The following is a 72,089-nucleotide window of genomic DNA, read 5'->3' on the forward strand; positions in this document are numbered from 1 at the left end:
TGAGTAGGATTAAGCACGTTCAACATGCAAGGAGCATTGGTCTGAAAGATGATATTAGTTTTAGTAGTTAGATAGATATTTAGAAACTTGTAACAAAGTAAATGTAATTGACATTTGATGAACAAACTAATACTGGTTTATTTATGAGTATTGTTTACTATCTTTTGTCAATTGTTTATTATTGCGTTTCATTTGCATGTTTTACTTCCCGAATAATTGGATTATTCAAACATCCACGGTCGATCATACTCTTGGAAGTAAGTAATGAATTAAGATTGTCATGAATCGGACTGTAGATTGTCTAAGGATTTAGACATAGCAATAGTTTGCTACAGTATTCATCAGTACTTTTGAAGTGGAGAATTTAAGTATTGGATTAACCCACGCTCATAGAATTACTTCATGAAATTTTGTAATACCCCGACTCCCAGGTACAAGTTTTCAAGCATTATATACATATTTATGGACCTACTCGACGAGTTGGTTGCCCCCAACTCGTCGTGTAGAGGCGGGTTAGCCCGTGTGGATTATTAGATCTACTCGACGAGTCGGAGGACCCGGACTCGACGAGTAGGAGCTGGGAGATGAAACCCTGATTTTTAGGGTTTGCACCCTATTTAAAGGACCTTAAGTCCTTTCCTCCAGTCCCTTATCACCCCTTGACGGCCAGAAGAAACCCTAATCGCTATTAACCTTGTTCTTGAGTGATTGTGAGGCTTAAAGAGTGACTTTGGTGCATTTTGTGAAGAATGTGTGAAGTATAAGAAGCTTGGAGCAAAAAGGAGCTTGTGGATCTGACTCTACTTCATCTTGGCATCATTTTGAAGGTAACAAGTCGTTACCTTGGCTTATCTTTAGCTAGATCTCTTCATGTTTGGGTTTAGGGCCATCTTTAGCACATTTGGGAGTCATTTCGGGTATTGGGGCAAGATCTGAAGTTGTAACTTCAGATCTGGACTCCCCTTGGTCCATATAGCTATAAAGCTATGAGATTTGGCAAGCTTGGGCCTTTCCCTTTGAGTTAACCTTTCCCTTAGTTTAGTTTTGGCATTTAGGACCATGCATATACGTAAAGTTTGCAAGTTTACGTGGTAACCATGCCCTAGGAGGTTGGATCTACAATATGGAGCTTTGGGTGGCTTAAAATCATCTGTATGAGAAATGGACTGCATGAACGCGATGAGTCGCTTAGCCGACTCGGCGAGTCAGATGAAGGTTGCCCGTATTTGATTCTGCATGAACTCGGCGAGTCAGTAAGAGGACTCGACGAGTCAGTTAGGGTTTTCCCCGACATCTGGACACACATGGACTCGACGAGTTGGTTGGAAACTCGACGAGTCAGTTAGGGTTTTATGACTTTCTGAGTTCTTAAGGAACTCGATAAGTTGCTAGCTGCACTCGACGAGCTGGGTCAACATGGACTATTGACTTTGACCGTTGACTTTGATTTTAACCAAGGGTTGACCAGTTTGACTTCTGGGGTATTTTGGTAATTTGGGAATTTATGGAAGAGGATCATCGGTGGATGTAGGTGTTGGACTTGGAGCTGCATTTGGTGGAGTTTGACTTTATCACTTCGAGCTACTTGTGAGGTAAGTTCTCCTCACTATATCAACGGGGTCTAAGGCACCAATGTCAACCCTTTTTGGATTTGTATCCGGGTTATTGCATGATATACTTATTGATTTACATCATGGTAGTTAAGATGGTGATATGCTTAGTGACCTGGTTAGGTCGGTATCCTGGTATATAGGATGATGCTATGTTAGTGACCGGTTAGGTCTGTATCCTGGTTATAGGATGTTGCTATGATTGATGATCTGTTAGATCGGTTTGACTGTTGTATATGCTAGCGTATGATATTTATGTGCACATGTTTGTTTGATTGGGGGTTGGGTTGAGGCGGTCCTGCTTTGTGCTGAAGGCCAACATACCCAGGGCGGTTCGGATAGACTGAAGGCCCTGCAAGGGGGTTTAGTCAGGCCGAAGGCCCGACGAGCGGTTGGGATAGGCTGTAGGACCTGCGAAGCGGTACAAACGTGTCGAAGGCTCGAAGAGCGGTCCAGATAGGCTGAAGGCCTGCGAGGCGGTCCAGTCGGGCTGAAGGATCATTATGCATGTTGTTCGCTTATATGTTATTGATATGTTATATGGCATTGGTATTTTGGGGGTAACTCACTAAGCCTTCGAGCTTACATTTATCGATTATTGTTTCAGGTACTTCTGATGATCGCGGGAAGGCGAAGACGTGATCGTGCACCTCCTTATGTTTTTATGATTTGATTTTGGGAACATGTTACATTAAACCATTTTGAAAACATGTTTGTAATAATTATTGGTTTTTGAATGACTTAAAAAGTTTTAAATTGGATTGAATTTTATGGATGTTACAAATTTATCACGAGTAATTTTGAGACGATAATGTCTTATAATCTTTAAACGAAGATATATGAGTTGTTGTTTACAATTTGGTTGTGCATTGATAATGAGTAAATGCATTAGTAACTTGATGTTATAAAACGTATTGTTGTGCATGATTTGATGAGTAAATAGTACAATCATATAAGTCAAAGTTTATCTGTTCCTTTTTCCCTAACGGGAAAAGCGATATCTTGGGCCCCTCGATGATTTGGTATTGACTTATAGTGTCGGGCCCGACCAGGACTATAATTGATGTGTTCGATTAGTAGTTCTTTGTTATTACAAATCGGAAATTGGAAAACAAAGTATTAGACAATGAGATTGATTTTGTTCCATGTCGTTTGTCCACATGATATCTTGCAGAACGGATGATTATATGATCGCTTATCTTAGGACACGTGACTGGCTAGGTTAGAGTTCGACAACGGCTTTGAGAGTTACAAGTTGCTAATCAGTTTTTTAAGTAATATTGGAAACTATAATTATTAGACTTATCCAAGTGCGAGACTGTTGGATTAGGTTTCTAAGCCCATAACTATAATTGGTATATACTTGAATTGATAGTAGCACAGTCCTTTTGGGTTGCCCTCATAACTAGCAACTAGACATGATGACTTTTGGAGAGAGGTTGGATTTATTATTTGATTAATAATTTGAAATAAATGATTTATTAATGTATTATGGAAATAATATATTAATTAGAAATCATATTATTTAATTAATAACTAATCAGAAAATAACTGGAATTAATTTTGGGATTAATTGAATTAATTAAAAGTGCAGGAGCTGTTTGACAATTTATTGATAGTTGAGGAAAGAGGCTCTAGAACCTCCCTAGAAGAGGTTGGACGAAAACTTCTAGGAAGGCCCTAGAATTTTCGTCCAAGGGCTCTTGGATGAGAGTTCATGGGTTGCTTCGTCCTTAAGCTAAGGAATTAGGGTTTCCTCCTAAAACCCTAGCTTTGGCTCTAAGCTACCTCACCTATATAAAGATGTTGGATTATTGTCTAAGCCCGTAACTATATTTGATAAGTACTTGACCCGGTTGTGCATGGTCCTTTTGAGTTGCCTTCACCAGAGCAACTTGACAGGGTGATTTATGAAGAGAGAGGTTATTATGGTTTATTAATATATTATATGAATAATATATTAAAAGAGAAATCATATAGTTTAATTAATATCAGACAAAAATTAATTAGGAATTAATACTGTGGCTAAAAGACATTAATTAAATAACGGGGACTTAAACTGTCAAATGTGTGATAGTTGGGTATTGGGCTAAGAAGGCTTATGGACTAGGCTTGGACGAAATTAGGGATGTGTCCATCCTAATTTCGGCCATAGAGGCCCTATTCCAGAAGCTTCCGTGGACTGCTTAAGCCCTAAGTTGTCCATTAGGGTTTTGACTGAAACCCTAGCAGCACCAGTATAAATAAGATCCCAGGGCATCCAATTTTCGGCCACTTGAAACCCTAGAGAGTTCCATAGCCGATTTTGTGCCTCTCCCTCTCTCCAATATCATCCTCTTGCTTGTGTGGTGTTTGTAAGCCATTAGAGGAGTGACATTTGTGACTCTAAGCTCCAAGACAAGAAGATTCAAGCCATTGTAGAAGAGGTAATCATCTAGATCTGTTTTCATATGTTAATCTCGAAATATGTATGCTAGATCTACGGTTCTTAAGTCTTGGATGAATTGCATGTACAATAGAGAAACCTAGATCCAAGCTTTAGGGTTTGCATGAGCACATATGATGTTCTTTTGGCTCAAACCCATCAAAAGAGCCTTACCCCTTCACATTTTCGGCCACTTGAAACCCTAGAAGAGCAGCTAAAAATTTCAAGCTCCCTCCTCCTCTCTCCTCTCTCATTCTCTTGCTTAGTTTGGGTGTGATCTAGTAGAGGCGTGACACTTGTGACGCTTGCTCTCAAGGTTCAAGAAGACTAGGATTTTAATTGTTATTACTACATAACAATTAAAGGTATGTTTACTAACCCTAGCTAGATATGTATTTTGAAAATAATATAGATCTCCTAGGGTTATCCATTTGATGTTCAATAGTTGTATGTTCAATTAGAGAAAATATAGATCTAAGAAATTAGGATTGCATGCAAACATAGGAATTTGTTTGTTATGCTCAAAACCCATCAGTTATGCCTTGCATTTTAGAGCACTCGGTGATTTTGTATGCTAATCTAGTAGGGTCTTGATTGTTGATCGTATGATTCTATTTGGAGGTATGTTTGTCAGGGTAACTAGGGAAGGCTAGTTCCCAATGGAATGTAATATGTTAGTTACGCATGTGCTTATGTTATATGGTTATGTGGTAGTGATAGCTTGGGTCCTATGTAGTCTAAGTTGGATAGCCTGAGAACTCTTGGTCTAATGCTTGATTGTGATGTTCTTGTCTGATTGTTCGCTCTCAGGTGGATCATCTGTTCGACTGTCTATCTGACCCTTGGCTACATACGACTTTATGTCTTGTATGGAAGACCAGGAGGTGGCTCTTGGCAATGGAGGTTGGGCGGGGCCCGTTATGCACAGTTAGGCGGGGCCCGTTACGTATGGTTGGGCGGGGCTCGTTATGTACAGTTGGGCGGGGCCCGTTAAGTATGGTTGTGGGGCTCGTTATGTGAGTTGGGATGGGCCCGTGAATACTTGGGTTGGGCCTGTTGTATATGATGCATGTATGTGGTTAGGAGATTTGGTTGCTCATCGCTAGAGTCGAGACCTTGTATGGATGCATTGTATGTATGATGGAATAAGTGGTATACTGGGGAACTCACTAAGCTCTATGCTTATAGTTGTGTATTAAACATTTTGCAGCTCGTTCATGAGAAGAGCTCGACGGGACTGTACACACGAATCGAAGATATTTGTTTCCGCGGTTTTGCAAACTTAACTCTGATAATGTATGGTTTCAAACAAACAGATGTCGCTCAATGGTTTCGGAAGCAAATGTTCAACCAATTTATTTATTTTGAAAAAGAAAAATGTCTTTGTAATTTTGGGACGTTACAATAAGTAATTATGGTTATCACTTTAAGAAAACTATCAAAATATTAAATTAATATATTCATAAATTAATGTTTTTATTGACTGTTTCATCCTAATCACATATTCTTCGTATAAGACAACATTTTCATCAAAAATGAATGTTTCTTCATAAAAAATCATAAATTATTCAACCAAAATCGTTGATTATTTGTATGAAAATAGAAATCGTCCTTTAACCTAGTTTGGATTTATCGATCTAAAGCAATCCTTACAAATCTTCCCGATTTATCAATTTCAACATAATCTAATGCTCATGAATCATAGAAATTTCATCAATCCAATTGTTGCCCTATGCTCCTGTGTCCGTTTGATTTTTGTTTGAGGTGACTCTAGGTCCAATGCACTATGCATAACCTTATATTCGCGCAAAGAATTAATCGTAATACGTGTAAGATGGTCCGAACATCCTCATTAAAATATAGACCCTTATTTGAAAACAACTAATTGTGGAAAATTTCCGCCGGCATCTAACTTTTTTTTTGGATTCTCACTAAATCTAACTCTAACCGAAAGATATGGGTAATAGAAAAGTATGAAAACGCTTTATTTCGATAACTCTCCTTGAAGCAAATATCAATGTAATATGTGATGGTGGACCCATGACCGTCAGGATTAGCACAACTAATCTCTAAAAATTAAAAGGAATCAATCCTAATCAACTCACAAAGTCTAATGGTAGGGTTTCATGGTTTTGGTTTGACGTTTGGCATTTGTAGTTATTGGTTTGTAACTCAAATTCAACGTGTCTTCCAATTACACAATTAATCATATTAATTATGTAAATCTAAAGAAGACAAACAAAATAGACAAGAAAAAAAAAGGGGCAAGTGTGTATATAGTATACTATATGGCATATGGTATATATACACGTATTGGTTATATTAGAGGTGGGTTGGCCAGCAAGGTTTTCATTAGTGTTCATAAATAATTAACTTATTCAATATAGAAAATGACATAAAACCCTAATATGTACATAATTTTATCCGTTTTATCCTTTTTTTTCCCAAATTTACCTCATGACTTAATTCAATCTTCATATGCTTTTATATTTTTAGAATGAAACTAGTAAAAAAATCTTTAAATTTATAAAAAAAATTATGATTTTTTTTTCAGTTTTACTTTATAATTTCTATGCAACTTTATTGATATTACTTAATTTACTATTTTTTCTAGTTCATGTTATTGAACTTATTTGTTGACGCGATATACTACGTCAACGTCTTATAAAAATAAATGATTTTTTTAGAGGGAGATTTATTATGTAACACCCCAAATTTCAATTGTTCAATGAAGGGCCAAAAGTGTAAATTTAGGAAAGGGACTCGACGAGTAGGTCCGTCTACTCGCCGAGTCGGAGCGGGATTCTATCGCGGTTTAAGTGGCCAACTCGCCGAGTCGGCGACTTGGACTCGACGAGTTGGTGCTGAAGAAGGAAAACCCTAATCCCGAGGGTTGCACCCTATTTAAAGGACTTTATGTCCTTCTTCCAGCCTCCTAATCCCCCTGAGAGTTCCAGAAACCCTAATTTTTCTTGTGAGACTTCATTGTTGAGGAGATTGGAGCTTGGAAGAAGAGTCTGGTGTAAAAAGCTTGAGGAGTTAGAGGCTAGCATCAAGGGGCTTGTGTAGATCCATAATCTACATTAGTTGGGCACATCTCAGAGATAAGAAGACCTTATCCTAAGCTATTTCCTTTTTAGATTCATCCATGGTGGTTGATTTGGGGTTCCTTAGTTTGTTTGTGATCCATTTCGGGTTTAGAGGCTAGATCTGAGGTTGCAACTCCGGATCTAGGTTAGTTTTGAGCTATGAAAGCATAAAGCACCATCCTTTGGGTTTGTTGAGGGGATCCTTTGTCTTAAACCTAAGCCCTAGAGTGATTTGGACCTTTAACTCCTTGGTTTCACGTAAAGTTTGCAACTTTACGTAGGGGTTATGCCCTAGAAGAGTGGATCTACAGTTTGGAGCCCCTGCATGGCTCGAAAAGCCTCTGTATGGATTGAGAACTGAAGAGACTCGGCGAGTCACATGGGTGTACTCGACGAGTTGCATGAACATGTGCATGGACTCGACGAGTTGGAAGAACAACTCGGCGAGTCTGTTGAAGATTGCCTTGGACTCGGCGAGTCTGTTCTTGGACTCGGCGAGTCTGTTCTTGGACTCGGCGAGTCTGGTCGCAGAACTCAATCTCTTGTGGTTAAAGCTTTGGTTTAGTGAGTCGGTTCGCGACTCAGTGAGTTGGACATGATGGGATTCCGAGATCGTTGAACTCGACGAGTCTTGGGGCGACTCGGCGAGTTGAGTCGTGTTAGGGGAGTTTTCTGAGTATGGGAACTCGGCGAGTCGACGGGGTGACTCGGCGAGTAGGGTCAACCAGGAAGGTTGAATTTAACTGAGGACTTTGACTTTGACCAAGAGTTGACCAGTTTGACTTCCAAGGGTACTTTGGTAATATTGGTATTTATGGAATTGGTTCTTTGGTAGTGTTCTGTGGTGAAGATCGTGTCGGTGGTCGGAGCAGCTTGGTCTTATCTTTTCAGTCGGCAATTGCAGGTGAGTTATCCTCACTATATCGACAGGGTCTACGGCACCAAGGCCGACCCTTTATCGGATGGAAATCCGGGTATTGTTTGATATGTTATTGCTTTGCTAGATCTGCATCCTGGTATTTAGGATGGTGTTATGTTATTGACCTGGTTAAGGTCGGTACCCGGTATATAGGGTAATGATATGCTAGTGACCGGTTAGGTCGGAATCCTGGTTAGGATGTTGATATGCTATGTGATCTGTTAGACTGTTTGTCTGGTTAAGGATTGTTATGTGATTAGTTGTTTTATGTGCACATGGTTGTTTGACGGGGGTTGGGTTGAGGCGGGTCCTGCTTTGTGCTGTAGGCCGACATACCCAGGGCGGACCGGATATTCCGAAGGCCCAGCGAGCGGTCCGGATAGGATGAAGGCCCCAAGAGGGCGGACCAGACGTGTCGAGGCTCGGAGAGTGGACCAGGCCGACTGAAGGCCCGGTGTGGGCGGACCAGACGTGCCGAGGCTCAGAGAGTGGACCAGGCCGACTAAAGGCCCGGTGTGGGCGGACCAGTCATACTGTAGACTCAGAGAGTGGACCAGGTGGATTGAAGGCCCAGTGCGAGCGGACCAATCACACTGTAGGCTCGATGTACATGGCTAGACTCGGAGGGTGGACCAGGTGGACTGAAGGCCCGGTGCGGGCGGACCAGTCACACAGCAGACCCGATGTGCATGGCTGTTCTATTTGTGATATGTTATGAGTATGTTTATGTGTGGATGGTATTTTGGGGGTAACTTACTAAGCTTTCGGGCTTACAGTTCAGTGTATTGTTTCAGGTACTTCAGGAGATCGTGGCAAGGCGAAGGCGTGATCGTACCGCTCCTCATGTTTTATGATTTATGTGATATGGTTCTGGGGGATACTCTGATGTTTAAACTATTTTGAAAACAAGGTGTATGAACTTAATGGTTTTTGAATGAATTAAAATGTTTTTAATTTGGCTCAAATTTTATGGGTGTTACAAGTTGGTATTAGAGCTTTGGTTTGAGTGAATTGGCAGAACATTCGTGTGAATCCAGTCTCAAATCAAGGAGAGATTTTCAAAAATGGTTTTCAAAATAAGTAAAGGAGGATGCAGAGGGTACGATCAGTCGGAGCCAGTAAGTAGGACCCCAAAATACCATACAAGTTATTTGATTATGTGATATGTTAGAACAACATGCTAGTAATAGGCTAGGGATCTTCAGGAATTGCATGATAGAATTGCCTGATTACATGATGCCTGCTAGCCTAAGGTTTCCCTTATGTGAAATTGACATCATTACTGTAGTTGTCTTGTGTATGCATCACAACTGTATATAATTAAGATCTTATAGCCTGAGAATGTTTGATCTGGCCTTATGTTCTGTTCTTATTGATTAGGGTATAGGGTAGGATTGGATATTCGAAAGTCTATAGGGTCCAGCGTTATGTATGGCTAGCATACACTAATGCTGCAGGGATTGGTGGAAGTTTCATGGATGGGCGGGTTGTGTGAGGCCGGGAGGCCAGTTATGAGATATTGAGCATTCGTTGTGTGATGTATATTATTAGAGTGTTGTGGTGATACTTAATACAAATATGGGTAGGTGTGGAAGGTAGTATGGGCCCGTACTACTCAAAGCACAGGACCCATATGCGTGTCAAGGAAGTCACAACCCCTAGGTTGTTGGTTAGAGGTTAGTTCTCGGAGTTTATGCGAGGTATCTGAGGATCTTGTTGGTGTATTGCAGTATGGCGGATGCGAGGCGTGTCGTGACTGGATCTGGATCGGGATCAGGACAGGGTGAGCAGGAGGCCCCAGTGGCACCTGAGATTATCGGCCAGGAGGGGCCAATGTTGACAGAGGATCGGGTCAGGGAGATCATCCGCGAGGAGGTGGTCGAGATTGTCCGGGGTCAGATCCCGGAGTTGTTTGGGACTATTAAGTCCGCTATGAGAGAGTACTTCGATGATCGTTATGCAGCTCTTACTGAGACGGCTGCCGCGGCAACTACAGCGGCTGTAACAGCGGCAGGGGGTGGAAACGGTCGGGGCTTTCAGTATCGGCACTTCGATAACATGAAGCCCCCTACCTTTGATGGAGTTTAGGATCCTATCATTGCTATGAGATGGTTGTCAGACGTGGAGGGTTGTTTCTTCACGTGTTCATGCCCTGCGGATCAGAGGGTGAGGTGTGCTCTGAACCTTTTGAGGCTCGGGGCGAAGGATTGGTGGAGGTTGACTACGGGATCTTATTCGGATGTGCAGCGGGCTGCAGTTACTTGGGATCAGTTTCGGGAGATATTCAGCACTCGTTATGTTCCACGGGTTGAGAGAGAGAGGTTGGCTCAGGAGTTCCTGGAGCTGAAGCAGGATTCAGATTCGGTGACGGAGATCACCAGGATGTTCACCGAGAGGGCGATGTTTTGCCCGTAGTTCGCGTCGGAGCAGGCTCAGATGTCCCGGAATCTGAGTATGCTCAAGAGGGATATTAGACAGTTTGTGTCCACGCAGAGATGTGATACCTTGTTAGAGTTGCAGGAGGCCGCCAGGCGGCGTGAGTTGGAGATTGAGTTGCAGTTGCGAGAACAGAGGCAGGCCCCGGTGCAGTCGCAGCCGGCGCCGAAACGGTTCAAAACCGTTGACTCCAGGATTGGGGGTCAGAGCAGCCACACTTGTGAGAAGTGTGGGAAGGGTCATACCGGAGTTTGTAGGTCCGGTGGTGCATGCCGCAAGTGCGGGAGAGAGGGGCATTATGCAAGGGATTGCCGTCAGTCAGCCCCGGTTCAGGATATGAGGATTTGTTATCACTGCCATCGGGTTGGTCACATGAGGGCCAACTGTCCACAGCTTGCTGCAGGATCGGTGCAGGCTCCAGCACCGTCCACTTTGAGGATTACTGGCAGGGGTCAGGGTGGAGCGGAGCCTCCGAGGGCTCAGGGACGCGCATTCCAGCTTACATCAGAGGAGGTCAGGGCAGAGTCGGATGCAGCTGCGGGTATGTTTCCATTTTGATATCTTGTATTCTTGTTGATTCTGTGGTATGGATAATCTGTCTGCATTGTTCCGCATGTTTCGTGGTATGTTTGAGGATCTTAGTAGTTAGGAGTTGTAGTTAGCGTTCAGGAGGACTCTTGGTCGAAAGATAAGGTATATGATCTCGTTGCTAGGAATAGCAACTGCGATGCGAGAAGTGTTCAGTTGAGGTTCGAACTTCCTTGGAGTTCGGGATGTGCGATGACGGGAGAGTGTTCTGTGGAGGTTGCTCACTCCGGAGGGATTTAGTTCTGAGAGAAGAGGAGGGAAACTTTATCAAGTAAGGTCGATCGAGTTATGCCGGTTTGTCAGCGGAAGTTAGTAGTTGGTACACTAAGTGGGGAGAATTGGAAAATTCTCCGGTAAAACAACAAGTATCCAAGGTTGGTTAGCTGCTTACATTTATCGGTGTTGTTAGCCGAGAGGGTGGCATGATTGGAGCAAGTGATAGACAAGTGGGGCAGGGAACAGACCATGGTTTCAGGTAAGGTAGTTGGTCGATGTGAGGCCTGGGTTTAGGCCATGGAAAGGATTCCGGGATCGGGACTGGAGTTCGGAACCCCAAGAGGGCTAGAACAGACTGCATGGGAGAGATTCCCGGGAAGGATGGTTCAGGGTGGCGTACGATAGTTTTGAGCGGTCCGGATAGACTGAAGGCCGGAAGGCGTACCAGTCAGGCCGAAGGCTCGGGAAACGGTCCAAACAGGCTGAAGGCCCAGGAGGGCGGTCCAGACATGCTGAAGGTTCTGAGAGTGGTCCAGATAGGCTGAAGGCCTGGAAAGGCGGTCCAATCATGCTGAAGACTCTGTATGTGATTGTGGATCGATATGAGGAGAGTGAGTAAATATGTCACCATGCAATAGTAATCGATATGGTCTGGCCCCAAGTATTGATCATGATGATGAAGTTGGCTAGAGGCCGTGCGTGGGCCTTGTTAGTTATGTGATCGGATTCGGAGTATATGGGAGTCCGAGAATAACAGTTGCTCTACATGGATAGTGTAGAGTGAAGTTTAGCTCAGTGGCACTTATAGGTGCGGTAAGGGTTGTTGAGTAGACTTCCTGGAAAGGAAGGGTATGTAGCTCCGGAAGGAGTGTGGGTCCTCTGAGGGGAAGGCAACATAGTAAAAGGATGATCGAAAGTGCTTCGGTTATTGGTAGTAAGCACTGGGATGGTGCCAGATATATGGAAGCACATATGGGGTGGATGCCCGTTGAGGTTGTGGCAATGTTGGATGATGCGCAGGCATGTTTTCAGTCTCCTGGAAGAGGAGGAGGATAGTGGTTCCAGATTGGAGACTGGGACAGAGGAAGGTGCGTCAGCAGGATAACAGACTCGGGAGTAGTCTGGACAGGTGCTGAGGACTGTATAAGGATATTACAGTCACAGGTCAAGGACCTAGAGATCGTGATAGGGATGTGTGAGTGGGTTACACTCCGTTGTGTCGAACCGAAGGGTTTGAGGGTGACGCAAGGACAGGGTCCTTAGTTCCGAGTATGGATGTAAGCTTGAGCTATGTATGTGGAGGTATTTCAATCTGGGGTATTCTATCATGAGGATGACCGGACCCTATGATTGATTGTACCTGGTGTGTTTGGTAATCCAGCCCGAGGCTGTTTGGGCCAGGTACGAGTGGTTACACGATATGCTTGGTTGATGGGTTATGGGAGCCGAAGGACGCGGTATCCTGGCAGCGCATAAGGGATAGAGCCAGAGGGTGGAACATGATTCGTTCCAGGTTGCAAGTTATCAGGGTTATCGCCCATTTTGGGCGAAGGAATATGGATTAGTTTCTTAGCAGAGCTCAGTGGGTGTTTGTGGAATCTAGCGTTGCAGGGCGTGGAAGGCCGATGAGTTGAAATGCCGATGATCGGCTTGGAGTAGTGGCAAGGATGCCACGTGAGAATGAGCCATTTTAAGAGAGATGCAGAAGTAGGGTTTGTAAGAGCATGAGTTGATTGAGAAATCGGAGTCTGCAGTGCAAGGGGTTTGTTCTGAAGCGTATACTGCAGTAGGCTTCGAGGACGAAGCCTAATTTAAGTGCGGGAGAGTTGTAACACCCCAAATTTCAATTGTTCAATGAAGGGCCAAAAGTGTAAATTTAGGAAAGGGACTCGACGAGTAGGTCCGTCTACTCGCCGAGTCGGAGCGGGATTTTATCGCGGTTTAAATGGCCAACTCGCCGAGTCGGCGACTTGGACTCGACGAGTTGGTGCTGAAGAAGGAAAACCCTAATCCCGAGGGTTGCACCCTATTTAAAGGACTTTATGTCCTTCTCCCAGCCTCCTAATCCCCCTGAGAGTTCCAGAAACCCTAATTTTCTTGTGAGACTTCATTGTTGAGGAGATTGGAGCTTGGAAGAAGAGTTTGGTGTAAAAAGCTTGAGGAGTTAGAGGCTAGCATCAAGGGGCTTGTGTAGATCCAGAATCTGTTGAAGATTGGAAGAACATGTGCATGGACTCGACGAGTTGTATGAACATGTGCATGGACTCGACGAGTTGGAAGAACAACTCGGCGAGTCTGTTGAAGATTGCCTTGGACTCGGCGAGTCTGTTCTTGGACTCAGCGAGTCTGGTCGCAGAACCCAATCTCTTATGGTTAAAGCTTTGGTTTAATGAGTCGGTTGGCGACTCAGTGAGTTGGACAGGATGGGATTCCGAGATCGTTGAACTCGACGAGTCTTGGGGCAACTCGGCGAGTTGAGTCGTGTTAGGGGAGTTTTTTGAGTATGGGAACTCGGCGATTCGACGGGTTGACTCGGCGAGTAGGGTCAACCAGGAAGGTTGACTTTGACTGAGGACTTTGACTTTGACCAAGAGTTGACCAGTTTGACTTCCAAGGGTACTTTGGTAATATTGGTATTTATGGAATTGGTTCTTTGGTATTGTTCTGTGGTGAAGATCGTGTCGGTGGTCGGAGCAGCTTGGTCTTATCTTTTCAGTCGGCAATTGCAGGTGAGTTATCCTCACTATATCGACAGGGTCTACGGCACCAAGGCCGGCCCTTTATCGGATGGAAATCTGGGTATTGTTTGATATGTTATTGCTTTGCTAGATCTGCATCCTGGTATTTAGGATGGTGTTATGTTATTGACCTGGTTAAGGTCGGTACCCGGTATATAGGGTAATGATATGCTAGTGACCGGTTAGGTCGGAATCCTGGTTAGGATGTTGATATGCTATGTGATCTGTTAGACTGTTTGTCTGGTTAAGGATTGTTATGTGATTAGTTGTTTTATGTGCACATGGTTGTTTGACGGGGGTTGGGTTGAGGCGGGTCCTGCTTTGTGCTGTAGGCCGACATACCCAGGGCGGACCGGATATTCCGAAGGCCCAGCGAGCGGTCCGGATAGGCTGAAGGCCCCAAGAGGGCGGACCAGACGTGTCGAGGCTCGGAGAGTGGACCAGGCCGACTGAAGGCCGGGTGTGGGCGGACCAGTCATACTGTAGACTCAGAGAGTGGACCAGGTGGATTGAAGGCCCGGTGCGGGCGGACCAATCACACTGTAGACTCGACGTACATGGCTAGACTCGGAGGGTGGACCAGGTGGACTGAAGGCCCGGTGCAGGCGGACCAGTCACACAGCAGACCCGATGTGCATGGTTGTTCTATTTGTGATATGTTATGAGTATGTTTATGTGTGGTTGGTATTTTGGGGGTAACTCACTAAGCTTTCGGGCTTACAGTTCAGTGTATTGTTTCAGGTACTTCAGGAGATCGTGGCAAGGCGAAGGCGTGATCGTACCGCTCCTCATGTTTTATGATTTATGTGATATGGTTCTGGGGGATACTCTGATGTTTAAACTATTTTGAAAACAAGGTGTATGAACTTAATGGTTTTTGAATGAATTAAAATGTTTTTAATTTGGCTCAAATTTTATGGGTGTTACATATTATTCGTTGTATTTGTATTAAATGTCCATTTTTTATGCCGCTTAAAATGACTACAGAGTTTGAATCCATTCGAACATAATTTTTTTGGGGTGGAAATGATGATAGAAAAAAAGATGGTTCGGGCAAAATGGGATTTAATTCTTGCCGGAAAACATAATGGTGGTTTGGATATTGCAAAGTCTTATGGCTTTTAATCTTTCATTGGTTAAAAAAATGGAAGTGACGTTTTTTGAATAATAATAATTTGATTTGTGTGCAACTAATAAAAATATTTATGGTATTAGAGGTGGGTTAGAGTTTTTGGTCTCTAACTTTCGTAGGGATGGTCCTTGGTCAAAAATTATTGTGCCCTTTGACTAAATTAGAGGATAAGAAAGTGTTATTACCTTCGGCGATAAAGAAAAAAATGGGTGATGCCTGAAGTGTGGGTTGGAGATCATCTTCTTTCTAGTTTATTTTCAAGGTTGTTTGAGTTAGAAAACATAAAAGATCGTGTTATTTCTGATCGGTTGATAGGTGATGGAAGATGTTGGGTTTGGCCAAGACCAATTAGAGGAGGAGAGGAAGCTTTGCAATTCTCTAATCCATGTGAAATGTTACATGGTATCAAGCTTAGTAATGAAAGGATAAATGGTGGTGGGATATTACTAACTTTGGAACTTTTTCAGTGGGAGAAACTAGAAGATGGATTGATAAAGTTCTTCCTGTTATTCAATCTCAAACTCGTTGGAATCGGTATATTCATAGGAAGGTAAATATTCTTATTTGACGTGTCTTATTGGATAAAATCCATACTACCTGGAATCTTGATCATAGTGGAATTGATATTCCTTCTATCTTATGTCCGGTTTGTTCTTTGGAGAACGAGCAACTTGACCATTTGTTTGTTAGATGTGAAATGGTTGCTAGAACCTGAAATGCAATTTTTAAATGGTTGGATGTGAATTTTGCTGGTTTCAATTCTGTGGTTGATATCTTTTTGGGGATTGATTATTTTCGATGTGGTGAAAAAAAGAACATTATTCACACGGTGGGTTGTGTTACCGTGTAGTACTTATGGAAGTTTAGAAATGATAAAGTTTTTTTAAGGTGAGAAACTTAGAAAATATATAATTTTTTATTCCATAAGGTTGGAGGGAGTGGAGCGGGTCATGCCATGCTGCCACATCATTTTTGAAGCCACAAACTGCTTGCCATGCCAATTTTGCCACACAACGTAAATGGCATGCCATTTTCAGGAGAGGATCAAGTTGGTAAAATTAGAAAAAAAAAAGCCTAAACCTTCACACACACACACACACACTCTCTCTCTCTCTCTCCCTCTCTCTCTCTCCCTCTCTCCCCTCGACAACACAATGTCGTTTGATCCACGTTTGCTTGGCATGCCACCGTCGGAGGATGGTGTATGCCATGGATGCCGAGTTAAATGTCGAGCTATGTGTCGGCCATTCCCCAAAGCATAAGAGAATTCTTTTTTCTTTGCTATTAAAATGGAAATACTAAGTGTCATGTTAATTAGGTTAAATTCTTATAAAATCCTCTAAACAATTTGTAATTGTGAAACATCCAAAAAATCATGCCCAAAAATTTTATTTTTAATTATTAAAAAAACCCATAGTTATCAAAAATCATCTCATCAAAACATAAGTCATAGTATCTCAAAATAACCCATATCGAAACATCTGTCAAATATATCAGAGTAAACATCACAGGCTAAAACATCATGGTGTGTGCAATGCAGTTATCCCCAAACTACCACATACCATACACATAATCACATATAAATATATCGTGGGCCCCGCCCCTTTATCGGTCCCCGGCCGACATCGGACAGTTTCCGGCATCGGGCGCCGCTCGGCATCGAGCAAAGCTCGGTATACATATAAACATATCCACAAATACACACAGAATAATCACATAACATAAGCATATAAACATTCCTCGGGTACTGCCCGACATCGGACCTAAATCCAGAAAGCATATAAACATTCATCGGGCACCACCCGACATCAAACCTTAGTCCGGAAAACATATAGACACAAACACATGCAAGAATCACGAAGACATCAAGCATACAAACATTCCTCGGGTATCGCCCGACATCGAATCGTGGTCCGGAAAGCATATAAACATTCATCGAGCACCGCCCGACATTGGATCGAAATCCGGAACATACAATCATACATACGGGCCGACATTGGTGTCTTCTACCCGTTCCTAAATGAGGAAAACTCACCTCAAATGTCGGGTGCTAGCTGAAACGTCTCTGTTCCGAAATCAGCTCTACTCAAACCCCTAAACAGAGCAACCTCTTAGATAATAATGCATACTCGTAGCCCCCTTAGGGTCAACTATGGTCATAGTCAAAGTCAAAGTCAACGCTCCGAGTTGACTCAACTCGTCGAGTTACCCCTTCAACTCGTCGAGTTTCTGAGAACCACAGAATCATGATTTCGCGATCCAACTCGCCGAGTTCTTCCATGAACTCATCGAGTTCTTCCCTGTTACAGAATCGGGACACTTCAATTCAACTCGTCGAGTCCCTTTATGAACTCGACGAGTTCTTCAGTCTACTAACCCTCCTTAATCCATTCAACCATTATTCTTCAAATCCAAGTCCCATATTCTAGATCTGGGCTGAAAATACATCTAGGAGTTAAAAGTTTCCAACTTTACTCATCAAAACCCACTCTAGAAGAAATAAGCTCTAACCCTAACCCAAAAAGCTCAGGGTCTTGATCCAAAGCCAACTAAAACTACAAGATAGACCATGAGGTCATAGATCTGGACCCTAGAGACTAAATGATCATGTAAAGTTTTAAACTTTATCCTCATGCATCGCCATAAGAGCTTCAAAAGACCAAAATGATGGTTTAAAGGTTGCATGGGACTTCCATGGTCATAATGTTGGCACCTTTATGCCATGAAAACCCCTCAAGGCCTTAGATCTGAAGTGATCGTTACTTGGGACGTCCAAATCCCAACAACCAATATACTTGGACCATAACATGAAAGAAAGCATCCTAAAACTAGATCTAAGCAAACCATTGACAAGGTTGAAGCTTTATACATCAGATGAATCAGAAATGAAGCCCAACTTCTGGATCTACTCTCCTTCCACACGTTCTTGCTCCTCCTTCAAGCTTCCTCTTCTTCAAATTCACCAAGAATGCACAAGATTAGCTTACAATCACCAAAAATGGCTTAGGGTTTCAAGATTAGGGTTTTGGACAATGGAGGCTGGAGATGAGGCCAACACCTTTGGGTTAAGGTGTTTAAATAGGGTGCAAAACCCAAGGATCAGGGTTTCATTTCTGCCAGCCTACTCGTCGAGTTGAGGCCTCCCAACTCTTCGAGTAGGTTTCTTAACCCGCGTCCCAAATCATCTCTACTCGACGAGTCTGGGGCTCCCAACTCGTCGAGTTTCTCTACAAAAGTGAATAAATTATGATTTTAAATACATACTAGGAATCAGGCGTTACAAATTGGTTTTTCTTCTAGCTTTGGGCTAATTTATTGTTTTTAGTATAATGTTGGTTGAGTGTTTCAAAAAAAATAATATCAACCCCTTCAATTTAATATATATATATATATATATATATATATATATATATATATATATATATATAGAGAGAGAGAGAGAGAGTCAGGTTCTTTTGAAAACCAAAAGATTTGTGAGAACTTCTGAACTCATAATCAACTCATCATTTTTCAACACCAAAAAACACCAATCTTCTCCAAATTGTGTGTCTAAGTCATATCTAGGCTCAGAAAAAAATTTGATGATTTTTTTTTTTTGGTTTTTTGTATGACTGCTGGTGAACACAATCAGCAGTTGTACGAACTGCTGATGAGCACAATCAACAATCATATGGACCGCTGATGAGCACAATCAGTAGTCATATGGACTACTGATTGCTCAATAACAGTCCATATGTCTGTTGATTGTGCACATCTCCAGTCCATATGACTACTGATTGTATTCATCAGTAGTTCGTACAACTGCTGATTGTGTATAAATGCAAATTTCGAAAAAAATAAAAAAATTATCAATTTTTTTTAGCGTAGATATGTCATAGATGCACAATTTGGAGAAAATTGATGTTTTTGATGCTGAAAAATGATGAGTTGATTATGAGTTCGGAAGTTCACATGTTTTTTTAGTTGTTACAATAACTCAGCTATATATATATATATATATATATATATATATATATATATATATATATATATATATATATGAGAGAGAGAGAGAGAGAGGTTCATGTATTCTAATTAAGTATTGTATGGATGTAGGAATGATTGTGGGCCAATCATTTCAAAAGGGTAAATTTGTACTATTATATATAATCATTTTATAAAACAAAAATAAATTTTATTAGATATGGAAAATCCCCAAAAATATGGAACAGTTTCTATATAAATCCCAATCTACGTTTAGCTTGAAATGCACCACCGTCTCCATCGTCTTCAATATCTTCACAAACTCAGATTATCGATTTCATCACTTCCAATCACTGAGTGTAAGTCATCCCCCTTAAACCCTTCATCACTCATCAATCCTAAATCCCTTACTGTCTTTGCCTCTGTCAAGAAAATCGTCGTCCTCCTCTTGAGACCAGCCTTCATTTCTCCCTGTCACTCCTTTTCCGAGCTGACTCCCTTCACCATCGACTTCGTTGCCGACAACCCCTCCAGCGACGCCACCTCTTCCATCGCCGCTGGTAGTGCCGACTACTTCGTCAAAGTAGCCAATTTCTTCGATTCCAGGTGATATTTTATTCATTTGCCCTAAATCGAGACTTCGCTGCCGACAACCCTAGCTTGAAGGCTTGTTGTTATCGTCGATTTCATTAATCAAAACAAGGTATTTACTTTTTGTGTTGATTTCATGGATATCGTTAACAATGGAGAAAATGCTTATGTTGGATGGGTCAATTGTAAATGAATCAGAGATAGAGTATGTGTTATGGATATTCTTTCTTCATAATCAACAGGATCCCCTGGACTCGATTTTCTTTCATCAAACTAACTTACCATCTGCTTTCGTCTCTGGTAGGTTTTAATTTTGTCGATTTTCAGCCTTATTGGATGTTTGTAGAGTGAATTTTGAGTTTTTATGAACTATTTATGCTGATTTGAGAGGAATTTTTAATTTAATCATACAAGACTGAAATAATTGAATTGTGATTGTAGAACATATCCTGGTCAGATTCAATTAATTTGGATTTGCGTTCGCTATTGTTTTTCTATTGAATTGTATATGTGAGGTTTGATTAAATCGATATAATTAAACATAGTAGAGAAAAAGATTGAATTAACATAAACACTTTGATTTTCTTGTTTCTAAACTAGCATTGAGCTTCCAATTCAGAATGCATCTGATTTAGTGTTGGAATTAATGGAAAGATATTAAGTAAATTTTTTTGTGAGTAATCTTGGATTGGATCAGATTACGATAGCTTGTTAATTGTGTATTTGTATGGAATCTTGGATTGGATCTGACAACAATTCTGCCGGAATGGAATCTCGAATTCCAATTCCGTAAGAATGGAATCCCGAATTCCAGGTGAACTTAAGCAGGGAATTACCAAACACAACACATACTGGTATTTTGTAATTTCACTTAACTATCATTTTGACTATTTAATTACTTTTTTTCCAATTATTTCAATGGATTAGAATCTCGTACTTTCACTCATCTATGATTATATTAGAATGTATATCAAATCAATCTACTATAATATGTTTTTTGAATGGATGGTTAGTGGTTATAAGTTAGCATGACACACACACACACATACACCTAGGACCACTCAGAATGTAGCATTATAATGTATCGTTTTAGGGTTTTCATTGGTTTGTTCTTTTCAAATCATAAAAAGTGTAATATGTTTTGGGATTTTTTTTGCTTTGAATTTTTTTACTAACATGTTGTTAGTTGTTACAGTTTTGGATTGGTTATGCATTGTTAAAGAAGAAGCTTGATAGGAAACAAGTGTTTCTATTGTGAAGAAGCTTGATAGGAAACAAGCGTTTCTATTGTGAAGAAGCACTTCAATATTCGTTCAGAATGGATTGACATTTTTTTTCTATCAAAATGGATTAACAACAATATTCTATCAAAATGTATTAGTGTTTACTTAGATTTCAATGTTTGTATTTGATTTTTAACCATTCACATTTTTATTAATTAAGAATAAATGTAATTGGTAACCATTATTACTTGTATTCTTCCAGAATGAAATTCATTTATGTATGTTCATAGTTGTATTTGTTAAGAATAAATGTAACTACTGATTTTAAGATATTAAAATTCTTTTCATATAAAATTTGTATTCATTAATAATTAAGGGAGAATTTCGTATACGCCCTTCCTAAACAGCTAAATATCGTATTTGTCCGGACTAAACTCTAAATATCGTATTTGCCCTTTCTAATGTTTTTGAATATCATATATACCCAAATCTATTTTTTGGTATTTTTTATTGATTTATAATTGTTTTTCATAATATTAAATCATTATAAATAAATTATAAATAAAATACATTATGAATGGACAATAATATCCTTCCTCCTAATCTCCAATACAACACACGATTCACAGCTTTATGGATCGATTCTGCCAAAAATCGTTTTCCCCCATACCTTCTTAAGTCACGATCCTTCCCTTCCCTGAGGCTTCCGATCTTTGCATCCAATCGATCGCTGATTCCAGTTGGTGCTTCCCCTGTTATCACATATACACACACGCAGGTTGCAACTTCCTTCCGTATCTAGCTTCCTTCTGATCGTAGCACAATTCCTTCTTCCCCCCGTTGTCGCACACTCACATCATCGAATCAGGTACTAGCGACTTCAACATATACCTATTTTCCATCTCTTTAATTTCGTTTTTAGGGTTTTAGTTTCAATTGTTCAAATTCTTTTTACAATCCGCTTTGTTATGTTGTATTTGATAGCTTAGTTATGTTGGATTTCAGGTACAATCGGTTTCAGTGAACTAAGAACTTTTAATTTCGCCTATGATTTTCTAGTTAGTCTCTTCTGTTTTGACATCAATTAGTTTTCTTCATGATATAATGGAATCATTGACAAATTAGACAAATTATATGGAAAAGGAATTATGAAACTGATACAGGGATTTCAGCAATTCCAGATTCTAGATGTGTAGGTGACATATTCATCAGCTGTAATCCCAAATTGAATGTTCAATTGACAAAAAAAAAAATCATAAAATCCTGATTACTGCAGCTGCAATAAGTCTAGGAATTCTTGAACAAATCAAACAACAACAACATAATCAAAGTTGAGGAACGGGAATGGATTTGGTTTTTAATTACCTATGCGTGTGTGTATGCGATAAAGGGTCTGGGTCCGCCGACTGGAAGCACGATTGATTGGATGTGAATGCAACGATCGACAGTGTTTGGAACACTCGATCGTGACACTGATTGGAGGTATCGACAGGCTTGATCGTGAATTGTGGGGAAAAGGAAAACGCTATGATCGCTAATATGTGAATCGTGAATTGGAAATTAGAAGGAAGGGTATTGTTGTCCATTCATAATGTATTTTAATTATGATGATTTAATATTATGAAAAACAATTATAAATCAATAAAAAATATCAAAAAATAGATTTGGATATATATGATATGCAAAAACATTAAGAATGGCAAATACGATATTTAGAATTTAGGTCGGGTAAATAAGATATTTAGCTGTTTAGGAAGGGCGTATATGAAATTCTCCCAATTATTAATCTTGATAATATATGTTTATAATATTCTGTCAGAATTTAATGTTTTTTTTTTCAAGATAATCATAAACACATTCTTTTAGAATGTCCGAATAAATATATTTATTATCCAAAAAATCAATTTTTTAATATTTAAAGAATTCATTATTCCTTAAAATCTGCAATTATCCTTTTTTAAATTTATATTAATTGACTAAAATACCCTTAGAATGAAATTAGATGGTATGTTTTAATCATCTTTAATTTAATAATATGTATTATTCACTTTCTTAAAATAAGTAAAATGATTGGCCCACAACCAAAGACCAAAATGTCAGCCGGTCTAAATGTAGACCTTCCATCCTGCGGGTCTGTCAAAAAGTTCACTGACACTTCTTTTTTCACAGAAATACCAGCACGCCGACAAGCATCAAAGAGAACATCCCGAACCACATCATGTCTGTACTTGAAACCAGAGAGCTCTCTACAATGAGCCGTGTGTTCTCCAAAGGTATCCAAACATGTCTTGCGGCAAACTGGGCATATCTCGTCAATTGGGAATATGAGGCGATAACGAAGGATAGCTCGGTACTCCACAGGAGACATATATATATATATATATATATATATATATATATATATATATATATATATATATATATATATATATATATCCAAAATTATAATTATAAAGGATACAGAATACTTATCTAACATGCCTCTAAAAAATAAATAAAATTCAAAAACATTTAAAACATATCACGTCCAAATAAAAAGTCAAAGACAGAGAGAGATGAATCGAGGAGCGTGATTCCAGAAATTTGCTGGGTCGCGTGTTCTGTGGATCCCACCATCTACGTATTTTTCAGCTTTTTATTTATTTATTTTATATTAAAATTAAATATAAAAAACATTTAAAACAAAAATTAGAATTTTTATTTCTCAACCTCCATCCATCATCTTCTCCATGTTTGCGTAACCACCACCGCACCGTTCAATTATTTCTCCCCCATCACCTTTCCCTATGCCATACCACTTCTTCAATCAGTTACTTTCCTTCTCTCTCTATACTTCCATAACTTTCTCTCTCTCTAAAAATCTCCAATTGTATTAGATTATACGCTTCTATCAGATCGCTCACCGTTTCGAGGTATGATATCTCCGTTTCTGAATTTCTCTTCCGTTTTCTGATTTCTTCTTGTTATTGTAGTGGTAGTGATGGTGGTTCGTGTATTGAAATGGTTCAAGTAATGATTTTCGTGTTTTGTAGTCTTCCTGCTTGTGATTTTGTAGGATACAGCAAGTTTTCTTGATATCTGAGGTAGTTTTTGAGTGCTATTCTGTTGATCGACGGATTGATTGGTTCCTCTTTCACGGATTTTGATTTTCTAATGCTTGATATGTGTTTTAGCGTGTTCATGGAATGTTGCATTTTTTGTAATTTCGACTCCTCATTCTTTTAGGATGCTGTGTGGTTTTCGGTTCTATGTTTTGCTGTTTGGGTAGGGATCTGGTTTCTGATTTACCTTCCAGCAGTCTCCGATCACGCTATTTCCCCACACCGTGTTCATTTTGCCGACATTATACATTCTGTGGTCAATGGCAACTTGCGCTATAGTTTGATTTTTTCTGTACTATGACGCGTTGGCTCTTGGCTGGATTTTTGTCATACAATACTATATATAGTTTCGTTTTTCGTGAGTATATTCCTAGTTACCTACTTGAAGAAACCTCTTACAACTGACTTTTTTGTAATCGTGGTGATCTAGTACCCCTGAGTTATGAGTTTTAGGTTCAGAATTGTGCATATATACAAAAATCATCACTATTCGACCTTCAAATTCTGAGATATCTGTGTGGAATCTTATGTTGCTGCCCTGTGTGCATAAACTGCTCTATGCAATAAAGACATTGATTTTAGCATTGGCAACGAATTTCAATTCAGAATCTAACTGATTTCCCCATTATTGTATTGTAGATCCGATTGACTGAGTACTGTTTTTTTGAAAGATGTTGGGAGGAAGCAACACCAATTCATTAGTTCCGATCTTCCTTGATGAGAACATCTTCCAGTATCCTTCAAATCAATTGCAGCTGTTTGGAAATGGTGAGTTTCCATCATTCTAACTTTCTAACATAAAGATTAATGAATCACTTTTATCTGATCTTTGTTTCTACATATATATATATATATATATTTTTTTTGATATGACAGTTCCAGCCACACATCATGTTGATCCAGTAAATTATTCTGGTAGAGAGCATAACAACCCTGCCTTTCTGCCCAATAAACGATCAAGAGAAGCTGATACTAATTTAATGCAGAAAAAGCTTCAGATATCATTGAACCAGAATTTTTATAATGAAGAATCTGATCGCCCATCAAGCATTCCAAACCCACATACTGTATCCACTGGTTTGAAATTATCATATGATGATGAGGAGAGAAACTCCTCAATCACTTCAGCAAGTGGAAGCATGACTGGAGCAACACCACTTATGTCTTCTTTTGGTGATAGTGTCACAACTGAACTTGATCGACAGAATGAAGAACTTGAAAGATACATTATGCTTCAGGTACTAATTGATTCTCTATTTATCACTTTAATCTCATTTGGGCTTTCTATTTATAACTTTGAAATACTGATATTCAACAGGGAGAAAATATGGTGAAAGGAGTGAAGGACATACGACAGAGACACATGGCTTCATTCCTAACTTCCATCAGTAAAGGAATAGACAAAAAGATACGCGAGAAAGATGTTGAGATCGAAGCCATAAACCGTAAAAATAAGGATCTTGTGGAAAGAATAAAACAGGTGGCAAATGAAGCCCAAAATTGGCACTACAGAGCAAAATACAACGAATCAATAGCCAATATGTTGAGAGCAAATCTTCAGCAAGCATTAGCACAAGGAAACGAGCAACAAATAAAAGAAGGATTTGGTGATAATGCGGATCTTGAAAATGATGCTGTGTCTTCTATAGATCCAAATAATTACCTTGGAAAGTTTGATAATCATAATTCTAATCATAATGGTGTTATGATATGCAGAGCGTGTAAGGTGAAGGAGGTGTGTATTCTTGTGATGCCATGTAGGCATTTGAGTTTGTGTAAAGATTGTGATAGTAGAGGTGTCAATGTTTGTCCTGTATGTCAAGTTGTGAAAAGTGTTGGTGTTGAAGTGTACATGTCCTAATTAAAATATCATCAACATTCAAACTAGGTTAGGCTTGTGTTGTGATGTCGAATGTCGATGATGAAAGTTTAATTTGTGAAATCAAGGAATTGGTTACTTGTATATTCTATAAGTATATGATGAGATTATGCAACCATGATATTTGGGGGTGTTTGATGCTTTAAGAAACAAATTATCTTCTTTCATTCAATTATTTTTTCGTGAGAAAGCAAAGGTCCTTCTCAAACCTTAAAAGACGTGTTTTCTTTTTCTAAACTCAATTTCCTTTCATTGCGAATTGCACATGTTAAAATAGCTTTTTACTAGCCACATAAATAAATTTTGTTATAATGAAGTAAGACTAAAGTGCTACTAAGTATACAACATAAAAGAAAATTAACTATTAACACATTGTTTTAACCTAATTTAAAAAACTCTTTGCTTTCACAAATTTAACCAATTATCACGATCTACCACCCTAAGCCCACTGTAGCTCCAAAAATCTCGAAATTGCAACAACACAATTCTTTCTTTTGCGCGGGAATTACTTACTTCTATCGTCAAAAGATTTCCGTTAGGTTTTTGCATCTTTTCATAAACGAAATACAAACTCGTTGTTTTAGTTGCGAGATTTAAGGAACCTCAAATTCTATTGATTGCTCTCAGTTTCCTTTTTTGAATCAAGTTTTCTTCACATAGGTTTATCATATGGACGCTTCGTCTGTTAGAAATCTCTGCCGATATGTAATTTTAATTGCTTTCGATTTCCATCCCAATTCAAGTTTTATAGTTACGATTTTAATTACATCTGTGCAAACATTATTTCAGTTGATTTCGTCGGCGATTCAACGATGTCGTATGTCAGGGGAACTTTGTCGATTATCCGTCGGTCTGAAATCGTTTCCACTTGCCAATCCTCCTTTAGTTCGTATCTCAAGTACTTCGCTATCTCTGATTCTGTGTATATTAGTTTGAATTTAGCTTTAACTTATGTAAATCTATATAATAACTTGGCTGATCATAGAATCATCGAACTTGCATTTTATAGATCGATTATTATACCTACGAGTTTGTCTTTCTCGTCATCAGTTTATTATCTCTTTTGTTATGATAATATTTTGCCTTCATGATATGAGTAGTTTCTGACACGGGAGTTGGAAGCTGCTTGGAGGAGTTTCAGGATGTGAAGTATCTAAGTGATTCATCATTGAATCAGATACATGGTATGAACTTAAATTGGCAGTATATACGATTTCTAGATCTCTCAAAAAAAATGTTACATTTGTAACTTGTTTACTGAAGATCATACTGAACATCATCATGCCATTTTGTTTTTAACTTCTTATTATGAGAGTGTGGAAGGAAGCGATCGATTCTATCCATTTAGATCTACAAAGTTCTCTGAACCATTGATACCTGCTACTTTTTAGAAAATCTAACATAAAATCCTGGAGATCTCTTTCAATCTTATTATATAATAATCAACTGATGAACAGCTTTGCTATTCCATGCAGATGGAGTTATATCAATCGCCACTACCAGTAAGTATCATTCTTCTTGGATTACATTTGTTGATTTAAATTTAACTAGTGCATTTAGAGAGATTTATTTTGTCATCATTTGAACTTTACAGGAGTTTGCGATAATGAAATATTTCACTACAATATAGATCTTAAACAAAAAGATTGCACAAAAAGGCTAGCAACATTACCTCTAACCCCCAAAAATGGTGCAACATTCAGGCATGCTATTAGCAACAAGTGTTTTTAAATTAGTTTAATTCCATAACCATCCAGACATTCATTTCTTGATTGCTTTCTTCCAGTGGGACTGAAGTATCATTCTCAACATTTCATAGTATTGATGTTTTACTAGAAGACATTACTTGCTTTTTCCAGAAGGTTAGTTGTTTCATATCAACAATGCAATGACCCAATAATCTTTTATTCTTTTTGGCTACATCACCTAATATTTTTCTTTTTGTGCTGTTTGTATGATCAATTCTGCAGATGCTCATTATGAAGATTCCTGTAAGTATCAGTTCAAACTCATTGTTATTTTCTTGAAAACATTGCTGTAACCATTGTTCATTCTTCAATCTGAATGACTCTACTCTGTATTTTATATATTTGTTTTTGTTTTATCAGAAGGTTGGAATTGAACTGATTGTTGACAAGGTAGAATTTCCTGAGCACCAATGTGCAAATGTTATAGTGGCAAATGAGTGCATTGACTCACCTTCAGAAGCAAATGCTGAATGCCTCAAGTCAGGCCTTGTGGATTATGTTCTCAAGCATGGGAATAAAAAAGACAGTATATGCAATTCTTGCTTCACAATCGAGTAAGTTGTAAGTGGATAAGATCTAGTTAAGGTAACTGTGTTAGTCAGACCACCTGATTATTATTGACCACACATTTTCATCCTGTTGCATTAATGATTTTTTGTTAGGGATCACTTGAAAGTAGGAAGTGGGGAGGTCTACAAAAGTTATAGGAATACTGAAACAACAATAGAAGCTGTGGTTATAATCAGTGACTTATCAGAGATGATGGATCCATCCTGTTTCAGGGCATATGGTAGTAAAACCGAGGTCAGAATAAAAAAGATAAATTTTTTTATTAAAGTTATTTGAGGAAATGACATCACATTTGTTTCTATTTCTTAGAAGTTTTTATGACTACTTGCATTTCAGGTATTATACTTCAATGATTTCTCACCTGGAATAACTTGTCAACCATTACTAAAAGCATTAAAAACCATTGATTGGAAAAGCTATGGACTAAGCATAAAATCCATATCAGATGAAGATGGTTGTGCTTTTATTGAATGGGACAATTTGCCTCAAGATTGTCATATTGACATTGCTATCCACTCTCATCATAACAAATATCCATAAATTACCTTTTTTCTATATTCTTTTTACCCTTTTGTATTCTTTTTCTTTGTATTTTCTTAACGTTTACCAAGCGTGTGAATGTTGATGGAAATCTTGTTAAGAAAGCTGTGAAGCTTGCATTGAATGACTTAAAGAAAAAGAATGCTGGTGTTCTTCTCAGTGCACATGCAGTTAAGGTACATTTAACTTTTTTTTAAAGCCAGAAAAGATGCTTTTGTATAAGTAGGGTTAAAAATTAAAATGGTTGGGTGAAGAAAAGGTTAAAATTTCTGGAAGGGACCGGGTCTGTAATTTTTTAGAAACCACAGGGACTAAATTTGTAGTTTACTCTAGTTTCTTACTTGTAACAGTGTGTTTGTTTGTTATTTTAGATTCGCAGTTATGCTCCAGAGCTTGCGAAAACAATTGCAAGCCTGATTTCAACCTCAGATGACTTGAAATTTAAAGGAGAATGTGCTTCTATTCTTGGCCTACATTCTTCTCATCATGATACAGAATCAGAATCCATTGAAGATAACATTAAACAGAGGCTTACTTCAATTATAGACCAGAATGACAGACAACCTCAGACTAATAAGAGAACCAGAGAGTCTGCACCTCTTCTTTTTAATGATGACTGCTTTCAGGAACCAGAATATGCTGCATATCAGGAATATGAGGATGAGGTAAGCTTTTCTGCTTTTGATCAATAGAATAAATACATCTACGATTTCCATTACCAACTCTTCTTTTAATATAAAATATACCATAGTTTACGATTTCCATTACCAACTCTTCTTTTATACAAAGATTATTTGAAAAAAGGGCCGAATACATACAAGATATAACAATGGACTTTCATTTAATAGTGTTTTATAGCATTGTACTTAGAAAATATACTGTACTCAATTATTATAATGTTTACGATTCAAGTTGATGCTAATTTGCTTCTCAAAAAAATTGTGCATCAAATTAGAGGTGGTAATGCTGTTCAATCTGTGTTAATTTGGTAAAAAAAAAATATTAGCTGGAAAAGAAATGGATGAACTGACTAAAAAAGTGCAACATTAAATGGGTGCAGCTTCTTTTTTTCAACGAACTTCTTAAATTATTTTTATGCGAAGAAACAGATTATTGTAAGAATAAAGTTTGGGTAATCTTAAACACTAGTTTTTCAGACAAAGGTACAGCAGGAATTCAATTCGTTTTGATCCGTACCAAAAACTAGTCATTAGACTTGTCTAATCTGTTTAATTAATCTATTTTATGCTTTAACATACATTTCCTAACAGATACTTGTTCGACATCATTAAATAATTTATGAGATTTTATAATACAATTACACTCTATGTACACCTTATGTCCTTAACATGAGGGAAGAACAGAAGAAGACGAAATGAAAGATTACTCCGCTAAAATGTAAAAACGCAATTGGTCAGTCATTATAGTGCTAACTTAACGGCTAAATAACTATAATGTTAATCAACTTAACGAAAGCTAATACATATAACAGTTCCAACAGCTGATAGGAAGTTTCCAAAATGAAGATGATTACATCGCTCTTTGCAATTTAGATAAGTCTAAAATTGCATCGGATAAATTTATCCCAGACAAATCACAATCTAAAGTTCAAAAGCCCTTGATGAGCTCCATGGTTTTTAGAATTAATTCGAAGATGTCATTGGTTGCCAAAAGAACTGAATCCATTTCATGTCTTTGATAGGCCTTAATTTTAGAAGTCTTATTAAGAGCATCCACAGCGGTATTGCAAATGAACTTGCAAACCTCTGTGAACATGACATGACAAATTCAACTCAGCAAGTTCTTGCAAATATAGAAAGACTTTCAAATGCAAAAGTGGGTCCCTCCACTCATCAACTTGCTACTTGCTATATTACACATCTTTAAAACATTATCTGGTTTCGTAGTGGCAGTGGAGACCACTTTTGAAAGATGAGTGTTATTGTACTGATGTGAGTAGTCATTGCAAAGTTGATGTGTACAATCGAAAGATTAATGCATTGCACTGATGTGGATAGCCTAAGTCATCCACACCTGGGAGTCGATGGTGCAGCGTGCAACTTGCTCTCACAATTTTATCACCACATTGGTGATTAATTAATTTTCTTTTAACAAAGCTTAATTTATTATTACTTCAACTTTAATGTTTTAAAGAAATAAATAATTTTACAATACTAATATCTTTATTTTTTTTCAAATATAATAGATTGCTATAAATTTATATTTCTTTAATATTATAAATGTTGTCTTATGAAAAAAATGTTTTTAATAAAGTATTTGGGTTGGCTTGGATTGCTATTGGACCAACAAATACAAAATAAATAGTATTTTAAAAAAAAATAGGGATTAGTTTTTTTTTTTTTTTTGAAAAACATATAAATCTGACATTAATAAATCTGTGTTTAAAGTGATTAATCAAAACTCAAAAGTCAAAAGCTAGAAACAAGACAAAAAAACAGACAGACATATAATACCTTTAAAATACTTGCAGCAATCCAACCAAACATCGTATCATACATGTTCCATAACTGTCCTATATTTAAATGCAAAAAAATAATAATAAAAAAAAAAACCTTTTTTAACATAATGTTTCATAACCTCTCGAACCTCTACATCACAGACAGAAGAACGAGAACACCAAAGTGACTGACCATACAAAAAGCAAAACTTGCCTGCCTCCTCAAAATACAATCACCTCCTCAGATCATGCCTGTTTAAATCATCACCAAAAAAAAAACAAATAATGTCAAATTTGCACCATCACCATAATACATTAAAATAAATAAATAAAAGAACACCCACAAGGCCACAACACGACACGTTCCTTTTTAATGACAGTTGCGAAAATGTCAAAAATTATATATATATCGTTGTTTAAAAAAATGAGTGTTTAAAACAAACTGCAGTGTTTCTTTGGTAAAGAAATATGTTATAGAAATAAATTATTTTATTAGAAAGAGGTTTAGAGTTTAGAGTAGAGTAGTTACCTTGTTAGCAATGTTGTTGGAGAGCCAGTCCAAACCTTCATAAAGTCCTTCCCCAGAAGTAGCACAGGTGCTCTGGATGTACCTGCAAAAACAAATGAGCTTTTATTAAACTTATACAAAAAGAAAAGAACAACATGTAATATTCACGTTATATTTTTATGCAATTATAACGTATTCACAAAAAAAAGAGCATATGTGATTTTAGAGTCAATATAATTAATATATATATATATATATATATATATATATATATATATATTAAAATGTTGCAATTTATTTATTTACCAGTGGCGTTGTCGGAGGGAGTGGAGACCAAGCTTATCAGTGATTTCAGCAGCATTCATTGCATTTGGCAGATCTTGTTTGTTAGCAAATACAAGGAGAACTGCATCTCTTAGCTCATCCTACAATCAAATCAAATATCTTTGATTATAAAACATTATAAAGGTTTGATTTCTTGTAACAATTTTAATACCCATCAAGATACTTAAAAAAAATAAAAATAAAATTTAATACCCATCAAGATACTTACAAAAAATAAAAATAAAAAAACTTACTTCATTCAACATCCTGTGCAACTCATCTCTTGCCTCAACAACTCTATCCCTGTCATTGCTATCAACCACAAAGATAAGACCCTGTGTGTTCTGGAAATAGTGCCTCCATAGTGGACGAATCTGCACCATTCATTCAATTCATGATCATAAATAGATGTATCGAGGTCAAGAAATCTAGAAACATTTATTATACCTTGTCTTGACCCCCCACATCCCAAACTGTGAAGCTTATGTTTTTGTACTCAACAGTCTCCACATTAAATCCTGAAGAAAAAAACAACAATTGGTATTTGATATTATTAATTACTAAAGTAACACAAGGTTATAGTTGGGAATTATTTAATAAATAAAAAAAAGACATAGTATTACATATACATACCAATGGTAGGGATTGTTGTGACAATCTCGCCAAGCTTGAGCTTGTACAAAATGGTGGTCTTACCAGCTGCATCGAGACCCACCATCAATATACGCATCTCTTTCTTGGCAAACAACCGGCTGAAGAGTTTGGTGAATGTAAGCCCCATCTTTTATCTGATGAGGATCCCTACACAAAACACTAGATATATTCAGATTGTTTGTGGTAAATACAAGATGCTTCAGGGAAGAACTAGTTTCTAAATCATCATTCAAAGTTGCAAAGGATCCAGATTTAGGTCTGAACAAATACTATATGACGCCATGAAGATTGAAGGAATGGATCTTTCTATGAAACCTATAATTTTCAGATCAGAGACATATGGCAGTTGAATTTTCAAACAGAAATCTGCTTAAGCAAATCACAGTTGATAGACGTGAAATGATAAAGCAAAAACAGATTGTTGTTCCTCCAGGGGAAACAAATCAATTGTAGCAAAGTGCATGTTATTGTGGACGGATACTTCTGTTTAGTTCAATCAATCGAGATAATTAAACGTATCCCCAAGCACCTCAAGTAAGAAAATAAGAGGAGCATAGAAATGTCACAAAATGTCGTTAAACATGTTGTGATTCAAACAAATAACAGATCAAACTCTTAAAATCTAAATTACACACATGAAACCGACAATCGTCCAGATGAAACATAGCATGATAGATCTAATGAGAACGAACGACCACCACTGCATTGAACCAAAAGCCTACCAATACAGAAGCAAAAGCTACGATCTAGATTCACGCTTTAACAAAATAGTTAGTTATAATAAACAGCGATGTTATACATATCAACCTCTCCAACCTAAAATATTCAGATCGGAAAACAATATCTTCAAACCTTCAATCAGAATTTAGAATGCGTAAATCGAGCCCTAATCCGATTAACGAAATCGCCAATTTAGAAGACAACACTCGTTAAAAAACGTGGAATTTCAAGTAACTAAAGAGAATTTTATCAAAAAAAACTCTCAATAGCAACAAAACAAAAATCAGAAACAAACTGTTGAATCGATTAGCACCATAAGATGATGACCTGCGATTAACAAACTCTGAATTCAACGTATAGGCGATTTGATCCGAGAGAGAATTGAGAAATGAGAACTGAGAAACGAAGATTCAGATTCAGATTCAGATTCAGATTTAGATTTAGATTTGGAATTAGAGTTTACCTGAGGCTGAGAGAGAAGGTTTGTGGAGAGCGATCGATCGATCTAAAAGTGAGGGAGGGAGAGGAGAGGTAGAAAGAGAGGCTCGTAAAATAAGGAGGTGTGACGCGTCAACGGAGATGAGTGACCATCAACAAATTTTCTCCTTTAATACCCAAACTGCCCTTTCCATCACCCCAAATACCAAAAGAACAACCACATCGATTCCCAAATAACAAAAACTACATGTCTATGAATTCTTAAAAATTATCTTATATTATTTTCCACACACAAAAATCATCAAAACAAATAAACTTTAGTACCGATATGTTAAAATATATCTTTTTTAGTACGAGTCAAGCAACATGCCAAAACAGATAGCCTTTATACACGTAGGATCGAGTTGGATTTGTTGTTTAAATATTTAGATATTACTTGCTACAGTAACAAACTATGTTTTTCTTATATATATTTGATAATTGTTTTTTTACATGATCTAGGATTTAATTCACATGTGATATTCAAAATCTAACATTTTTATTGGAAATAGCATGTTTAATTGTTTTTTTTACATGATCTAAGATTTAATTGGTTTCTAACAAGTAACAAGTCTTTTGACAAGTAAATGAAGAAATAACGTAAAGAGGGTCTTATCATGATGATGATCCATTTTTTTTGGGTAGTAGACTACAGTTAGGGTCGATCGTTGAAATTGTTATTTCATAATTAATGTCAATAACATAATCAATTTCAACATAATATCTTTGTCGGAATTTTTATTACATACTTTAACATGCACAATGTACGGATATTCACCTAGTATATTCATACATGGGTGTGCAGCTCCACTCGGGCCAATCTTCCCACTTTTTTATCTTATGCAACATTTATTAGCGGTTTTTTTTATTATAGATTGATATCTTCTTGGACTGTATAAGGTAATCAATTATTATCATTGTACACATTTGGTTATTTGGTTATTGACATTTATATTGTTCGCAATTTACCGCTTTTGTTCAGAAAATGCCATTAACTTTTTTTTTTGTTTTATTAAACCTTTTTACAATTTTTTTTTGAACTTGTTTTACAGTTTTTAATAACATTTTTACACCTTAAAAATTTAAACTTTTTTTTTACAGTTTTTTTATGACTACATGACAACTTTTTAAAATTTTTGTTTATATTTCTACTAACGTTTCCACGTTTAACTTATTTGTTTAGGTAAATTACTATTATATCGAAAATAAAAAATATATATTAATATAAGTGCTATTAAAAGTTTCAACTTTTTATAAAACAGAATGTATCTTTATAAAACAAAATTTATTCTTACTGCATATTAAGATGATCGTCGTTTGGTTTGTAACGAAATATAGATAACCTATATTTTTATTATCGTAGTATAATCAATAGTTTATGGTACATACATAATGTATTTGATGCCGGTTCAAAGCTGATATCAATATTGTTGTGGTTGCTTTTGGATACAATCTACTATTTTTTAACATGTTTTTATTGTATGTAGGTATATTTTTTATCCCATGTTTTTTGGATAATTATTAACTATGTAGGTTATTTCAACATAACCAATCATTAATGGTGAAACAATCTTTTTGACATTTTAGACGAAAACATAATCATTGTTCTGGAATCATACACATTGAAAACAAGGATGATTATCATCTTTCTCCTTTTTTTTTTCGTACAACTTCCATCATATATAAATCCATGACTTTTTTACCAAAATATATATTATAAGAACTTTTTTCAAGTGATAAATTAGTGTAACACATTTTTATTACTTATTCATCTTACACTACAAAAACAATATAAGTTCTTGTTCAAGGTTTAGACATGCTTATCCACCAATCCATTAAGATCTTATGGGTATTGATCATTCTGGTATTGTTTGGAACAAAATGGAACTGAAAAAACTAAAAATACAACCGAAAACAATGTTCAAACAAAATGGTTCGGTCCCAAATAACATACAAACTTTTGGTTTTATTCCTCGGAAAATATAACCATAAAACAATGTTCTTTAAAGTTTGAAAAATGAAATATCTTGAAGAAAAAAATTGGCTCGCCTCTGGTCCCGGACCAAATTATGAAAGAAATTCTAATAAAAAATCCATTCAACTATAGCCGGTATCAGACTATTGATATTGTTTCGGTTCGTCCAACAAATTCATCATAAAAAGGTAAAATCGTAACCTATGGTGGCCCATGATGAACATTTGTTTATCACGTGTGGGTGACAATCACAGAGCACTAACAATATTTTAAATATATAATATTTGCACTTTAAATATCTTTTATGAAACTCTGCATTTTAAGTGTTAAACTTTTATTGTCGGACAAAAATTTGGCATATGATCCAAAAAAAGGTGAACCTAAGACAAGTTCGCCAAATGACTGGTTATAAATGAAGATTTTTTTTTTGGGATATATACACTAAAGTCTCAATATTTTCATCGATTTGACAAGAAAGTCCTAAACTTTATTTTTTTGACAGTAAAGTCCAAATTACCGACAGTTTTTGACACTTTTACCCTTTTTATCCGGTTAGCCGGTAATTAGGACTTTTTTTGTCAAAAAAAAAGTTTAGGACTTTCGTGTCAAATCGTCAATTAGGACTTTACTGTAAAAAAAAATAAAGTTTAGGACTTTCTTGTCAAATCGTTGAAAATATTGGGATTTTAGTGTATATATCCCTTTTTTGGTTAGAAATTTAATGGTATGATACTCTTTTAAGCATAAGAGTTATTGAAACCTTCTCTAGTCAGCTCGATCCTATTGAAATACTTAACGTTTGCTTCTTGTTAAATCGTTTTTTTAATCTCAACAAATTGATTTTGAAAAAAAGGAGATAATCAAGAAAGAAAGAAAGAAAGAAAGAACTAGGATTGTGTTCGCTTTTTGCAGTCCAAAAAATGGAGAAATAAGAAACAGCAAAAAAAACGAAATTGCCATTCTTTCCCTTCTCCACATTCACACTTTTTTGACTAGGCATGTGTTGTTTATGTTTGTATAATCTGTCCTAACTAAAGTCCCAATATTTTCAACGATTTGACAAAAATGTCCTAAACTTTATTTTTTTGACAGTAAAGTCCTAATTGATGATTTGACAAGAAAGTCCTAAGCTTTATTTTTTTGACAAAAAAGTCATAATTACCGGCTAACCGGAAAAAAGGGTAAAAGTGTCAACAACTGCCGGTAATTTGGACTTTACTGTCAAAAAAATAAAGTTTAAGACTTTCTTGTCAAATCGATGAAAATATTGGGACTTTAGTGTATATATCCATTTTTTTTAACGACAAACTAAATAACTTACTCTTAAATAACATTTGTCTCCTAAGAAACTTAAACTCATGACTTCTCATTTGAGATAGTCACTCCTTACCGCTAGACCAAAAAACCCTTTGGTACAAAAATTATTAGTTAGAAAATGAGTAAAATTGGATAGGAAGTTGTCCAATAAATATTAAAGTGTTTACTATCTTTTATTTATATGATATAGTATTTATGTAATATTTAATATATTAAATATTTACAAAATCGAAAAGGCACCAATCGAGTCAACCCAACCTAGATCAAAATAACACCATACCAATCCACCCTGTCAATTTGCCAACACTTCTAATAATAGACAGCAACCACAACATTGTGAAAAACTATTATTCCCTCCCATGATGGGATTTTGTAAAGTTTTTTCCTATTTTAATTGTTCTACAAAAATTTATTTACAAGGATTAAAGTCTTATTACAATACTATAGAACCCTAACTTTTCATTTTTTTTTTTAAAAAGAACTTTCTCAAAAGTACAAAATTAACGCAAATTTTGTGTCAAAAGTAAAAACCCTTAAAAAGGTGGAAAAGATTTTTGAAGATAAATGACTTAACTATTACATACTCTAATATTGTGTTTATACACATAACAATGTTTTTCTCAGATTTGAGTATGTTGATAAAAAATACATTTGTTTGATTTAACTAACCATTTTTGATGATAAACTTGTTTCCTCCTAGCTTTGAAAGTACTTATATTATGCAAGGTAACCAATTTACCTTTTTACCATTGTTCTGACCATATGGATCAGAGTCTAGCTTTTTTTTCCATATACCCTTATATATAATTTTTGGTTATTTTTTTACATCTATAACACAAAGCTAATCCAAACAACCACAATCTTTGATGTATTCAAATCATCTTAAGAAAGCATACCAATTTACACTAAGAACAGTCCGAAATCATACAATGACAACAAAGAAAGATTCGTTTCTTCAATGAACAAGAATACAATATAATAATATCAACAACTTAAAGCAATGGCCTCCAAAAGGGACCCCATAAACTGCATTTGTGTTTCTTCATTGATTCTTGAAAATGGAGGAACATGTACAAATAGAGACTTGTGACCTCTCTCTTCTGCAAAACGGAGGGAATGATAGTATACATAGTTACACACAAAACGCCCTGCATCATCAGAGATCATTGCATCATAGCCCTTCATCTTTTTCAAGAATTCCAAGATTGCATCAATCGAGCAACCAGTCTTGAAAAACAACAAATCAACACACATTTCATTAGTAGTAAGTTCTATGTTCCTTAAAATGATTATTATATAAAAACAATACATGATTATTACCTCTCGTATCCGAGTTATTCCTCCATCCTCTGGGACAATTGGAACCCTCTGCAAACAAATGAATTTAGGTGTAAAAGATTAATTAAAATTTAATATTACAAAGCAAATTTATTGATAAAAAAGAAGAACCTTGGGTTGCCAACCAAGCTCATCTGGACAAGAGAAGGTAGCTTCATTTACTGCTTGTCTTTCAATGGCAAAGTTTGATGCTCCTCCATTCAACCCCATATGAAGCTTAAAAAACAAACAAGAGTTCATGAATATCAACTTGAGAACAATTGAATTTGTATAATTATATTAATCTCACCCACACAACTTCTTTGGATCCGAAATTGTTTTCATTTGAAACACTTGATTCCAGAACCTTCTGAAGTGTGGTCAACGCACCATCTCCTGCAGTCTCAAGAATAGTGCAGCTGCCTAAAGAAACACCAAGGGGTAAACCTGTCTTTTCTGTATAACTTTGTAAATTTGAAACTAATGTTTCAGTAGGATTGGTAGCAAAAACATTGAACTTCTTGAAGCCAGTCACATGAATCACAACACTCTTTGGCGCTTCTGAACCCATTTCCTTCTCACAATCACAGCTTCAATCACCAATCCTGGCTGATTTCCTATATAGGAAGCAACAAATTTGCACCAAACATGATTAAAACCACTAACCCTAAAAAGGAAATAAAGTTAATAGCGGAAATGCTTATCCAGTTCATTCAATTTAATTTAATCAAAAAGCAATAATGCAAAAGCGAATTTATGATAAAAGCAACGTGATCATCTCCCAACCTAATAATTAACGCGCAATTATTCCAATCCGTAGATGATCCGAAATCCGATTGAAATACCTAAAAAGTAAAACCTAAACGGAATTGCTTAATGGTATCGTAAGGAGAATCAACTGAGGTTTAATCTAATAGTAACCTCAACCACTTTTAAAAAACTTCTCAAAATGATTTGCGAAACACAAAAGTCAATACATTAACATTAAATCAGACGCTACAAAACTTTGTAATTAAACTCGGATATACAGAGTTCATGAATAATCAATAATCGCATCAAAACACTCACTCCAGTGCCAATTTTGAGTCAAATTAAATCCTCACATATATGATATACCTATATCAACATTAGAATCATATCCAAAATTAAGGCGAAACCAAAATTATTGATCATGGTACAAAGATAAAGAGAGAATTACCTCAATCACTGACAATCCACGAGCTCTCACTCCGATGGCCGACGAGATTTGGTGGACTGAGTGAGAGAGAGAGAGAGAGAGAGAGCACTTTGGTGGACTGAGTGAGAGAGAGAGAGAGAGAGAGAGAGCACTTTGGTGGACTTTTAAGTCTTTTTATAGCTAAAATATGGAAGACCTGCTTCGATAAACTCTAATGTCGTGATCCATTATATTAAGCGTAAATTTACAGATTTTGTCCCTTTGTTATGTTAATACAAGTTTTATTTTTTTGTAAATGAACAAATTACTGAAATCGTCCGTTAGTTAAAATTACACATTTGGTCCTTACTGTTTGATTTTGGTAGTCCCTCATAAACATAAAAAAAGACTATAATGCCCTTTATGTTTTCTTTTTTCTTTTTTTATTTTTTTAGTTATTATTTATTAATTTAAAGGTGTATTAATATAAGAGGTTCCACCATTACCACCACCTGTTGATGTCAACCACCAACTACTACCATCAGAAACTCACCAGACACCGGAAACTACCACCGGTGACCGCTAGCCGCCACTTGCCCACTCCTTACTCATCACCTCCGGTAACAACCATTCCCCTTTACTGACAACATTTATAGACATGTAAACCCATTCCTATCATTACAACCAGGCAACAGTCATCACCATCACCACCCACTTATTCTTACACCACCACCATTCACCTATTCTGGCAACACCACCCGCCTATTCAGGTCGCCCGCATCATCGATTTCATCAAGTTACACCCCATTTACCTTCAGCAACCTTTATGTTCGTTCACCTCCTACAACAACCATCATTTACCTCCTTCAACCACAATCAATCACCACTGGGACCAAAATCAAAATCAAAGCAAAGCCAAAATCAAATCCCAGAAATCAAAACCAGGCCAAGATCAAATCCCAAAATTAAAACCTATCCAAAGTCAAATCCTGAAATCAAAACATAAAACGTAAAACCTAACCTCAAATCAATGATGTCGTCAAATTAAACACAATGGGATTTCACCATTTTTCCAAATGATGAAAACAGTAGAAGATGATATTTCCAACGGAGTTGCAGTTAGATGGGAACCTGCGAAGGCGGTGAAGAAAAACGGAGGTGCAGGTTTCCCAAGACTTTACAATTGCAGATTTCTGGAGGTGTTACGGTTACAGGCTTCTGGTGGTGGTGTTCACATGATAGCCGATGGCGACGGAGAGTTTATAATTTGCAGATTTTGGGAGGAGGCGGCTCCGATAGGGAGTTGAGGTGAAGATCAGAGCTTTAGTGTTGAGTTTAGGGGGAAAGAGGTATGTCTTGAACTACGATGTCGATGGCTTCTAGTTGTAGAAGGGAAGGAGTCGACTGGGGTGGGACCCAACTTTTTTAATAATATCTAAAATAGTTTTATGAAATAATTTTTAATATCCTTTTAAATATAAATAAAATATGGTAAGGGTATAATAGTCTTTTTATGTCTATTAGTGACCAAATGTGTAATTTTAAATAAACCACAGGGACGAAAATCATAACAAAAAGAAACTATAGGGATGGTCCGAGTGCAAAACAAAAGTTAGGGACCAAATGCGTAATTTTAACTAAACCATAGGGATGATTTCAATAATTTTTTCTTTGTAAATTAGTTATTGTGGTTTTATTTTATCTACTAGAACCAAACCTAAAAAATAGTATACAGTATAACAATAACAATCAAAATTGTAATGTAAACATAATTTTGTTGTTATTTTCTAAATTCTAATTTATTTTATCCTCAACCATCTTAGAAACTATAATATTTCAAACATTAAATTACACAATTGGTCATTGTGATTTGGCACAATTCACACTATTGGTCCTATTATCGATTTTGTAACATGGTTGGTCCTTGTGGTTTGCTTTCCTTCACCGGTGGTCTCTGATCCATATGTAGGCCTGGCAATGGAGCGAGTTTTGACCCTGATCCGATCCAAACCCTTAACAATTATACGGGTTTGGAGCATAGTTTTTGATCTGTTTACCCGTTAACGACCCATACCCGCTAACCCTTTTATTAAAAGGGTCGGGTATAGATCATCACCGATCCGCTCCATTTATAACCCGCCCCATATAAATTTTATAATTATACATTTATAGTTTATACTACCTAAAGTTTACTTTAAATTCCAATCGAAAGTCCAAAGAGAAAAGGCCAAAAACTAAACTGTTTTTACATAGGACTCGAGGACTCAACTTCTAGACTTCCGGTCTTCTCCCAATAATCATGATGTCATTTCATTTATATTTCATCATGTGATCACCAATTTCATTTATAAATCAATAAATTCATTTATCAACCGGAAGAAAGTTTGTAATTCCTATTCTCTATCAATGCAATCGACGGTCAAAAACCAATCGGAAGTAACTACGATAATGATTTTAATTCCAATCGAAAGTCTTCGAGTACATAATGTGTTTTCTAAATCAACATTTGTTTTATTTAATAAATGTGATTTTATGATTTAAGTAAAATGTGTTTGATTATCCAAAAAACCTACGGGTTACGGGGTGGGTTTGGATATCTGCTGATTCGGTGGATAAGGGTATGAGTTTGATTATTCAAAACCATGCGGGTTACGGAGCGAGTTTGGATCGGATTTTGGAATTTGTTAAAAGGGTTTGGATCAAGGTCGATTCGCTCCAAACCCGCCCCATTGCCAGGTCTATCCATATGAAAATGTCATCTTACCCTTTTAATATATTTTTCCTTTTCTTGTGAGCCATTTATGTATTATATAAACACAAAATTAAATACATCATCCCCATCCCCCTTCTCTTTCTCTCCCCAGTTAATTTAGGAACCTAAAGCCCCATGGTAACTGATTTCAATGGTTGATTCGAATATCAAAGAGGATCTGGATCGAATATTATATTGGAGTCTCTAAGCTTCAAAAAGCATCTTGCCCTGAAGATTCGGTCGTCAAGAAGATAGGAGTGAGTGTTGATTCTCTATTTTCACACAACCGGACGTGAAAGTTTGATCAGAAGCGCCACCCTTTTGTTCACTTATTGGTTTTAACCATTAGTGGTGTCAGTGAATTAACTTGTTGAACGTTGTTTGGATGTTAAAAAACAAAGGATATTGCAAGGATATATCGGACAAGGTATAATAAATTATACCTTGAATACACAACATAATGGAGGCAAATAACTTGTTCTAGTCAATCTTGGATAAAATCCAGTCAAGCCTTGAATAAGAATATCAACCAAAGTATTCAATGCAAATGATTAAACAATAAATAAGATGAAGTAAATGCACGAAGAATGTTTGAAAGAGAATGATTGATGTATATTTCACTTGTAAATCTTTTGGAAGGTGATATTGAATACAATGGTTGACTTCCCTTTTTATAGGCAAGCAACTAAGATAACACAATAAGACAAATAAGACAATGTAAATTGCAGATAAACAAATAGTACACTAACAAAAGATATATGTTGATCTTGTCTCCTATATTGCAACATACTAAAATACAAAATAACATCACACATTCTCAGAATGAGCAACATCTCGGAATCATTACTAACTCAAATGTAACATCCCAAAAGTATTAAGAAAAATTTCATTTTTAATAAAGTAAAACCATTAATTTCACTCCATCAAAGATAATTAGAGTATAAAATGTATTCTCAAAACAAACATTTGAGTGCCATAAAACAGAAGTACAAAATCTTCAGTGGATGCGATGCAATCATATCGGCTGTGACAACCCGAAATTTCAATCTTGTACAAACCATTCAATCCAATCAAAGTTAGACTTGTTTCTACTAACTTTTAGCACCGTTTTGAGTCTATTTGAGTATCCCGAGCCTAGTTTATCAAAGGAATAAGTGAATGAAAGTGTCAATTGAAGTTGTAACCCATCAACCATGCCATAAACCCTCAAAAGAGGAGTTTACGGCCAAGGGTCATGGGTTTACGGCCGTAAACACATGGAGGCCGTAAACTCCCTACTATATATACGACCCTTAGTCATTTTTCAGCCATTCTTCACTTTTCCAAGTCTAGAACTCGAATTCTCTCCCAAGGATCTTGAAGTTTTTGCTCCAAATCTTCAAAAATGTAAGCGAATCCTTTCATTAACGAGTTAATACATCTCTTCTTCTTGATTCACTCTTGATTTCATCCATGAAATCTCTTTTTTTGGGTAGATCTTCAAGTGTTCTTCATTTCACCAAGAACATACTAGTGTTTTGGGCTCTAACCACTCCCTCAAGCTTCTATTACGTAAGTACACTACCCTTAGCTTGTTATGTACTAGAATCACTTGTTAAACATCAAGAAATCATGTCCAGAAGGGTGTTTACGGCCAAGGCAATCTCCCTTGGCCGTAAACTTAAATATAGGGTGCATATGAACCCTAACTTCTTCCAAAGGCTTGGTCTTTAGTCTAGAACCCTTCCTGGAAACTTGTAGGACCTTAAACACACAAAATGGAACATGATGACATGAGTTTACGGCCGTAAACACCATGGGCCGTAAACCCATGGGCCGTAAACACCATGGGCCGTAAACTCATGGGCCTTACCATTTGGGCCGTAAACTCCAATGTGAGGCCCCACAACCCCTAGATGCAACCCTATGTACTTCTAACACTTGAATCAAAGTGTTTTCCATGTCCTAGGGTGTCCTTACTTACTTAATTAGTTGTCTAAACACTAATTAGATACATATATGTGTCATTATATGTTAAATAGGATCCGTGTGTGTGCTCAAGTCTTCACTTGACACCTAGCATCCTATACCACCCGTTCATCCAAACCACTCACTGCAGGTGAGTTCATACCCCTTAATCAACCTTTGAAATGATTTTTAAATGCTTTTATGGGGGGGGGGGATACAAGTTGAAACATTCTAGACATTGTTTTAATCACATGTGATTAATGACTAGAACAAACAGAAAGATTTTCTATTACTTTCAAATTGCTATCAAACTTATGGATTTCAAGCACTTCAAAACCCTTTATCAAACTGTTTTAGATGCTAAAACCGTTTTCAAACCTTTTTTTTAAACTTACATTATTGTCAAACTCATATCAATACTAATATATTTATATAAGTAAGATTTGAAGGACTTAGGACTGATAGCTCACCTTATTTCCTGTTCCTTGTTTGGTTGTGGACTTAGGGTATCCTGTTATTTGTCCGAATGTCGTTAAAATCTTAGTTATATATCGTATATATGTGTTGGATACAAAAGCTTTCACTTCAGTTCAGTACCTTTGAGTAGCAGAGGCATACAAACAACATTACTATTTAACTATAATAGGTATAGTTAAGGGATTTCTACTCACTATTACTATTACAACGACCCAAACAAGAGTCAGTACATTCACGAGTCAGAACATACTATTCATTATACAAGAGAACATACTATACACTATACAAGAGGATATACTATATACTAGTACAGAGAAAACATCACTACACTATGACATACTATACCAACATTTGAATACGATAATCAGAATGTGACATACTACTTCTCGATACGACACTTCATTGTGGTATCACTTTGTAACCAGAGTCTCCTGGAGGGAGAGCGGGCATTGTGTGTATAGATCTATACGGGACAGACACTCCCACACCCCGACTGCTAGCTACAGTCCCAGCCGATAAGGCCAAGGGGTGACAGAATGTTACCTCACTACATATGACACCGGAGGGTCATCAGTTATTCAGCCGTCGATCAGCATGGTTACATACGAGTTCACATTCAAACCTTTAATTAACCAATTAAGAATTAAAGGCAAAACAGACTCCCCGAGGTGTATTGTACATTTAATACTACCTGGAGTCTGCATTTTCATCACTTTTAGCCAGTAATGATATTGCTGGGGTAAAACATTACTTTCCCCTATTACATTTATTTTGTAATCATCTCACATAAGTGAGGTCTTAAACTATATTTTCATAATGATAGTTTCACTGGGGAAAACTCTTACACTACAAAAGAACAAACATACAAATAATCGGGTCTTGGTAGAAGACTACTTTTCAGTAGAAACTATAGGATTTTCTAGGGAGTCCAACCATTTACAAACATTTGCAAACAATTACAAACAGCTACGAACATTTACACTACGTTGTTACAAACATTTTCATACAAGCAATGACACTAAATACTTATGAACTCACCAGCGTTAATGCTGATAAACTCTTTCAAAATAACTTGTATTCTCAGGTCATCGATAGATAGGTACCGATGAAGCTTTTGAGAAGATGGAGCACATACAAGACTCATCTTTTATTTTATTCATTCTTTTGGTGTCTTACGAACTATACAGAACACGCTTGTATTAAAATTATTATATTAAGGCAATGGATGTTGTTGCTTGTCTTTACTATTATGCATTGTTATGATACTGTACATGACGTCCTCCACCCCAGAACGTTTCCGCCGTTCCGGTTTTGGGGTGGGACAAATTGGTATCAGCGCATTGTTTATAGTGAATCAAGTATATCAACCCATAAAAGATATACAAACTATAAACGCACCGGGATTAAAACACTCTGACCAAGAATTTATACTTTTAAATAATAAAATATTTAACTAAGTATACATACATCTATTCATACCAAGGTCAATATCATACTAAGTCATAACAAAAGTATTACGATTGTTGAACAACACAATTAGGCTTAGAGACATATAGTCAAAACTAGGGGGATATAGCCTGATCAACTATATTTTTCGAGGAGTGACTAGCATGTGCCTAAGAATGATGGTGGTGTTGCAACAAGTCTAAAAACTTACCAATAACACTACAACGAGAACATTAGAACAGAACATAAACCTAAAATACTATAGGAGTATTTTGTGTTACTATAATTACTTATGTGCAAATTAAAAAGGGTCTTCATTAGTACGTCTATTAACTATTCTTTTCCCCATTCTCGCGTAGATAACACGGATGGCTTCCATCTTCCCGGCGATCCGTATTATCCCAACCAAGGCAATGGTGGGTGGCTCAATGAGGAGCCAGAGGAGGACCATCCAATCCCTTTGGATGATCACCTCGCAGAAGGCTTTTCGGATGGCTCTGACTCCGAACCAGAGGTCAACAACCTACCCCAAGAAAGTCAAGTCCCAAACTTCAACCCCCGTCCAGCATTTCAAGGTCCCACACCCTTGTGGGCAACAAACTTGAACCGTTGGAGTGATGAGCAGGGTCAGCCTTTACCTTTCAACGGAGACCGAAGCTTTTACAACATAAGCGAGGGAGGCTCCGCTGACCGAGTCCTGCCCATCATGGTCCGTAGGATTGCTCAGAATGCCGAACAAGGTCGTGCAGTCATCGACCGAGTGATGGAAGTGGACGCCAACTCTGGCGTTAATACAGTCTGCATTCGCCAACTTGAAGAGGCTATGGAAAGGACTAGGAGGACCAACGAGGCTCTGCAGCAACAACTAACTGCATCCCGAGCCGAAGTCATGGAACTCCGGGTACGCCAGAGGGTGCATGAGCGACATCTTCAGGAGGTTGTACGTCAACTGGCAGATCTGAGGGTTCGCCCGATGGATACCCGTCGCTGGTAGAAGATGTCGACTCATCTTTTCTTTTGGGATAAGGAATAGCCTTTCTTTTCTGTGCTCTATGGAGCACATGTCTGTAAAATATTCCTAACTTTTAAAGTACTCTAACTAGACTTCTAAGCTGCCAACATTTTCCCTTATGGTTTCATGTAAGACCTACTGTTAGGTCATTTTCCCCGAACTCATTTTACATCATTAATACCGGTAATATTGGCAGTTATCTAATCTATGGGAAAGACTATACCTTTGTGTTTTCCCTACTCTATTGTTATGCCTCTATCTGATAGTTGGACTATGGCGATTAGTCCATGAAACACTCTCATCATGCTTTCAATTGATTCTTACTATTATCATCATCTCTATAAACTTCCAGTAGAAGATGCCGCCCCGCAAGCGTCCGACCAGAGGCACACTTGTGAATCAAACTCCACCACCACCACCCCCTCCACAGTTCGATGCGGTGATGTTTCAAGCAGCCATGGCTCAAGTGAATTCTGGTGGTGCAAGTGGAGCTGGAACGGGCACCAACTCTAGTCATGGTGAAATCCAACCACGTACACGGGAGTGTACCTATAAAGATTTCATCAGCTACAAACCAACATACTTCAACGAAACCGGAGGGATCATTGCGCTGTCCCAATAGATCGAAAGAACCGAAGCAATCTTTGAGATGTGCTCTTGCCCCGAAGGAAGCAAGATAAAGTTCGCTGCTTGCACCTTCACCAAAAGGGCCCTGACATGGTGGAATGGCCATGTCAACTCACTCTCACTCGTGGCAGCTAACGCCATGGGCTGGGAGACACTGAAGGATCTAATGGCGAAAGAGTACTGCCCGAGGGGCGAAATTCAGAAAATCGAGGAGGAACTGTGGAACCTTAAGATTAAGGGTTCCGACATAGTGGCTTATACGGCCCGATTCAACGACCTGGCGACGCTATGTTCCAACATGGTCCCCACTGAAAGCAAGAAAGTTGAAAGATACATCTGGGGTCTGGTACCCCCGTATCGAGGGAGCGTTCTAGCATCGCACCCTGCGACCTTTGATAGCGCCAAAGAATTGGCCCAAAGGCTTATCGATCACGAGGTTCCTTCTACTCCAACAACAACTACAATGGCTGCTTCTGCACCAACCAAAGCAGTCGACAACAAGAGAAAGCGTTGGGACCGAAAGAAGGGCAAATCAGCTCAACCCTCTTCCAAGAACCAACAAACTGTGGCTGTCCATGCTGTCACCACCCCTGTTGCCCCTGTATCAGCCAAGCCATATGCAGGGACCCTACCCAAGTGCACCAAGTGCAGTTTCCATCACAACGGCCCCTGCCGGGAAATCCACTGCACTAACTGTGACCGGAAAGGCCATACCGCCCGGTTTTGCAGAGCGCCACCCAAACCTAACACCCAGGTCCCGGGTGCAAGAGTAAGTCAGGCCTGCTACGGGTGTGGCGAGACAGGGCACTTCAAAAGAAACTGTCCGAAAGCTGGGAATGCGGGAGGAGCAGGAAGACTACTTGCTATGGGCCATAATGAAGCCGTGGCAGACCCCACCGTAGTCACGGGTACGTTCCTTCTCGATAACTCATATGCTTGTATCCTATTTGATAGTGGGGCAGAGAGGAGCTTCGTAAACCAAAAATTTAAACACTTACTTAATCCATCACCGCAAGCACTAAAAGAACCCTTAGTCGTAGAAATGGCCAACGGAAAGACAGAGAGTTCTAACGAGATTTACATAGGTTGCACCCTCACGCTAGATAATCATTCATTCCCAATCAACCTCATACCAGTAGCAATCAAGAGTTTCGATGTCATTGTGGGCATGGACTGGTTGAGTCTCCATCGTACCGATATTCTGTGCTTCGAGAAGGCAGTCCGCCTAAACCTACCAAATAACGAAACTCTGTTGATCTACGGATACAAACCAAGTACGAGCCTTCGTATCATCTCAAGTATTCAAGCCCAGAAGTACTTGCGTAAGGAATATCGTGCATTCCTTGCACACGTAGTCGATGCGAACAAGAAAACCAAAGACCTAAAAGACCTCCCCGTAGTACGCGATTTTCCTGACATCTTTCCGGAAGAACTCCCAGGGTTACCCCCGCAACATCAAGTCGAGTTCCGAATCGACTTAGTGCCAGGAGCTACCCCCGTAGTCAAATCGCCCTATCGTCTAGCACCGGCAGAGATGCAAGAACTGTCTGGTCAACTTAACGAACTGCTCAGCAAGGGCTTTATAAGACCAAGCTTCTCACCCTGGGGATCCCCGGTCTTGTTCGTCAAGAAGAAAGACGGATCGTTCCGTATGTGCATCGACTATAAGGAACTCAACAAGCTTACAGTCAAGAATCGTTACCCTTTACCTCGCATAGACGATTTGTTCGAACAACTGCAAGGGGCGAGCTACTTTTCTAAGATTGATCTAAGATCCGGGTATCACCAGTTACGAGTGCTTGAAGAGGATGTTCCGAAGACAGCCTTCCGAACTCGTTACGGACACTACGAGTTCGTAGTGATGCCATTCGGATTGACCAATTCCCCCGCAGTGTTCATGGACTTGATGAATAGGGTATGCCGTCCTTACTTAGATCAGTTCGTCATTGTCTTCATCGATGATATACTTATCTTCTCTCGAAGCAAGGAGGAGCATAGTGATCATCTGCGACAAGTCCTAGGAACCTTACGATCAGAAAAACTCTATGCGAAGTTCTCTAAATGCGAATTTTGGATCCGAAGAGTCGAATTCTTAGGACACGTGGTTAGCGAAGAAGGAATCCACGTGGACCCATCCAAAATTAAAGCTATTGAGAACTGGTCAGCACCGAAAACGCCTACAGAAATTCGTCAATTTCTAGGCCTCGCTGGCTACTATCACAGGTTCATACAGAACTTCTCTCGAATTGCGAAACCTCTTACGACATTGACCCAGAAAGGCGTGACCTTTGACTGGAAAGAGAAGCAGGAGAAAGCATTCCAAACGCTAAAACGAGCCTTATGCACCGCACCAATACTGTCCCTCCCCGAAGGGACAAAAGACTTCGTGGTCTACTGCGATGCGTCAAATCAAGGGCTCGGCTGTGTTCTGATGCAACGAGGAAAGGTCATCGCCTATGCCTCAAGACAGCTAAAGACACATGAGGTCAACTACACCACCCACGATCTTGAACTAGGAGCAGTTGTGTTTGCCCTGAAGATCTGGAGACACTACCTGTATGGTACGAAGAGCACTATCTTTACAGACCACAAAAGCCTACAACGCATATCCAACCAGAAAGAACTCAATATGAGACAACGACGGTGGGTCGAGCTACTCAATGACTACGAATGCGAAATTCGTTATCATCCGAGTAAAGCCAACGTGGTAGCAGACGCCCTAAGTCGGAAGGAATATTCTGGTCGAAAAGTCAAGTCATTAACTATGACTATCCATTCGCATCTGTCCACACAAATTAAGGAGGCTCAGCTCGAAGCCTTGAAACCTGGGAATGTGGCGGGTGAATCTTTACGAGGGATGGATAAGAACTTAGAAGTCAAGGGTAACGGAGCGTTGTACCTCATGGACAGGATCTGGACACCGAAATACGGTGGTTTCAGAGACTTAGTCATGAACGAAGCGCACAACACTCGTTATTCCGTCCACCCAGGTTCAGATAAGATGTATCTGGATCTTAAAAATTTATACTGGTGGCCTAACATGAAAGCAGAGATTGCTACCTTCGTAAGTAAATGTCTTACTTGCGCCAAGGTCAAGGTCGAATACCAGAAACCATCGGGTTTACTTCAGCAACCGGAGATACCTGAGTGGAAGTGGGAGCGGATCACTATGGACTTCATAACCAAGTTGCCCAAGACAACGGGTGGACTTGATACCATTTGGGTCATCGTCGACAGATTGACCAAGTCCGCACACTTCCTGCCCATCAAGGAAACTGACAAGATGGAGAAGCTCACAAGAACATACATTCGGGAGATAGTACGACTGCATGGTGTTCCTGTATCCATTATCTCCGACAGGGATAGTAGGTTCACTTCGAGGTTCTGGCAGTCGCTACAAAACTCCTTAGGAACGAGGCTGGACATGAGTACAACCTACCATCCACAGACCGACGGACAAAGTGAGAGAACTATCCAAACCTTGGAAGATATGTTGCGAGCCTGTGTGATCGACTTTGGAAAGGCATGGGATACTCACTTACCCCTTGTCGAATTTTCCTACAACAACAGTTATCACACGAGCATAAAGGCTGCTCCATTTGAAGCCCTCTATTGCCGGAAGTGCAGGTCCCCTCTGTGTTGGGCTGAGGTGGGTGACACACAGTTGGCTAAAGGACGAGTTCTTGACAGCGCTCTCACGGGTCCGAAGATCATTCGGGAAACGACAGAGAAGATCATTCAGATTCGTGAATGATTGAAAGCGTCTAGAGACCGACAGAAAAGCTACGCAGAACAACGAAGGAAACCCTTGGAATTCCAGGTGGGAGATCGAGTCCTTTTGAAAGTCTCACCCTGGAAGGGCTTGATACGCTTCGGAAAGCGTGGAAAGCTAAATCCAAGATACATAGGGCCTTTCGAGATTCTCGCAAGAATCGGCCCAGTAGCTTAGAAACTCAACCTACCCCACGAGCTTAGTAACGTACATCCTACTTTCCACGTCTCGAACTTGAAAAAGTGCTTATCCGACGAGACTCTTGTAATCCCACTCGACGAGATCGAGATCAACGAGAGCCTCAACTTCGTGGAAGAACCAGTAGAGATCATGGACCGAGAGGTCACACGAACCAAGCAAAGCCGTATCCCGATAGTGAAGGTTCACTGGGACGCCAAGCGAGGACCGGAATTCACTTGGGAACGCGAGGATCAAATGAAACTTAAATATCCTCATCTTTTTACTTAGTTATTGGTAATAACTTAGTTGTTTGAACTCTAATTTCGGGACGAAATTCCCTCTAACGGGGGGATGATGTGACAACCCGAAATTTCAATCTTGTACAAACCATTCAATCCAATCAAAGTTAGACTTGTTTCTACTAACTTTTAGCACCGTTTTGAGTCTATTTGAGTATCCCGAGCCTAGTTTATCAAAGGAATAAGTGAATGGAAGTGTCAATTGAAGTTGTAACCCATCAACCATGCCATAAACCCTCAAAAGAGGAGTTTACGGCCAAGGATCATGGGTTTACGGCCGTAAACACATGGAGGCCGTAAACTCCCTACTATATATACGACCCTTAGTCATTTTTCAGCCATTCTTCACTTTTCCAAGTCTAGAACTCGAATTCTCTCCCAAGGATCTTGAAGTTTTTGCTCCAAATCTTCAAAAATGTAAGTGAATCCTTTCATTAACGAGTTAATACATCTCTTCTTCTTGATTCACTCTTGATTTCATCCATGAAATCTCTTCTTTTGGGTAGATCTTCAAGTGTTCTTCATTTCACCAAGAACATACTAGTGTTTTGGGCTCTAACCACTCCCTCAAGCTTCTATTACGTAAGTACACTACCCTTAGCTTGTTATGTACTAGAATCACTTGTTAAACATCAAGAAATCATGTCCAGAAGGGTGTTTACGGCCAAGGCAATCTCCCTTGGCCGTAAACTTAAATATAGGGTGCATATGAACCCTAACTTCTTCCAAAGGCTTGGTCTTTAGTCTAGAACCCTTCCTGGAAACTTGTAGGACCTTAAACACACAAAATGGAACATGATGACATGAGTTTACGGCCGTAAACACCATGGGCCGTAAACCCATGGGCCGTAAACTCATGGGCCTTACCATTTGGGCCGTAAACTCCAATGTGAGGCCCCACAACCCCTAGATGCAACCCTATGTACTTCTAACACTTGAATCAAAGTGTTTTCCATGTCCTAGGGTGTCCTTACTTACTTAATTAGTTGTCTAAACACTAATTAGATACATATATGTGTCATTATATGTTAAATAGGATCCGTGTGTGTGCTCAAGTCTTCACTTGACACCTAGCATCCTATACCACCCGTTCATCCAAACCACTCACTGCAGGTGAGTTCATACCCCTTAATCAACCTTTGAAATGATTTTTAAATGCTTTTATGGGGGGGGGGGATACAAGTTGAAACATTCTAGACATTGTTTTAATCACATGTGATTAATGACTAGAACAAACAGAAAGATTTTCTATTACTTTCAAATTGCTATCAAACTTATGGATTTCAAGCACTTCAAAACCCTTTATCAAACTGTTTTAGATGCTAAAACTGTTTTCAAACCTTTTTTTTAAACTTACATTATTGTCAAACTCATATCAATACTAATATATTTATATAAGTAAGATTTGAAGGACTTAGGACTGATAGCTCACCTTATTTCCTGTTCCTTGTTTGGTTGTGGACTTAGGGTATCCTGTTATTTGTCCGAATGTCGTTAAAATCTTAGTTATATATCGTATATATGTGTTGGATACAAAAGCTTTCACTTCAGTTCAGTACCTTTGAGTAGCAGAGGCATACAAACAACATTACTATTTAACTATAATAGGTATAGTTAAGGGATTTCTACTCACTATTACTATTACAACGACCCAAACAAGAGTCAGTACATTCACGAGTCAGAACATACTATTCATTATACAAGAGAACATACTATACACTATACAAGAAGATATACTATATACTAGTACAGAGAAAACATCACTACATTATGACATACTATACCAACATTTGAATACGATAATCAGAATGTGACATACTACTTCTCGATACGACACTTCATTGTGGTATCACTTTGTAACCAGAGTCTCCTGGAGGGAGAGCGGGCATTGTGTGTATAGATCTATACGGGACAGACACTCCCACACCCCGACTGCTAGCTACAGTCCCAGCCGATAAGGCCAAGGGGTGACAGAATGTTACCTCACTACATATGACACCGGAGGGTCATCAGTTATTCAGCCGTCGATCAGCATGGTTACATACGAGTTCACATTCAAACCTTTAATTAACCAATTAAGAATTAAAGGCAAAACAGACTCCCCGAGGTGTATTGTACATTTAATACTACCTGGAGTCTGCATTTTCATCACTTTTAGCCAGTAATGATATTGCTGGGGTAAAACATTACTTTCCCCTATTACATTTATTTTGTAATCATCTCACATAAGTGAGGTCTTAAACTATATTTTCATAATGATAGTTTCACTGGGGAAAACTCTTACACTACAAAAGAACAAACATACAAATAATCGGGTCTTGGTAGAAGACTACTTTTCAGTAGAAAATATAGGATTTTCTAGGGAGTCCAACCATTTACAAACATTTGCAAACAATTACAAACAGCTACGATGTCACACCCCAAAACCGGAACGGCGGAAACGTTCTGGGGTGAAGGACGTCATGTAAAGTATCATAACAATGCATAATAGTAAAGACAAGCAACAACATCCATTGCATTAATATAATAATTGTAATACAAGCGTGTTCTGTATTGTTTGTAAGACACCCAAAAGTATAATCAAAATAAAAGATGAGTCTTGTATGTGCTCCATCTTCTCAAAAGCTTCATCGGTACCTGTCTACTGATGACCTGAGAATACAAGTTATTTTGAAAGAGTTTATCAGCATAAAGCTGGTGAGTTCATAAGTATTTAGTGTCATTGCTTGTATGAAAATGTTTGTAACAACTTAATGTAGTAACTGATTTCAAATGTTTGTAAATAGTATACTCCCTAGAAAATCCTATATTTTCCAGTAAAATGTAGTCTTCTACCAAGACCCGATTGTTTGTATGTTTGTTCTTTCGTAATAGTAAGAGTTTTCCCCGGTGAAACTATCAGTATGAAAATATAGTATTAGACTTCACTCTTGTAAGGCGATTTCAAAATAAATGAACTAGGGGAAATTAATGTTTTACCCCAGCAGTATCACTGCTGACTGATAGTGATGAAAATGCAGACTCCAGGTAGTATTAAATGTACAATACACCTCGGGGAGTCCGTTTTGCCATTAATTATTAATTGGTTAATTAAAGGTTTGAATGTGAACTCGTATGTAACCATGCTGATCGACGGCTGAATAACTGATGACCCTCCGAGTCATATGTAGTGAGGTAACATTCTGTCACCCCTTGGCGTTATCGGCTGGGACTGTAGCTAGCAGTCGGGATGTGGGAGTGTCTGTCCCGTATAGATCTATACACATAATGCCCGCTCTCCCTCCAGGAGACTCTGGTTACAAAGTGATACCACAATGAAGTGTCGTATCGAGAAGTAGTATGTCACATTCGGTTTATAGTATTCAAAAGTTTGTATAGTATGTCATAGTGTAGTGATGTTTTCTCTTTACTAGTATATAGTATGTTCCTGTATAGTGTATAGTATGTTCTCTTGTATAGTGTATAGTATGTTTTGTTTCTCACTGTAGTACTCATGTAGCTACTCGTAAATGTACCGACTCTTGTATGTATCTTTGTTCTAGTAGTAGCTAGTAGTAATCCCTTAACTATACCTATTATAGTTAAATAGTAATGTGGTTTGTATGCCTTCGTTACACAAAGGCATTGAACTGAAGTGAAAGCTTTTATATCCAACACACACACACACACACACACACACACACATATATATATATATATATATATATATATATGATATATAACTAAGAGTTCAACGACCTTCGGACAAATAACAGGATACCCTAAGTCCACAACCAAACAAGGAACATGAAATAAGGTGTGCTATCAGTCCTAAGTCCTTCAAGTCTTACTTATATAAATATATTAGTGTAGATATGAGTTTGAAAACAATGCAAGTTTAAAAGAGTTTGGAAACAGTTTTAGTATCTAAAAGCTTAATAAAAGGTTTTGAAACGCTTGAAAATCATAATTTTGATAGTAACTTGAAAGTAGTAGTAAATCTTTCTGTTTGTTCTAGTCATTAATCACATGTGATTAAAGCAATAACTAGAATATTTCAACTTGTATTCCCCCCCCCCCCATAAAAGCAATTAAAATCATTTCAAAGGTTGATTAAGGGGTATGAACTCACCTGTAGTGAGTGGTTTGGATGGAAGTGCCGGACAGGATGCTAAGTTTCAAGTGAAGACTTGAACACACACACGGATCCTATTTAACATGTAATGACACATATATGCATCTAATTAGTCATTTAACAACTAATTAATCAAGTAAGGACACCCTAAAACATGGATAACACTTTGATTCAAGTGCTAGGAGTATTAAGGGGTCGCATCTAAAGAGAGTATGGCCTCACATTAGAGTTTACTACCCATACGGTAACACCACATGAGTTTACGGTTTATGGTCATTTCCCCCATGAGGTTACGGCCGTAAACTCATGGTAATTAGTACCATTGTGTGTTTTAGGGTCTTATAAGTCAAGGTTAAGCATCCTATGATCAAGTCCAAGCCTTAGGAAGTAATAGTGGCACAATTTGCACCAACTTTTAGAGTTTACGGCCCATGGTCATAACCCCATGAGTTTACGGCCGTAAACTCATGTGTGCTTGATTATTTTGTTTGTTTAAGGTGCTATACTCCTCATAGAAGTGATCTAGACATGGTTCCAAGGCTTTAGAAGGGACTAGGGCTCATAATGGCCCCCTTTTTAGAGTTTACGGCCCAAGGACCACTACCTGGTCCTAGTGGGTTTACGGCCGTAAACCCATGGTAACTTCCATCATTTCGTGGTTTAAGGTCCTTAGCTCATGCATGTAAGGTTCTAGTCCAATATCCAAGCCCTAGAAGGTAATGGTGGCACATATGCACCACCTTATGGTGTTTACGGTCCAAGGATATTGCCTTGGCCGTAAACCCATGTGTTCTTGGGTATTCTTGATGTTTTTCCAATGGTTTAACAAGTATTCTAAGCAAATAACTAGTTAGGAGGAGTGTACTTACTTATAGGAAGCTTGTAAGAGTGTTTAAGGTCCAAAAACACTAGTGTGTGTTCTTGGTGTTTTGAAGAACACTTGAAGATCTATGAAAAAGACAAGATTTCATGGATGAAATCATGTATAACTACTAGATGAAGTGTTATAACAACAAATCAAGAGAAGAAACACTTACATTTTTGGAAGATTGGAAGAAATATGTTATGATACTTGAGAGAGAAAATGTGGGTGTTCTTGAGCTTGGAAGTGAGAAGTGAGGAAATGAGGAGTAAACTCATGCCTTAAGCATGAGTTCACGGCCAAGAGGAGTTTACGGCCCAAACTCCCAAAGTTTGGCCGTAAACACCTTGTTATGGTGTGAAATGTTTATTTGTTACCCATTACTCCTAGAAGATACTTCCTTTTATTTGTTCGTTTGACGAATTTATATTAAAAACACCCAAACGGACTTTAAACCGGCTAAAATTTAGCAGAAATGAACTTGACTATTATTTGTAGTGCTTGACTGTAGGTCTTGTACAAATAGAAATTTCGGGTTGTCACATACGAACATTTACACTACGTTGTTACAAACATTTTCATACAAGCAATGACACTAAATACTTATGAACTCACCAGCGTTAATGCTGATAAACTCTTTCAAAATAACTTGTATTCTCAGGTCATCAGTAGACAGGTACCGATGAAGCTTTTGATAAGATGGAGCACATACAAGACTCATCTTTTATTTTGATCATTCTTTTGGTGTCTTACGAACTATACAGAACAGGCTTGTATTAAAATTATTATATTAAGGTAATGGATGTTGTTGCTTGTCTTTACTATTATGCATTGTTATGATACTGTACATGACGTCCTCCACCCCAGATGGTTTCCGCCATTCCGGTTTTGGGGTGTGACATCGGCCCATTTCCCTTGCTACAAGAAGTACCCGCAACATTTAAACTTGAAAACATAAGCACAAGAACTTAGTGATTTTCCCCAAAATACCATATAACATACATAACAATGGCGCTCGCCCTAGGGGTATATTTCAACCCATGTGCATGCTATGATCCCACCATAGTCTTAAAGGCACTTTCATTGCTACATCCCCGCTGCAGTCTTTCCCACCATGGTCTTCCATGCAAGTGTTTTGATCCAACCAAAGTATTTTATACAAGTGTTGTAATCACACCACAGTCTTTCATGCAAAATTCACACAGACAATCTAGCATACAATGACACCCAATGTCCTACATAGTATAGTGAGAAAACTCATCTGATCAAAGATTTGTAATCCTCTACTCGAAATCCCACGGAGTCAGTTACACGAACCTCCTAAAATAATTACAAACTAAACCTTGGTATTTAACTCCAAAGCTCTCCAAGTTTGACCTTTGGTCAAACTGGTCTAAAAGTTAACTGTCAAAGTCAAAGGCCAGCCACTACGCCGTGGCCAACCCTTTACCGTGTCATGGCAACAACACGACAAAACAATCACGAATGGAACTAATCGCCGCGCTGTGGCAATTTTCTCACCACACCGTGACCTCGGCCAATCCTAAATCACGATGGATTTCCCCACCACGCCACGGTCAGCACACAACCACACCGTGGAGGTGCCGACATATCCAAAATTCATTAAGTCCTTATTACGTTGAGTCCATCACTCCAACTTCTCTAAAAGGATTCTATGTACTTATTTAATCCATAAAAATCCCAACTTTATGGACATGTATGTCCAATGCATGTCATGCACTCGAGTTAGGTCAAAATGAATTAAAAGGGGCCAAATTTCATGCATGGAACCAAAACAACCTTGGGAGTCCAGATGTGGAACATATATTGCTTTAGGGACCTTAAGCAATGATAGAGTTGAATCACAAATATATGATATGGACAACGACTGTGAATCTCATAAAGTCCACCCTAATGGAGAACCACGTGATGTAACAAGTGTAGGTAGTTGTTCCTTACTACTTTCACCATTTTATGTAAACTTTAATTTTTGTTTTCAATTTCTCCCATTTTAACTTTGTGTCCATCAAACTTCTCCTGATCCTACGATCACATCACTAAACCAGTCTAACTTGAGAAAAAAGAGAATACACATATGTGACAACTAATTTAAATTAAAAAGTAAGTTGTTATAAATGGTTAGTATGAATGAAATGAAAATATTAGCCTTATATGTGTGTATTAATACTAAGGGTTCGGGTTGTAAACGAACCGAACGAACACGAATGAGGGTTTGTTCATGTTCATTCGTTAAAGTTAGCCAAACAATTGAACGAACACGAACGGATAAACGAACTTTTCGTTCGTTTAACAAATTACATTGTTCATGTTCGTTCGTTTATGTTTGTCAACATGCTAAATGAACATAAATGAACAAAGATAAACAAACATAATTGAACATATATGAACATATAATATATTAATATAATCAAACATAATTAAGCATATATGAACATAAAATGAACTTATATGAACGAACGTTCACGAACATAATTAAACGAACGAGACTATTGTTCATGTTTGTTCTTTTAAATAAACGAACTAGAATTTGTGTTCACGTTCGTTCATTTACTAAATAAACGAACATAAATGAACCTCCTGGCTAACGGTTCACGAACAATTCGATGAACGTTCAGTTTGTTTATACCCCTACTAAGGGTAAATTGATCAAAAGCGACAAAAATTTGAAAGTATTATTGTTATTACGTTTAATTATGTCAATCAAAGTCAAATAAGTCATTGAAAATGGGTTTGATGGAAACAATGTTAAAATGGGAAAAATGAAATAAATAAATAAACTTTACACAAAAATTAAACAATGTTAAAATGTAAAGAAGAAATATAAAGACTAAACGATGTAATAAGTTCATATTATGCATTGGATTTTTGATGCTCGACAAAAAAGAGATGAACTTACAACTTATATTTTACAATTTTTTTTAGTTTCATATCCTAAAAAGCTATCAATTACATACTATATTTTCATACGTATTAATCATCATGTCGACGTAATTTTATCAGACTATCCAAAAGAGAAGGTTAATTTAAGAAATAAGAAAGAAACATTGAACAATTCATCCAAATATTCAAACCAATGAATCTTGGTAAGATTATGGAAAATATATAAATATATGATTATAATAATTTTTCTTTAAATACATAAAAAATATGGCCTAAGTTTTGCGTTTAACCAGCACAAACACAGGAATATTAGGTTCAACCTTTCAAGCACCATACATATGAGAAATGAGTTGTCGGCCTAATCTTTTTATTACTTATTACTTAGTTTTCTGTCCTTCTTTGAGGTGGGCAGGTAATGAAATCATACGATTCGGATTTTATTTATTTTTAAATCATTTAAAAAATATATATCTTTTGTTATTAATAAGTTATTTTGATCAACTAAATTCTAAACATTCCATACATATCATAGCATACCAAAAAATAATTTGACTATACTAAAGACATTAAATTAAATCACCGATATCTCATGTTTGATCTTTTCTCCATAAACAAATTGCAGTCACCCAAAGCGCTATGTTCGATAGAAACAAAGAATCTTGGCATTGTTGTGATCCAACCAAAGGGATAATTGTAACAATAGTTTGATATTATTTACTGCTTTGGGCGTATATATAGAAATCTTTCTCATTATCATAGTTGATCTTCAAAAAAAAGAGTTTGTATCGAGTAAAATATATACTTCGACTTTCTTGTGCTAGAACTTTAGCTCGTAAGCTTAAAAGCATTGTACGTGCTTTTTTGAAAAGATTTGGCTCGGAATTATTAGAAGAATTATTTACGGAAGAAGAACAAGTGTTTTCCTTGACCTTTCCAAGGGTTTCTTCCATTTCGCGAAGGTTATCTAGAAGACGAATTTGGTATTTGGATATTATTTGTATCAATGATTTGGCCAATCATGAATGATTCCTTATGAAACCTTGTAAATATAAATTTCATCACTATATAATCTAATAAATACTAAATAATCTAATAAATAATATAAATAATGAAGAGCTAACAATTTTGTTTTTATTTCTATTCTGAAATGTTGATGTAGTATGTAGTAAGGATAAAATCAACCGAGTATTCAATCTTTTCTTGTATAATGAAGGAACTGAGTTTTAGGTGTATACAGAGCTGAGTTTTAGATGTATACAAATGGAAAGCCGTGTGCAATGAAAAATGAAAGCACAGCTTAGGGAGAGATTTTTACTTATTTAACTTTAACAAGGAAATTATCTACTCCATCCGACTAGTTCCGGGTTCGAATCCCGAGCAACCCATTGTCATAGTGAAATTCTATTATATGCATATTGTATAAAAATCTTTTTTTTTTTTTTGCAAACCGCTTTTGATTTACAAAAAATTGAATTAGATCCAGATAGATATTGGTTGACACGGGCATATAAGTCATGTTATACTGTTAAATAACAAGCCTTTAGTTTTCCATTTGAAAATTTGTACGCTTGAGAGTCCCTGATAATTAAATAAACCAAGATTTTACAATGAATGCAATTTTAGAGAGACGCAAAAGCAAAAGCCTATGGGGTCGCTTCTGTAACTGGATAACCAACACCGAAAACCGTCTTTACATTGGATGATTTGGTGTTTTGATGATCCCTACCTTATTGACCGCAACTTCTGTATTTATTATCACATTTATTGCTGCTCCTCGAGTGGATATTGATGGTATTCGTGAACCTGTTTCTGGATCTCTACTTTATGGAAACAATATTATTTCATGTGCCATTATTCCTACTCCTGCAGCTATAGGTTTGCATTTTTACCTAGTATGGGAAGCAACATCCGTTGATAAATGGTTATACAATGGTGGTCCTTATGAACTAATTGTTCTACACTTCTTACTTGGTGTAGCTTGTTACATGGGTTGTGAGTGGGAGCTTAGTTTTCGTCTTGGTATGCGACCTTGGATTGTTGTTGCATATTCAGCTCCTGTTGCAGCTGCGACTACTGTTTTCTTGATCTACCCAATTGGTCAAGGAAGCTTTTCTGATGGTATGCCTCTAGGAATTTCTGGTACTTTCAACTTCATGATTGTATTCCAGGCTGAGCACAACATCCTTATGCACCCATTTCACATGCTAGGCGTAGCCGGTGTATTCGGCGGCTCCCTATTTAGTGTTATGCATGGTTCTTTGGTGATCTCTAGTTTGATCAGGGAAGCCACAGAAAATGAATCTGCTAATGAAGGTTACAGATTCGGTCAAGAAGAAGAAACTTATAATATCGTAGCCGCTCATGGTTATTTTGGTCAATTGATCTTCCAATATGCTATTTCAACAACTCTCATTCTTTATAATTCTTCCTAGTTGCTTGGCATGTAGTAGGTATTTGGTTCACTACTTTAGGTATCAACATTATGGCTTTCCACCTAAATGGTTTCGGTTTCATCCAATCGGTAGTTGATAGTCAAGGCCGTGTAATTAATACTTGGGCCGATATCATTAACCGTGCTAACCTTGGTATGGAAGTTATGCATGAACTTAATGCTCAGAATTTCCCTCTAGACTTAGCTACTATCGAAGCTCTATATACAAATGGATAAGACTTTGGTCTTATTGTAATTGTATACGAGTTTTTGAACTAAAAAAGGAGCAATAATGCCCTCTTGATAAAACAAGAGGAGAGCTATTGCTCCTTTTTTTATTTAGTAGTATTTGTCTTACATATTTCCGTTAGAAATAACAAGGTCTTTTGTTTGGTTCAATTAGCATGTTTTCTCTTTGTGTTAATTTAGAGGTTAATATATCCTTTTCCCAATGTTTTATGAAGTTTGATTTCCAATTGAATTTCAATCTAAAATAGATAAAAATGAAAAATTTTATTATTTATTTCTTTGATTTCAAAAATAAGAAAGAAAATAAGAAAGAAATAATATGTTCTTTTTTATGTTAATAGAAAAATATAGAAATACTAGATAATAGTAAAGGGGTAGATGTAGCCAAGTGGATCAAGGCAGTGGATTGTGAATCCACCATGCGTGGGTTCAATTCCCATCGTTCGCCCAAATTTAATTTATTTTTTAAATAAATTATTCGCTAGAAATGGATTATTTTATTGAACGTGTCACAGCTTCCTCCTATTTTTTTATTTTGTAAAGATGAAGAAAGAAATTCTATTTTCACTCCTATTTACTATGCCGACGAAGAATCAAATTATCACTATATTTATTCATTTTTCTACTTCTTTTTCCAAGTGCAGGATAACCCCAAGGGGTTGTGGGTTGTTTTCTACCACTTGGGGCCCTCCCTTCACCACCCCCATGTGGATGGTCTACAGAGTTCACAATTACTCTTCTTACTACATGGCGTTTACCTAGCCAACACTTAGATCCGAGTCTACCCAAACTTTTCTGGTTCACCCCATCATTCCCCACTTGTTTGACTGTTGTTGAGCAGTTTTTGGATATCAAACGGACCTCCCCAGAAGGTAATTTTAATGTGGCCAATTTCCCTTCTTTTGCAATCAGTTTCGCTACAACACCCGCCGCTCTAGCTAATTGTCCACCCTTTCCAAGTGTGATTTCTATGTTATGTGTGGTTACGCCTAAGGGATTTGTTCCCTGTGAAACGAAATTTTGAGAAGAAAAGGTTAGCCGAGGAGAGGGGTCATATGAGAAGGAAGCAGAAGCAAACGAGACAATAGAATAAGTCGAGGAAAGAGTTTTGGGTTGGTGCCAACAGCTATATTATTATTTAGGAGGAGAACGAAGAAAGAGAAAAATATTCAGCATAATGAAGACACTTCCGACAACTATTAGAGAAGGTTGCCGGAAGTGGAGGGCAGTGGTTACGGGTTGTGGTCAGCAATAGAGTTTTAACCTAGAGCTCTGATACCATGTAAGATAATAGAATAATAGATTGCTTGATTATAATGAGAATTTAACCTCATATAAATAGGAATGCAAAATGGATTCTTGGCCTAACCTAAACCTTAATGAGTATTGTGATGCTAATTATGCAAGCGACTTGAACATTTGTCAGCTGATTATATGTTACGTTTTCAGGCTTGGGTCAAGTGTGATATCTTGGTGTAGCAAATGATAGTCCCGTTATGTCTCTATCCATGATTGAAGATGAGTATCGAGCTCAAGCCATGATAGTCTTGTAGGATGATAGATTGCTTGACTATAATAAGGATTTAAATTCATATAAATAGGAACACAAAATAGGCCAAAGGCCTAACAGTGGCCCAAAATCAAAAGACTTGTGGCCCAACAAGGGCCCAAAACCCTAAAGCCCAATGGCGGCCCAAAAGTCAAAAGTCCACCTGGTCGTGAGTGCTAAGCATTCCCCTAGTATGACCGGTGTATTAGGTGGCTACACCGAGTCGGGGATCCAAACACGTATACGCAGCGTACGTATTCGAACGCCCGGTGTACACCGCCTTCAGCTCTTTTCATCCGTTAAGTCTTTAATGCTTAAGACTAAATGACGAAATTTCAGATCCAGACCTTGGGGAACGTCTTAACCCATAAAGTCACTAACTTGGTGCCTTTGCATGGCTTAAATGGACCCAAACCTAGATTTAGCATCCTACTTTCACCAAATGGACATATACTCATGGATGGTTGATCCTCAACCATCAATATGCTAACTTTATGGACTAGGGATCTCAAAAACATCAAGAGGAGCAAATCATAACTTCTGGAGTGGTAAACTTCCATTAGATCTCATTCATGAGACCAAAAAGTGACCAAAACTCCATAATAACTATATCTAAGCATAGAATGAACAAGGTCCAAGCTTTATACCTCAATGTAGCTGGAAATAATGAGTGGAATTTGGATCTACAAGCTCCTCCTTGATCAAAGCTCCTTCTCCAAGTTTCTTTGTCTTCAAGGTTCACTAAACACCCACTAAAACACACACTAAGGGGTTCAAATCTCTCTAGATGATCAAGGGTTTCAAATGAGGTTAAAAAGGGCAACGGAGGCTGAGAAATGAGAGAACCTTGGGACATAAGGTTGCTTAAATAGGGTCCAAACCCTAAAATTAGGTTTTGTCCCCTGATTGTGTACGCCCAACGTACATGAGGAATGCCCAACGTACGCACCCTCCTCCCAAAATTACAATAATGCCCAAAGGACCAAAATTGCAAACTAATTACACACCAAGGGTCCAAAATGAAAAATACCTTGAATCGGGTGTTATAGATAGGCAACTAACTAAGCTAGTCTAGTGGCCTGACTTCATACTACAGGGTAACTTTATCCTAACATACAAAGGACATATACTAGAGTAGACAATATAGTGAGGAGAACTCACCTGGACAATTTCTCAAAGGATTAACAGTTAACCGGACAAATCAACTGGTTTGCAACACACCAACGGGGATTAACCTATAATGATATAGCTTATTAGTTCCTATGGGAATCTGGTAAAGAAGGCTAGACCTTTCATTAATCCCAATGAGTACATAGAGTTCTATCAAAGAAGGATCGGCCAGGCAGGACAATTGGGAGGCAAGATCATTTCGTCATATAGTTTTTCTGAAATCCAACAACCACGCCAACGTGTCCATTCTAGGCACCTCTCCCATAAGTAGATCAATCAATATTATGACTTGGAATTAATGAGGATTCTAGCATTTATAGGTTCCTAATAACGATTACAATTATGAAAATAAGTTATCCTAAAAGCTTAGTAGGCATAGTTGTACTTACAGAGGTTTCTAGCGAAAACCGAGAATTTTGCAGGCAAAACATCGACTCGATAGCTTCTAATTTTCGAGCCCTCTGATGCTCTAGAGTTTTACTAAAGTGAAAACCTCCAAAACTCCCAAAATGTACTCAAAAAGTAAAACCATAGAGAGAAATGAGAGATAAAGTGTGGAAACAAATGAAAAGGAGGCACTCTATTTATAGCAGCCAGGTACATCGTGCCCACCTACTAAGCATTGTGCGCCCTGTGGTAGGTGGGTCCCTGGCCTGCCACCTATCGCCTCCTAAATGGTGATGTGTCGCCCCTTAGCAGGTAAAATCACAAATCTTCTAAATACGAACTCTGTTTTCGACGTTCTTTATTTAGACCCCGTTAGCTAATTCTCATATGATCTTAAATTTAACAGTCTACGAAGATTATACTGTTAATCACCGTGTAAAATTCATAACTACTTCATATGGACTCCGTTATTGAATGTATTTATATTGACGTATTATTAATCACGAGATCTTCAATTCTCATTTAGATTGTTTTGGCTAATAATGAACCGATTTGAATTTCGATTTATGTGTCCACACTGTTCCCCTGAAACTTCGAAAGAGCATAACTTTCTCATATAAAGTCAGATTTTGACGTTCTCTATATGTACGCTCTCAGTTTTACGACCACTATGACTTTCGTTTAGATTTCTTAGGTTAATAAGCCGCCTACCTTTAACTCACTTTTAACGATACGCGGAGTTGTGTCGGTTTAATCGCGAAACTTCAAAGAAGCATAACTTCTTCATACGAAGTCGGATTTAAGTGTTCTACATGTAACATCCCAAAAATGAAGTCCAAAAACATTTTATTATTATTAAATAACCATAACTATCAAACCCATTTCATAACAAAACATAAATCATAGTATCAAATCGGATTTCTCATCAAAACTCATATTAACATATATCAGAGTGAAAACATCTCAGGCTAAACAAATGGTGTGTGCACTGCAATCATCCCGAGCTCCTATTTTGAAAACCGAAGTACCTGAAACCAAAACTGAAAACTGTAAGCACGAAGCTTAGTGAGTCTCCCCAAACTACCACATACCATACACATCATCACATAATAACATACATTGGGCCTTGCCCACTACATCGAGCCCCGCCCGGCATCGGATAAGTCCGACATCGGGCCCCGCCCAGCATCGGACCGAAATCTGGTATACATATAAACATATCAGCAATGCATATAACATAAACACATAACATAAACATAACTTGGGTCTAGCCCACTACATCGGGCCCCGCCCGGCATCGGACCGCATCCGGCATCGGTCCCCGCCCGGCATCGGACCGAAGTCCGATATACATATATCATATTAACAAACATAAAACATAAACACATATCATAAACACATAAACATTCCTCGGGCTTGCCCCGACATCGGACCGAGGTCCGGAACACATAACACATAGCATATAAGCTAAAAATTCCTCGGGCTTGCCCCGACATCGGACCGAAGCCCGAGACATATAAACAAACACATGCAAGAAATCATAAAGGCATCAAGCATACAAACATTCTTCGGGCTTGCCCCGGCATCGGACCGAGGTCCGGAAACATATAATCTACATCAGGCTAACCCCCGCATCGGACCTAAGTCCAACATATACTAACATACATAAACGGGCCGACATTGGTGCCTTAGACTCGTTCGTACAGGAGAAGACTCGCCTCGCACTACTGAAGTCCCGCGAATAAATCTCGGGCTGCTGGCTGAAAGATCCCCAAGCTGTCAACATCAAAACAAAACCCAGTTAACCATTTGGGTTTCCAATGTATAATCCTAAACTCCCCACTTGGGGTAAAAGGACCATTTTATCCCTAACCTAGTTTGGTCCAAGATTAAGGCCCAAACTTATACTCTGAAGGCCCAAAAGTCAGATAATCAACCAAGGCCCAACTATGGCCCAATTTTCCAAATTGGGCCCAATCCTCTACATGGTCTTACCCTAAGGCCCAACCATTTATTCTTGGTCCAATACTTGGCATTCTGATGGTCCGATATCTCATAATCATTAAGGCCCAGTTATGGCCCATCTATGGCCCAATTTTCCTACTTAGGCCCAAGCTTGTCCAATGGGCCTTATCCTAAAGCCCAATCCAAATATTCCAGTCCATATATTTGTTCCTGGATGGCCCATCAAGAGCCCAATCACTAAAACCCAACAGAAAGGCCCAACTCGAAGCCCAACCAAAAATTAGGGTTTCTCACATGAAATGACGGTTAGGGTTAAGTGTTTCTTACTTAACCCATTAAGGACTTAATCCATTAAGTCCATCACACTACTAAATAAGTTATACGGTGTGATCGGGTGTAATTCATACTTCAATTCCAATGGCCCATAACGCGGGTCTCCATAGGTCCAAACCAACAAACCCAAAATTAGGGTTTTTTAAACCCTAATTAGGGTTTCTAACCCAATCACGAGCCAACCAAGTACAAGATTAAGTTTTTAGGTCCATTAGGGTTCCACTAGGCCGGGCACCACCCACTTCCACCTCAGGCAATGATGGTCGGCGGTGGCTCACGGCGGCAAGCGGTGGCAGCCACCATTTCTAATGGTGGTGGTGGTGGTTCCTGCTCAAAAATTGCATAAACAACTTCACACATAATATACACACACAGCCACCTCCTACGGTGGCTGGTGGCAGCAAAGGGTGGCAGAAAACGGCAATGGGTGGCAGCCACCACCTCACGGTGGTGGTGGTGGGCTTTCCCTTGTTTTCCGGCTAGAAAACGGCTCATACAACACACAAACACAACCCAACATACTGAGATCATGATTCAACACTGAAAAAACATACCTACACACGGCCATCCTCGTGGCGGCATAAGGCAGTCGGAGGAGAAGGACGCCATCGCGACTGCTGCTCGGAGTAGGGATGACGACGGTAGCACAGAAACATAATAGGCGGAGGGAGGAGGACAACCGCAGCTGAGAACCAGGGGTTGAGTCCTTACCGACGAACGACAGCAACGGTCGCCTCACAGCTCCAGCGACCCACGTGATGTACAACGTTGCTCACAACGTCTGACAGTCGTGGCGACGTTCTGATGGCGAATTAGCGGCGGTAACGGACTCGCCTAATCGGAAAGACGAACGGAACAAGGGAGGTGGCGGCTACGACGTCTCACATGGCGGCTGAAGTCCTTTGCTAGGTTTAGGGTTTGCTGGTGTATCATCACACGGGAGAAAAAGCCACCGAGTCCACAACTCGTGCCCATACCAAACTTGTTTTCCATTTTCCAATTTCGGCACCTCCTCCACAAACCTTTTTCAACCTAAGTCCAAAACTTACCTAATAGCCCCTGTCCTCAGAAATCTTTACAAATTGAATCCATAATTTACCATTTAGCCCTTGCTTCCCAAAATCTATTCAAATTAAGTCCCAATAATTTACCAAGTAGTCCCTGCCTTCATAAATATTTACAAACCACTCTGAAACTTACACTTTTAACCCCCAACTTCTAAAATTGTAACAATTAACTCCTCGAGACCAACACCTTGCTATATTATTATTGATTTTAGGGCTACTGTTTTTTATTAATTTGTCTATTTATTTATTTAATAAACGGGGTGTTACAACTCTCCCAAACTTAAATTAGATTTCGTCCTCGAAATCATTCCTTACCATTCCTTACATGCCAGACAACTTGAATGACATGGCCACAAACCCAAGCATAACCTAGCCTTCCCAAGGAAACCAAAACCATCCCTCGCAAGGTTCTTAAAACCCGAAGATGCACGAATTCCTGGCATTATGATCACATTACTCAATCTGAAATCCGAAGTCTCGATATGGTCTGACTCCATGACAGATCGCCCATATAGAATCATTATAGCTGAATCCCGTTGTGAGTGACTTAGCATTACCCCGCAATCTGTTACCCATCCATCCTGAAATTCTAAAACATTAATACTAATACTGCCAAAACACTGAAACTGCCCGAAACAACATGCTGTCACATGGCTGCTTTCCAAAATCTAATGAGACCTCCCTGGTCTCAATTCGTTTTCCAGTCACCTGAGATACCGGGTTCCGGCCCAGTTGCAAAGCCAAAGGACTCCCACGTAGTCGCCCCATACGATTTCCGAACGAAATCCTTGACTGTGAATAGTCGCCATTAGTTATCTTGCCACAATGGCTCTAACGACCTCCAGATCCAACCGATCGGGTCCATGCGTCGAATCCTAACATCATCCAAATCCAAGGCTAAAAGTGATTGCTACATGACTAAAAGGTAGCCTTATATCTCAAACGACCTTAAACGGTCCATCGCTTCCTTGATTCCGATGAATGTAGTGATGTTCCTACGGTCTTATCACTGGCTCAAACAGGTCTAATTCATCTGGGAAAATCATTAAACCAACACTTCTGCCAACCTTGTGAATGCTACGGCTACACCCGCAGACTAACAACACTTCTAGCACTATCTGCCAATCTTGTGAATGCTACGGCTACACCCGTAGACTTACAACACTTATAGCACTATCTGCCAACCTGGTGAATGCTACAGCTACACCCGCAGACTTACAACACTTCTAGCACTATCTGCCAACCTGGTGAATGCTACGGCTACACCCGCAGACTTAAAACACTTCTAACACTATCTCAATTGCTGATTACTAATTCGAACACATCCAACGTTGAGCATACACACGACCTAACATTCCAAACTGAACTCATATCCTAACTGGAATCCTCAACATGATTCCCTAAGGCCTGCTATCAAACATTCTGAGAATGCGATCTCATTACTGGCAAGTTTTCCGAACTTCCAACTCACAATATCCTCATTCCATACAGCCGCTTGGGTTGTCTTCTTTCCCGACAATGATGCGAATCTTATCCCGGTTTCAAAACTGCTCTTGCTTCTGAATCCCTGGACTATTCTCCCCTACTTAGATTCGACTAAATCTTCACAATACATGAAAATTAAAGAAATCCCAGCAATACTGATAACTCCAGATGTCGTGAAATGATACCGAACTCAAATCTTGGAGTCCAATTAACCGATGCTCTAAGCAAAACTTCAGTAATAGACCACTTCCCTTGGCGATTCCATCAGCCAATCAATAACAGTTACTAGGACCACCAAATCTTGAAGATGTTGGATAACCATCCTGCGGAACTCCAACCGCAGACCTTCCACATAACACCCCTGAACCGATCTCGACCATAAAGCAGATGTCACTGTACACTCCCAAACCGCAATTAGGGAGATGACCTTTTGCCACCCACTAATAATTATCGGCATGCAAATGGCATATGAACTCTCTTGAAAATATAATTCATACACAGACAGAGGATAAACCCAGAGTTACACTTACTCAAACCCTTGTAACAAAAGACTCCATCGTGTAGCTTTCCGGACGTGCTACACTGAATCCGACCCTGCTGGCCTCTCAAAAGCTGATCCGAAATCTTGGGTCTCTTCCCGAGACCCTCCAATATATGCAACTGATCTGGTTCCCTCTTCCTAATGTGCTCCAAGTCTATATCCCTTTCTCGGGCTCTAGAAGTTACATCATTCAGGGTATCGGACCCCGAGATACTTACGCTCTTCCTGCTATCATTTTGCACTATGTCATGATACCTTACCTTCTTCATTTCCTCATCTGCTGCATACTGCGGTACTAATTAAGCTCTCTCCCGATACTTGGTAGTGATCTCTGTCACAGTCTTCGTAGTCTGGCGGAGATCTAACAACTCTTGCGCTAACTGTTGCGCCTCAATCGCCTGGGCAAAATCTACTCGAAATCTGGTCGAGAAGTCATCCCATGACATAGCATTGACCGCATCATCACCCAACTCACTACCAACCTCATCCCGTCAATCACGTGCCCTGTCCTTCAGGAGGCAAGAAGTAAGTCGGACCTTGTCCCTCTCGGGCAATGGCTGGTACGAAAAGCGTTGGCGACATCTGCCAACCATCTGCTGCTAGCAATGAGGTCCCTAGCCCCTTGGAAATCTGGAACTTCACAAGCTTTGAACTCCCGAATCATCAACGTACGCGTCCCTATCATGGCCGTTATCTCAGTGCGGAATGCACTCCGCCTCTCATCAAGAATCTCCAAAATGCCCTCCTTGACCATACCGAAGATCACAAGAGTCTGGTAAGTGATACTGTGTGTAATCTCAGGTGGAATGAACTCCCTCATCTGATCATCAAGCTGCCCGACTCTAGAGT

At 38.3% G+C, this 72,089-nt stretch overlaps 4 protein-coding genes across 5 annotated transcripts; 2 read left to right on the plus strand and 2 right to left on the minus strand.

Annotated features, from left to right (window-relative positions):
- The first annotated feature begins 23,627 nt into the window (after positions 1-23,627).
- On the plus strand, positions 23,628-26,031 carry LOC145169329 (BOI-related E3 ubiquitin-protein ligase 1-like). The gene is made up of 4 exons (XM_079087904.1): positions 23,628-23,842; positions 24,671-24,799; positions 24,908-25,269; positions 25,350-26,031. The coding sequence occupies exons 2-4, from the start codon at positions 24,703-24,705 to the stop codon at positions 25,890-25,892; spliced, it is 1,002 nt and encodes a 333-aa protein (XP_078944030.1). The 5' UTR covers positions 23,628-23,842; positions 24,671-24,702; the 3' UTR covers positions 25,893-26,031.
- A 297-nt stretch (positions 26,032-26,328) lies between these two features.
- LOC145169331 (type 2 DNA topoisomerase 6 subunit B-like) lies at positions 26,329-29,656 on the plus strand. The gene is made up of 12 exons (XM_079087908.1): positions 26,329-26,615; positions 26,700-26,808; positions 27,011-27,094; positions 27,386-27,412; positions 27,505-27,613; positions 27,697-27,772; positions 27,881-27,901; positions 28,019-28,212; positions 28,321-28,462; positions 28,565-28,764; positions 28,830-28,944; positions 29,140-29,656. Exons 1-12 carry the CDS (start codon positions 26,580-26,582, stop codon positions 29,458-29,460), a joined length of 1,434 nt encoding a protein of 477 aa, XP_078944034.1. The 5' UTR covers positions 26,329-26,579; the 3' UTR covers positions 29,461-29,656.
- A 1,557-nt stretch (positions 29,657-31,213) lies between these two features.
- Positions 31,214-34,050, minus strand: LOC145169330 (ADP-ribosylation factor 2). Of its 2 annotated transcripts, XM_079087907.1 has the most exons (8): positions 33,896-34,043; positions 33,760-33,827; positions 32,692-32,859; positions 32,506-32,576; positions 32,313-32,432; positions 32,041-32,159; positions 31,756-31,837; positions 31,214-31,478 (listed from the first exon to the last, which is right to left on the minus strand). In XM_079087907.1, exons 3-8 carry the CDS (start codon positions 32,837-32,839, stop codon positions 31,473-31,475), a joined length of 546 nt encoding a protein of 181 aa, XP_078944033.1. In that variant the 5' UTR covers positions 32,840-32,859; positions 33,760-33,827; positions 33,896-34,043; the 3' UTR covers positions 31,214-31,472. The 2 variants fall into 2 exon arrangements, with proteins under 2 accessions (XP_078944033.1, XP_078944032.1); XM_079087906.1 differs by lacking the exon at positions 33,760-33,827 and having other exon boundaries at positions 33,896-34,050.
- Positions 34,051-38,043: 3,993 nt separating this feature from the next.
- Positions 38,044-39,879, minus strand: LOC145169332 (uncharacterized). The gene is made up of 5 exons (XM_079087909.1): positions 39,717-39,879; positions 38,829-39,135; positions 38,651-38,755; positions 38,522-38,569; positions 38,044-38,428 (listed from the first exon to the last, which is right to left on the minus strand). Exons 2-5 carry the CDS (start codon positions 39,087-39,089, stop codon positions 38,186-38,188), a joined length of 657 nt encoding a protein of 218 aa, XP_078944035.1. The 5' UTR covers positions 39,090-39,135; positions 39,717-39,879; the 3' UTR covers positions 38,044-38,185.
- Positions 39,880-72,089: the final 32,210 nt, after the last annotated feature.

Source organism: Lactuca virosa, chromosome 4 (assembly GCF_052849685.1).
Source record: "Lactuca virosa cultivar CGN04683 chromosome 4, Lactuca_virosa_CGN04683_v6, whole genome shotgun sequence".
Taxonomy (NCBI): Eukaryota; Viridiplantae; Streptophyta; class Magnoliopsida; order Asterales; family Asteraceae; genus Lactuca; species Lactuca virosa.

Coding starts and splice junctions, on each gene's coding strand:
- LOC145169329 (XM_079087904.1), top strand. CDS start 24,703: ATGTTGGGAGGAAGCAACACCAATTCATTAGTTCCGATCTTCCTTGAT. Junction 24,800..24,907: donor ATTGCAGCTGTTTGGAAATG/GTGAGTTTCCAT, acceptor TTGATATGACAG/TTCCAGCCACACATCATGTT. Junction 25,270..25,349: donor AAAGATACATTATGCTTCAG/GTACTAATTGAT, acceptor GATATTCAACAG/GGAGAAAATATGGTGAAAGG.
- LOC145169332 (XM_079087909.1), bottom strand. CDS start 39,089: ATGGGTTCAGAAGCGCCAAAGAGTGTTGTGATTCATGTGACTGGCTTC. Junction 38,570..38,650: donor AGCTTGGTTGGCAACCCAAG/GTTCTTCTTTTT, acceptor ATTTGTTTGCAG/AGGGTTCCAATTGTCCCAGA. Junction 38,429..38,521: donor GAATAACTCGGATACGAGAG/GTAATAATCATG, acceptor TTGTTTTTCAAG/ACTGGTTGCTCGATTGATGC.
- LOC145169330 (XM_079087906.1), bottom strand. CDS start 32,839: ATGGGGCTTACATTCACCAAACTCTTCAGCCGGTTGTTTGCCAAGAAA. Junction 32,577..32,691: donor CACAACAATCCCTACCATTG/GTATGTATATGT, acceptor TTTTTTCTTCAG/GATTTAATGTGGAGACTGTT. Junction 32,433..32,505: donor ATGTGGGGGGTCAAGACAAG/GTATAATAAATG, acceptor TGAATGGTGCAG/ATTCGTCCACTATGGAGGCA.
- LOC145169331 (XM_079087908.1), top strand. CDS start 26,580: ATGGACGCTTCGTCTGTTAGAAATCTCTGCCGATAT. Junction 26,809..27,010: donor TCCTTTAGTTCGTATCTCAA/GTACTTCGCTAT, acceptor TGATATGAGTAG/TTTCTGACACGGGAGTTGGA. Junction 27,773..27,880: donor TTACTTGCTTTTTCCAGAAG/GTTAGTTGTTTC, acceptor TCAATTCTGCAG/ATGCTCATTATGAAGATTCC.